We start from the raw sequence: 72,089 nt of genomic DNA, 5'->3' as shown, positions 1-72,089 counted from the left end.
GTGTCGCCCGGAACCGGGCGAGAAACGGATGTCGCCCGGAATCGGGCGAGAGCCGGGTATAAAACTGTCGCCCGGAATCGGGCGAGAAACGGATGTCGCCCGGAATCGGGCGAGAAACGGATGTCGCCCGGAATCGGGCGAGAGCCGGGTATAAAAGTGAGCAAGTCAAGAGGTGGGACCAGGATACACTGACAGGGGGGGAGACTCCCTTCCATACAGCAGGCTGCAGGCACATTTGTGAAAAAAAGACACTACAGGTAGGACCAGAGCAAGTCAAGGTTCGTACGTAAGCTCTGCTAAAATGAGACACCTGATAACAAAAGCAGAGAGCGCAAGCATGAGGTAGAAGAAAGCGCACTTTCAAGTAGAAGTGAGACCTGCTTCTGCCAAGTGAAGTCACCAATGGGGAGGGGGTGACACCTGTTAAATAGACAGGACTTTGTCATGGTGGCTGCACAAGGGGAAACTGCAATGGTACAGAGACTGCTGGGAGACAGTAAGAAAGCTATACAGAATATTAGGTACCCATTCAATATTGAGACTTTATATCTCCTTTAAGGATTTGCTCTTTTCTTTACCATCACAATTTGAGAGGATGGGAGGAAATACAACACATGAACATTTTATGCGATGGGAATGGAATCTATTATCTTGGACGTGCTTTATCCCATTCTTCATTTTTGTAAAGGGATTTGCTTTTTCTCTTTAATGATGCAACGGTACCTTGTACTTGAGGGTAACTAAGATGCTTTAATTCTCATTCCCTGCTCCTTGAGAAAATAAGTCCAAGATGGCCGTGTGTTCCACTGTGGAATGCACGACCATCTTGGATTTTTTTACAGCCAGGGATAGGGAGGCAGAGAGAGAAACAAGCAGCATGGGAGCAACAGGAAAGTAGAACCTTGGTGTTGTTGTCTGTGCAAGGAAATGCTTTCAGTCTATCCATTTCTGCTCGTTGGCCATTTCTACAGTGATCTTACTGGTATGCTAATTATCCATTTCCTGTAAAAAATTATATTGGCATATCTCTGGTTAATATGCTCATTATCCATTTTTGTAGTAATTATATTGGCACCTGTGGTTTTAAAATGTACATTATCTATATTATTTAGTGATTATACTGTGGTTTATCCATTATCTGTAGTAATTAGGCTGTCTCGTCTTCGGTTATATGTGAATTATCCATGATCTGTAGTAATTATACTGGCACATCTTGGGTTAACATGCTGATTATCCATTTTAACTGTAGCAATTATACTGGCACAGCTCAGGTTAACATGCTGATTGTCCATTTTCCATAGAAATTATACTGGTGGGGTAAAAATGGCTTTTAGCTATTTTATTTCATATTGGCATTTCAATAACTTGATTTCCTACAAACTTGGCACCTAGTTATTGAATACAGTCTTAAAGAAGAACTAAAGTTAAAAACGCTGCAGTTTATGAAAAGAAACACAGGATTTCTTGTCCCTTTTTTTGTAAGCATGTTCTTCGGTTTCAGACTACCTCTCCTTTAGGGCTCATTCAGGTTTGTGGCACCAGTCTGCACAGCTCTCTCCTCTCTCCCCCTCCCTTCTCCTGCTCCCCACTCCCATATGAATTCATAAGAACTCACCCCCTTCCTTTAGGAATGTGTGATTTGAGCTACCAACACCTAGAGCTGTAGCAGGAAGCTACTGAGACCAAGCTAAAATGGCAGCTGCAATCTAAAACAAGCGGAGGGAGCTTCTAAGGTTCTTTACTCAGGTATGGTAAAGCTGTCTGCAGAATAAATATAGCATTCTAGGTGGCACTAATGTGGCTAATCTATTGGCAGTAAAATGTCAAAATGACTTTCCGTCTTTTTTAATCTGTTTGTTTTTGATCAATGACTTTGCCCCTCCCTTGGAAAGCTTTTTGCTGGTGTCCATGTGCTGCACCTATTGATACAGAGGAACCCTGGAGCTATCTCCAGAGCAGGCAGTAGCTCCAGGTTTCCCTCAACGCCCTGCATCAGTTGACACAGTTCAGTTTCAAACAGGACAAACATGTCACTCACACGCCTGAAAGTTCATTGGATCCTGAAGAAATGAAGACTTTTGTGAATTGAAAAGGGACCTTCGATTGTAAACTCTTGAGACTGATCTAAATGATCTCTGCAAACTGCAGTGTCACGTGTTGTAGCTGAATAAATGTAGGAGAATAATTAAGCAGCCGAGACTCAGCAGGAACTGATTGTCTTTCTATGTCATGGGAATAAATCAAGAGGTAGGAAAATTAAGAGATTATTTTTTCAGGGATCATCAAACGGAGAATAATAATATTGTGTCTATTGCACAGTTTTCCCTTGGGCACCGAGCACTTCATTGTTTTCCAGAAAATACAAGCATAGTCTGTCAATATGGCATTATTAAAGCATGAGTGTATATTGCTTTCTATATTAAACTGTCATGCATATTATTTTGGATTGTTACATATATATTCTGTATTTATACACACACATCCTCAGAATCCTCAACTCTTTCTCTCACTTTATCTTAATCAGGCCAGGAGGAAGAGGCAAGGAAAGATACAAAAGATATATATATATAAGATATAAGAATTGATATGTTTTCCCTGATTAGGGAACTGGACCAATGAACTCACCATATTTGCTTAAAACTAAAGCAGTTAGTAATTTGGCAAATTGTCCATCTGAAGCTGCTAAAATCTGGCAACAACATATAATAATTAATATGGAAACTGACTACATTGGTTTACGTGCATCTGACCAGCGGAATAACAATAGCACTGTGGGCCCCCCTGCAAATACATTTTTGGAGAGACCCAGCACGCACAGTAGGCCTTCCATCCACCTGCCCACTTGTATCCTTCACTTCCTGATGTGGGGTAGGTAAGAGAATGACTGGGGAGAAGGGATTTCTAAAAAGTATAGAGGAAGCGTAGGCCACAGTCCAAGCTACCCTGTCCCTTGAGCCACCCCGCAACCGGGGGCCACACCCTCTATCATTACATCACTGCATATGACTAGTTAAGCAACTTTGTTGGAAGATATTCTGTACTCTGTTAGGCTGTAAATAAAAATGCCTCCATTTTGAAGTGCAGAATGGAACACGTCATATTGAGATGCTCCAGAATGGGAAACTTGTTTACATCTCCTACAATAAGTAGCTCAGACACCCAAGCTGGTTTCAGCCACTAGAAACATTCCCCTGGGAAGTACCGTCTTACCTGCTTGGTGATGCACATGGCACCTATTCCTTTCCTGACTGTACATATGTATAGAATTTTTACCCTTCTAGGGAAATGTATATCTACTGTATGTTGTGCCCATAAAAGGTAGAGGGCAGCATATTTGCTTTTCCTGGGGTTGGAGTATCCCTATTGTGTGATGTGGATTTTGTATAAGAGTGTGTAGGAGACAGGCAGGATCAGGTGTCATAGTGTAATTTGTGTTGATTCCTTGTGTCTGTATTTTCACTTTGCACCTTGCCCTCCCCCATAGTAAATGAGCCCTAAAAAGCACAATTTTCCTTTATTATGTTTTGGGTTGTCAGTTCAGGGTTACTGTAAATATTACTGCACTCTGACACCTTCTTCAGAGTCTATTAAATATGTGTTTCATTTATGTAATAAATGATGGGACATGTGCTGGTAAAGTGGGACAATACAGTACAATGTTCAAACATCCAGCCTAGCCTATATTTTGTGATTTTATGTAATCTATTGGTTTGCCATGTGCCTATTTATTAAATGCCATGTGCAATGCTCCTTTTCTCTCACTAGGTGGCTTCCCAATCCCTTTCTAAAACAAAATAAATGTCAAGGTTTTTTTAGATTACGTTGTCATGCTGTAGCCAAATGCCATTTGTTTCATCAAAATACAAAGTATTTTTATGACCTCTGACCATTATCCTCATTCAACTGAAAATATTGCAAACAGCATGAAAAATGTTACAGAAATCTCTAAAGGTTAAGTACAGACTTCTGAATAGTGCATATGTTTAGCATTCACGGTGTAGCAACGTGCCAAAGTGCAAGGAATGTCCTCTCTCCCATGCAATGGCACAGTCGCTTCATGTTTTGTGTGCGGAAACACCAGTGAGCCATGCTGAGTAAATGCATATGCATTTGGGAAAGAATAGTTTTCCCTGGGCATACATAGTGTAGTACAGGTATAGAACCCATTATCCAGAATGCTCTGGGCCTGGGGTTTTCTGGATAAAGGGTTTTCCATAATTTGCATCTCCATACCTTAAGTCTACCACAAATCATTAAAATGTTAATTAAACCCAGTAGGATTGTTTTGCCTCCAATAGGGAATAATTATATCAATTAAAATCAATTAGAAAAATCCTATTATATGATTAAAATGGAGTCTATTGGAGATGGCCTTTCCATAATTTGGAGTTTTCTGGATAACAGGTTTCCAGATAATGGATTCTATACCTGTAGTATACTGTATAGAAAAGCATAGATAATGTGGATTTCAAAGCATGCCTTTTAAAGACAAAAAAAATCACAATGATTGTGACTTATTTTGGGAGAACTGTGCACAGAAATTGCAGATATTGCTTGAAAACAGATGTACTAGACATTTTTATGTTTTTCCAATTGGCTTTAGAGGATGCATTTTTGGTATTGCTATGTGTACCCTATAGATAGTAATGAAATATTTGATTCTGAAAAAATAGGCATGAAGTCATTTCCCTGTGATATGCATTAGAGTCTCACATTATCTCAACTATCACTGTAAAAAAATGTTTGGCCACATCATACACTCTGGGGCTTATTTATTATAGTGTGTAAGCCAACGTGATGTTGCCCATAGCAACCAATCAGATCTTTGCTTTTGTTTTCTAACTTGCAGGTTACCTTTAAAATCTAATTGCTGATTGGTTGCTATGGGCAACATCACCAGTGGCTTACACACTATAATAAATATGGCCCCCAAGTCTGTATTATGTGGAAAAGTGGTTCATAGAGTAATGATGGGACATGTGCTGGTAAAGTGGGACAATACAGTACAATGTTCAAACATCCAGCCTAGCCTATATTTTGTGATTTTATGTAATCTATTGGTTTGCCATGTGCCTATTTATTAAAGGAAAACTATACCCCCAGAATGAATACTCAACCAACAGACTCCCTAAGGCCCTTGGTGCCTATATATAAATACAGCCCTGAGGACATTGCAAACCACTACGGGGGAGCTGCCATGGACTAATCACTAACAATTGGATGGATGCTGGTTCTTGTGTTCTTACATAGTTACATAGTTACATAGGGTTGAAAAAAGACCAGTGTCCATCAAGTTCAACCCATCCAAGTAAACCCAGCACACCTAACCCACACCTACCAATCTATACACTCACATACATATAAATACAACCACTAGTACTAACTGTAGATATTAGTATCACAATAGCCTTGGATATTCTGATTGATCAAGAACTCATCCAGGCCCCTCTTATAGGCATTAACAGAATCTGCCATTACCCCATCACTAGGAAGGGAATTCCCCAACCTCACTGCCCTCACCGTGAAAAACCACCTGCGCTGCTTCAAATGAAAGCTCCGTTCCTCTAATCTAAAGGGGTGACCTCTGGTGCGTTGATTGTTTTTATGGGAAAAAAGAACATCCCCCATCTGCCTATAATCCCCTCTAATGTACTTGTACAGAGTAATCATGTCCCCTCGCAAGCGCCTCTTTTCCAGAGAAAACAACCTCAACCTTCTTGAAAATGTTATTCTCATTTATTTATAATTAACTTCAATCATTAGTAAAGAAGAAGGGAAGCTACCCCAGTCACACTCTGGGAACCAGTATAACTATTTCCATTTGCTGGAATATCAAATGGATGGCATTTTGATACAATTCTCTATATTTTACCACTCTCCCCTAAATTGAGGAAAAAAATATTTTCTGTTCTCAGTATAACATTAATGAGCGTGGTCTTGTAGAAAGTGTCCAGTGCTTATATCTCCATTTGGTATCCCCATGAAGCAGCCATTCTATCACTACTGTTTCTGGACAGATATTCCAGAGCAAAACAGCAGACTAAGCTACTACTGTAGTCAGCGCCAGCCCAGGGGTCCTCAGGGATCCAAGTTGATGCTACATTGTGCTATTGTGCTCTCTGCACTAGAAGAGCTGCAATTCCGATTAAAAAAATCAGAATTTTGTCTCTTTAAGTTAGCACGAGCGGCTTTTTGCCACCCCCGGGAGCTTGCCGGGCACTACAGACTGAGGAGAGTTTCTCAAGTTGTCTCATGGCAGCTGCACCCCTGAATGTAGCACGAGAGCCTAGTGGTAGTCCTATATTATGTATAACTTTAGTGTGCACAGGACATTTTCCTGTGCAGTAAAACAGATCAACTATTCAGAAACTATATTTCTTGTCATGTATCTGCTTTGTGCAGCTTCAAAAGTTATACAGGTATGGGACCAAAATCCAAAATGCTTGGTATCCTAATGGATCTTTCCATAATTTGGATCTCAGTACCTAAAGTCTACTAAAAAATAATTTAAAACTTAATTATTATAGGATTAATTATATCTTGGTTGAGATCAAGTACAAAGTACTGTTTTATTATTACAGTGAAAATGGAATTATTTCCCCTAATGCCTGATGCCATGATAAAACCTTTAGCTTAGCAGCACCACCAATGATTCCAACAGCCACCAGAGAATAATAATAAAACTGATGATGATATACACTACTACTGCTAATAATAATAATATATCATGCTGCGCATAAGTTTATACATACAGAGGCATATTTTTTTATTTATTTGATTGAACTAAAAATGTTAAAGCTAACTGGCATGAAATTCTTAAGAAAATTTGAGTGGAAATGCAGCTCCATCCTTGGGAATGACAAATTTAGTTTCATACTTTTAACTTGGAAATAATATGCACATTGACAGTGCTCATGATAAAATGTAGGGTTTAATAGGAGCAGACAAGGTAAAATGATAGCCTGACACATTGCATTAAGGAAAGCGGCAAAATGTAATTCTTTGTATGGAACTCTTTTACAGCACAGCTTCAATAACACCAGCGCCTAAATCTTTTGTGTATTGTACCAGGAAAGTACATTTTCACTTGGTAAAATATTATTATTCTATGACTTGCAGGAAATCATTCCTTTATTATTGTACAGATTCACTTTTTTATATTAATCATTATTCCTACTATAGGGAGCAGGTTTATTCCCAGAAATCTGTTATCCATAATATTTGTATGTGTACCACACCACACACTGTGTTGTTTAAATGAGCAATTCGTAGTTCTTTACTGATTTCTCGATCCCTCTGTAATAATAAACACTGTATTATAATCTTTAACTATCATGACCAAACAACTAGTATGTTTCAGGGCAATGACAAATGGGGTGCTTTCTTCCCCACAGGAAATCTCTTCTACGGGTGACAAAGTGTCTGAACATACCTGTCCCTCTGACTGACACATATAAAGCACTTTATATGTGGCAATCCTGGGTAATTGCGCAAAAATGACTTCTCCTGCATTCACATGCAATTACCAGGGATTGCCACATGTAAAATGTTTTACATTGAATCTGGAGGGGCAGGTATTTTTGGGTATTTTTGTATCCCACAGGAGAGGAGATTTCCCATGGGTGACAAAATTCATTGCCCTTAGGCTCATGACACAAGAGGGTTGATTCACTGAAGCGCGATAAGCTTTATCGCATGCTTTTTGCGTTACAATTGACAAGAAAAAAAGTATTATCGTATGCGTTAAGTCGCATATCGCGTGCGTTAAATAGCCAAAGGCATCATGCAGGATAGACCTCCAGGATAGGCATGTGGGGTTTTGCCGTGAAACAAATGCCCATTGACTCCGATGGCTGCAAAGAAAAAGTCTTGCGGTATAGAAAAAGTTGCTGCAAAAAACGCCCATTGACTTCAATGTGTTGCGAGAATTTTTGCTGCAAATTTTTCGGCAAACAGGATAGGTTTGCTCATCATTAGTTATTGTGGAAAATTATATGTTGGGAGAACTTGTTTCTCATAGTGCTACATTCATACCTTTATAGTGGCCAATGGGAACATTGTTATCCAAGGCATTGCCTTTTATCCACTAGCCCCTTGCTATTTAATATCCATTTCCCTTTAAATTCTATTAACAGATAGCAATGAGGAGGCCTAATTGGTCTGTAGGCTGGTGAGGCTTACCCTTTTACTGCTGGGCTCCAGCTTGGCCTCTTCTTATCGTTTGTAATGTTTAAGGCAAACACCTTTTCTTTTGTTGTACATGTTGTTTGCTGTGTTTTTCCATTCAGTGCCTATGAATAATCCTCCTCCTTATTTAAATCATTTTGATGTGCCCTTAACGTAATAATTTGAAATTAAATGAAGTAAAAAGTAATTCATTGTCACAATGTGAACTCCTCTTTCAGTGCAGACATTAGCCTTGTCACCAAGGCCAAATTTGTCCATTATTAAGAGGTACTAAGAATTATTATCTTGTTTTAATTATCATTGTGTGCGAGCGCTGTGCGGCTCTGCGTTGCTTATTCAATCAGAAATGCCTATGAGTTGGTAAAGTGATGCAATACTTTTGTCTTTTGTGTAGCTCTGTCACTACTAATTATAAGTTCTTTTGAAAAGCGGATCACAAAAAAGGTGACAGCTGAAGACAGTAATGACATAGTAAGCAACTGTGTGGTGATTTGTGGGCTTAATACACTAGAACTACAGTTCTGTCATTTCATTTGCCATCTTTAAGGAACTACTAGAATAAAATTATGCAAAATATAAAACTGCAAGGTCATGGGCCGAGATTGCTCTGCAGAAGAACATATACATAAAAATAGAGAACCGATCAAGGCATATTCCCTGGCCACATGTTATTGGCCATTTATTCTGTGTATGTATTTAAAATAATGGTTTTAGGTACGGGAAAATGATCATAAAATTGCCAAGCCACTATAATATGACATGGTAAAGCCCATATAGTGGCCCTTACTATTTAGCAATGGTTGAATTTTTTATAGGCTGGCACCTCCCTGCATGGTTGCAATGCCAGGGGCAGTGCTGTGATGAGACAAGTTGAGAAGTTACCCGGGGCAGAAAAAGGCGGTCTTGGTAACTACAAGACCTGGGGGGCTACAACTTCATTCACCAGGGCTGGAACTAGAGGTAGGCAAAGGAGGCATGTGCCTAGGGCACAATGGTGCATGTACCTATTCATTCTGCCTACCCCTGTTCCAGGCCCTCATCCCCCCATGACAGGTGCAGCGTCGAGCTTGCAGCCCTTAACCCCCTTTCCTGTTTTAGCCCCCCCGCCCCCCAACTTTCTCCCGGACACACACATAGACGCTGTAGTTTGGGAAGAGAAGGCCGCAGTTATTTATTTATTAACAATAACTTACATCCGTTAACATTTTAACATTATAAACTTGTGCAGAACCGTTTGTATAACAAACATTTACAATACCCAACATTTACAGTAACAACAATCCCTGAGCCCAAACGAAACGCCTGGTTCCTGCCTCCTTTTCCCCCGACCTAAACCGAGGCTAACTGCCGATCAGGACCCCCAGGCCTACCGGGCTACAGTCTCCTTGACAACTTAAACTTCCCCCTTAGGGCACGGAGTAAGGTACCCTCCGCTAACTGCGACAAAACAATCCCCATTTTATAGGGAGGGAGGGTGGGACGTCACGAGCTGCCGATCCTCACGCTGCCTGGAACAAACTGAAGGTATGCTGCCTTGGTTACCCCTCCCCTTACTAAGCCCGGGAATTTCCAGGCCCCTCATTGGCCAGCACCATTAACCCAAAGGAAGAGCGGGAAAGGGGGGGGGGCGGGCTGCCCTCCTTAACCCTGTCATGCCCTGCTTCCCTACACTCGTTACGGGTCATTGGGCCCCCTTACCGCAAGTCACTTTACCTCCCTCCACTTCCTGCAGAATAACTATGTTATTCTAAGTCTCTAATTATCAATATAATCATATAATGCTACACACTTTCTTTTAATATTTTCTATTTATATTTGTGTAATGGAAATACTAAAAAACATGTATGATATTCTTGTTGCAAATCTTCTATAATTATAATAAGTTTTATTTGCTTACATATTTCTTCTTATACATAGTTGCATTGTTCTGTTTTCTTCATATAACATTCCAAAACCATTTCTATCTTGTTAATGGGCCAAATAATACCAAAAATGGGAAACGTTTTTCAATGCAATTAAATGCATAATGTACTATTTATTATTACATGGATACATGTGTTTACTTCTAATGTAGTTTATATAAAGCTACAGTGTAACCATAGGGGCTGCCATTTAACTTCCATTAGGGCTTTAGGGCCCCACGTTGCATAACAGATTTTAAAATACATGGTTACGTGTTTTTTTTAAATCGGTTTACTTGTCCAGTTAACCATATTAAATACTTTGTTAAGTTGATGTAAAGCCAAAGATAAATATCTGACTAACGAATGAAAATGTGATTCTAGGCAACTTTCCTGCATATGTTTACTGGTCTTACAGTTATTTGTAAATATAATATTGCAGGCCAGCTCTCCTCTAGCCAAGACTAATTCATAGAAAGAGCTATGAACACTACACCAGAGAGCGGCTCTCTATTCTCTTGTATGTGATATATAGAAACATGTTAATGAAAGGGTTAAAGTGAGTGAAATTGATGAATACTGGAAACCTGCTTAAAATCACATTTTCACAAAAATGATATTATAACCTCTGCATTGTCAGAATGCAAATATAGTTTTGCACTAGGTCTTTGAATGACACTGTAGCAATATAAATAGCTCTAATTATTCAGTAGATCTGTGCCTTCTGGTCTGTTTCTTCAAAAGGATATCAACATTGTCCTTCTATCTTCTCAATGACAGCTGAAGTCACACTTGGAGAAATTGAGTTCATGAGATTTATGTGTCTATAAATGACATTGCTATTAATGCACATTTTGTTTCGCTTTTACAAGCCCCTAGCCCTCTGGTAAAAACTGAAGTTACCAAGAGATTGGGGCCAGTACCAAAGACCACAGGGCTGACCTTTTAGAAACAGTTTTTAGATCCCCCAGACATTTTTCCCACTGATTGAAAGTGTTGTTTCTCCAGCCACAGTAGGAATGTTCCAGTGTGTTATTGTTCATGCTTCAAGGGATAAGAAACGTATCCATAATCACACGTAATCGTACATTAACAATAATGTTGACAGAGCTCTCTGTCCCATGAAAAAGCATTTCGTGCCATATAACACCAAGCAAACAATTTGATTTTGCAACTGAATACTTATTGTAATTTAGCAATATCATTCTTTATCATTCTTCATCATTTTCCATGTCTTTTTACACCTGTCCTGACTCAGGGTTCAAACTGTAGCACTCATTGATATATATATATATATTTGCTTAGCAAAGGTCAATAAATTGGGAATCATGTCTGAAAAAAGCAGTCTGCCTGAGGCCTTAAATAAGCATAGCATTTGTTTTATTGGGTGTTTGATGAATGAGGGATTGGGGCTCTATAACTTGGTGTAATGTCATTTGAATTCACATATTTGCAGGCTTTGGAAGGAAAGGATCTCAAAAGAAAAAGGTTTAAGATTTCCTTGGTTAAACAAGGTACTTATCTCATAATGTAAGGCATGGAGAGCAGAGTGCAGAGACAGCAGTTTATCTAGGGTGGTAGATAGGTTGCAAAGCGCAAGGGCATGGTGGCTGTTCTTTGCACTTTGCATCTTACCTTCCAGGTTGTAAATGGCCCTTTGTCTCTGGCCCTTGTCCCACACTTCTTGGTTCTTCCCAGTGCAAGCGTTTTATAAAATGGAAAAATACTTCTTATTCTTGTGTATATTTTTTATGTGCACCAATGCAGGAAGATTTGGGGTAAAGACTAAAGTTTAAACAGTTAGAAAGTACCAATTAGACAAAAGTCATTAATTTCCAAATCAATAAGGTGAAAGAAGAGCTAAATATATTATAAATATTTCATATTGTTTCCCATAACTATTAATAATGAGATTATAGACTGTGAAACAATCAAATATTTTACCCGATGATCCTTAACAACAGGAAAGGTAAAACACAATGTAAGCTACTTAATGTAAGTGGGAAATATGCCCTTCAGTTGCAGTCCAATATCCCTTTGTACAGATCTGCCGTATGCAAGCTGTCAGTAACAAAAGAGCCAATTAAACTTCTGAACTGTGTATCTATGTAATTAAAATAAAGGCCACCATTTCTAAACAATGCACTAACGCATTATAAAAAAAAACTTTTGTGCAAGGTACGCAATTAGTCATTCTAGTCCTGATGTCTGGTAAGGTTAAAGGGGAGACAGACCTATGCATGGAATTGAAGTGGTTTAAGAAGTAAACATGCATTATATTCATAATATGCTAAAAGTTACATACATTATACATCATTGCACAAAAAAAAGACCTACACTATCCTAACAAAAGAACAGAATATGGGAGGCTGAATAGAAATAAAGGACAACACATTTGAGAGATGTTGCCTGTGACACATGTATGTGCAAATGCCTGTAATTTGCCGCCCATTCCTTTAGGTATGATCTGGTAACTGTTCCTGTTGAATAGATTTTACTGCAGTGAATTTTAATGATCCTAGGAGTGAGCCAGAAACACATTAAATAGAACTACTGACTACAAATGAGCCCAAATGTAAAGAGGCTTATTTATCCAATTATTCAAAAATTACAGTAATAATCCTGCCAGTAGCCACTGTTACTAGCCAAGGAAGAAGTGTCAATTAAATAAACATGAGGTTCTACCATGATTAGTCACATTGGTATATTAAGTGAAGTGGGAGCTCACAAACTTTGGATAAGGTTTCTTATTGGTTCCCGAAGAACATCCTTTACTGCAGTAATCCCCAACCAGTGGCTCGGGTACAACACGTTGCTCCCCAACCCCTTGGATGTTGCTCTCAGTGGCCTCAAAACAGTTGCTAATTTTTGAATTTCTAGTTAAGAGGCAGGCTTTGATTGCATACAAACCCAGTATAATTGCCAAACCGAGCTGTCTGTAGGCTGCCAGTCCAATAGATGCTATTAAATAGCCAATTATAGCTCTTATTGGCACCTCCAGGAAAATTTTTCATGCTTCTGTTGTTCCACAACACTTTTTCCATTTGAATGTGGCTCCCGGGTATAAAAGTTTGGGGATCCCTGCTTTACTGTGATCTGGGTATGACATGTAGGTGAGGTGCTGTTAAATAAATACACCATCATATACCATCCCCAACCCTATCTCATGACCTTGGAATTTGGGACCACATATGGTCCAGAGATAAAAAAAACCCCCACTAAGTCTGTAGAATTATGAATTATGCGTATTATTGGGATTAATAATACTTATGATGTCATTACAATTTACCTCTAAGACGCTTTGTATGGAAGGAAACTTTATATGTGCAAAATGTGTAACTGCACTGTGTCCCCCACACATAAAGGGTCTGCTTAGAGTAGCAGTTACAGTATGCAGTAAGTAACTGCCTCTGGCAAGGGACTTTGGAACAACAGACTTTAAAGGAACAATTCAGTATAACAATTTAGTTAGTTTGCTCCTGCCCAGGGTCTGGCAACTGTAGTGGCCAAAGGCAAAAATTGAAATGCAGAACTGAAAATCTAATAAAAATGCAATAAAATCACTGAAATAAAAAGGTAATTCAGTAATAATTGAAGAGTGTGAGTAGTGTTCATGCTAGTCAAACAGGGCAGAGCAGAAAATTAACCCAGTCTGCATGTGTGTGCGCCATGAGTGCAAATGCACTCCCCAAAACTGTGTGTTTGTGGAAATGACTTTGAACATGGGTAGCGGTATGCAAGAGGGACTTGCACTAGGGACTAGTTGTAAACAAAATCACAGCATTGCACTTCACCAAAAACTCTATGAAGCTGGGGAAAATTTTAAACGACCACAAAATATAGCTGAAATGCATTGGCGTCAGTGGGACGACAAAATTACATTGCAGTTATGGAATTTGTATCTCTGCAATAGGATTTACAGTGTCCTACCTTGTTAGAGAAGTTCTTTCCACTTTGCTACAACTGGTTTTCATAGAAAAAAAAATAAACCTCCCAATTTCTTCCAAAACATTTGTCTGGATGAACACTAGCATAGTGCCATTAGCTATTTAAGGGGTTCTGTCTCCTTTACTGTTTCCGCCCCTCCAGTTTCTACTGGATGTCTCACTACAGCCCATAGGTCCTCTCTAACCTAACCCATGAACACTTAAGTCCCTAACTGGTGCACAATCGCCCACAGTCCAAACCCCAATCTCTACCTCCTCTACCTATCGATGTCCTTGTTATATAAACAGCTACCTAATCACCCCTGAGGTGAAAATAGTACATTGAACTTCTACTTACCCTAGTCCTAGCTAAGTGACTTTGAACTTTCCCAGTTATTTATGCTGCCATCAGATGTTCAAAGGCCAAAAGAGAAAGCCCCCATATGTGCCTATGTCCTTCTGGGGATGGAGCTATCCTGTACAAATGGAAAATGTGGAAATATTAAACTAATGACAGGACAAATCTGAACAGATGCCATTTTTTTTATGATAGCACATACAATACCAACAGCAGACTGGTTCAACTGGCTCTCTAGGTTGATATTAGAGCAGCCAATTAGAGAAAGCCTGTAACGCCACATGTTTGCGCGCACTGCAACAGGAAATAGATTTGATAATGCACATGCTGATGATTTCCATAAACTTTGAAGTTTCCATATTGTAAAGGAGCAGTGCCAGATCCATGAAACATCTGTGTGCATTAAGTGACTAAAATATTTCTGGGCTGGGAAGATAAGCCAGTCAATTTCAGCAATTTATTTCAGCCAGTTACATAAGTAGAAAGCATTTCTTATGTAGATTCAAATTAACATCTCAGTGTTGAATTCGCAGATTACAATTCTTATACCAAGTTAATTTCTCTGTCATCGTAATAATGGATTCCTTATCTCTTGGCTTTTTTTTTAGCACAATAGTCCAGGCAGATGAGTCCAAATTTAATTGTGGATAGAAAATAATGGATATTACGTTTAACTGATCTGTTTACCAGGCCTGACAGAAACAGTCCTTTGTTTAAGACAGCCTTATTATTAATAGACCCAACAGTATCTGTTAGGCAGACATTCTGGCAGCTGATTCAGTGCTGTCCTCATTCCTCAAATTCTAATATTTTTTATCATTTCAAAGGATTAGAATCAAGTTTGATGTAGTCTGCATCGGTCTTCACGCTGCTTAAAGCAATTACACTTTTATCCTAGATAGTAACACACATACGAGCTACAATTGAAAAAGGTCTCGTCTGGAAATTATTAAAGGGCAACGCCAACTGTTGCTATTATAAACCGTGCAATAAAATAAATAGACATCTACATTGACACTACGGAAACTTCTCTTCAAAATATTTACTTACATCAAACTCACCTATAGGTCACATTGATCATTTTTTTGCTGAATGCACTGAATGCTTTTTATACATTTATAAAGAAATGAAGTTTCTTCTATGGAGTGCAATTTCTAACACCAATGGGTTTCTGCAGCACAAAGATGAAGGCCCCCTTAGTAGAGGAAAATAGGGGGCCACGTGGTAATATAAAACAATTACCAATTATTTTTACATTATAAACTGCATGCAAAGATAAAGACATGGGGCAAGTAGTCAACCTCTACATTTAATTTAAAGGGAGGGATAAGGCAAAAAACCTGTACACACAGGGCCCAAGTGCCACCCTGCAGCAGTGCTTTCCTATTAGCCATGGGGGCTGCTAGCTTACAGCCTCTGTATTTGAATTACTTACTGTTAAATCTGTTTATATGGAGCTTTGGAAGGAGGATAAAGAGAAAGACCTGCACAATCAGGTCAAAATCAAACTATTGCCCCAATTGTGTACAAATAATGGCTCTTTATTAGTGATGAGCAAATTTTTTTGCCAGGCATGGATTTGCTGTGAATTTCTGCATTTCGCCATTGGCGAATTGTTTTGCGAAACTTCTGTGAAAATTGGGCGTGTCAAATTAGTTGTGTCAAAAAAGGGCGCAGTCGCGTAAAAAGGCACGGTTGCGTCAAAATTGGCCGCAGTCGCAGCAAAAAATAGACGCGTGCAACAAATGCGTTTTGCGAATTTTTCGCCGTTTCGCGAATTTTGTTGCCGTTTTGCAAATTTTATGGTGAAGCGAAACGGGACAGATTCGCTCATCACTACTCTTTATCAGTTCTAGCAGCTGGTCATCTACAGAATGTGGGTTAAACTGAGCACTGGCACAAGGGTGCTTCTAACAGCTGGTTAATGCCACAGCCTGGGGTAGACCGAGCAATAAATATGTGATAATAGTATTATTATTACTGCTACTACTACTACTAATAATATATTGATCCAGAAGAAGACAAGAAAAGACAAGTACTAGTTTTGAGGCAAGCTGAGGAACTTTACCTAGGGCAGCAAAATGTGTGAGGTGAATTTTTGGGCACCATTTGTCAAGACAAACTGGCTCATTAACAACTATAGGGCAAGGGCCGGCACTACTTGCACTCTGGGATTCAGAGCATGTGTTACAGAAACTGCACAAAAATAAAAAGGCTACCTTTGAAACAGATTTATGGAAATGCCATAAAATATAATATGTATACTATATAATATATTTGTTTTACATTCACGCAGAGTAGCCAAATGATATCCTTTGAGATTAACCTGAAAATTAAGTTACAGATCAAACTGAAGTGATTCCACAACTTCTAAATTAATAAGCTGATGTTGTCAGGGAAGAGTTCTTAATACATGTACTGCTTACTGTACTGTCCCCATAAGCAAAATAAAAACATAAAAAAGACAAATTGCATCAGTTTTACTGGGCTGTCACTATATTTTGACAGTGTTTTTAGAAAAACATAAAACTGTAGAAGTGGAGATGAATTCCATTATGTATACATTTTAATACATAATCCTTACCCTTTGCTCCATTCCTTTTTACCTACAGACACAGTGGGTGGAAGCACTAGGAAGGTGCTTACACACTGAAAAAACACCGAAAAAATGGGCATCATTAAGTATATAGAAAAAAAGCTTAATTGAGGCTACTTACCTAAAACTGTATATTATTTCACTCACAGTAACTAGAAAAGCCTAGGAAGGTCTCCCAGAGCAGATGTAGAGAATTACAGGGGCTGTGTTCACTCAGGTTGAAAGGCCAGTATAGTTGCTGTAGTTAAGTGTTGGCTACTTTTGTAGATTAGTTTGCCACAATAGTGGCTGAGGCACTGCTCCTATGCAGGAGCAGGTTTCCTCTATATTTAGCCTGCTAGTGGACCAGTCTAGTCTGGTTTTAGAACAAAAATGTCTTTGTAGCATATGCTGTGTAAAAAGTGTCTTGTTTTGTGAAAAAATCCTGCTGTGATTAAAACCCAGGCACAGACCTGCTGGGTGCTGCAGTCTCTTTCTTTGAAAAAAGTATTACCACTTTCTGATGTTTGAGGTAATTCCCACAATACCTACTCTTTTCTTAGATGAAAAAATGCAAGTGCTTTACTGTATACATGTTATTTTGTGGGTCTGTGGCTCAATTGGTGGACCAAATAGGGCTAATCATATTGCTTGACTTTTGGGCCAGTGATAGGATTAAATTAAAAGCCTGTATAGACCTGATGAAGGGCCACATGCACAGCCCTATATTGCTGGGTTTATAGCATTCTGGATTGATATCAACCAAACCCATCAATCAGAAACTGATGGCAAGGCCCTAGTGCACTCTAGATACACATATTGTTCAATAGGAGCAATTCAGTGAGAAAGGACCTTTGTCAGAGGAGTAGGTTTTATGCATTTGTACAAATTCACCAGCAGAAAATATACCAGGGGTTCCTTTAGGTGGACCACCCTTTTTACTACTGCTTGACAGGGAAACATAGTTCTTTAGAGTGGTAATTATTGCTGAGCAAAATTATTTGCCAGGTTTTGCCACAAAAAAACGCCCATAAACTCCAATGGCCACAAAAAAATGCAATAAAAATACAAATTTGCACGGTAGCTGCGGAAAAAATGCCTGTTGGCTTCAATTGGAATTTTAAACATCTCCGTTTTTCCCTCATTGTTATAGATTTGTTCTAGAGGTATTGGATCCATTATCTGGAGACCGATTATCCAGAAAGCTCCAAATTATGTGAAGGCATCTTCCTTAGACTCCATTTTAATCAAATAAGTAACATTTTTAAAAATAATTTCTTTTTTTTCTGTAATAATAAAACAGAACCCAATCGCAACTAAGATATAATTAATCCTTATTAGAGGCAAAACAATCCTATTGGGTTTATTTAATGTTTAAATTATTTTTCTGTAGACTTTCATGTAAAGATTCAAATTACAGAAAGATCCCTTATCCAGAAAACCCCATGTCCCTAGCATTCTGGATAACAGGTCTCATGCCTGTATTTTGTTTCCAGAATCAGCTGTCAGTTTGTTGAGACAAAATAAATCACCAACACTGGAATACACCAAACAAAATACAAACCACATTGTGTTGCTTATTTTGATTATGATTTATTACACTCAATGAGATTCTTTAAAATCTTGCATTTAAAATGCTATATATTTTATTCATTCAGTGCTAAAAAATTGACGGAAATGGTATAAAATCAAAAGAGCATCGTATGACAATTTACACTTAATATTACATTGTTATTCTTTCTGCTGAGGATGGAAGAAAATGTTAAAGAAAATCAATGCATTTGTGACCACTACAAAAGTACCTTTAATGCATGATTACATTTGGATAACATCACATGTATTAAAATGGAGTTTTATTTAAGACATTTTAAATTCAGATTGAAGATTTTCATTTTTAATTGCCTGTCTTATCCCAAGCTATCTTACTTATCATATGCACAACGTGTGCGTATTCTATACTGTAATGCAATATACAGTGCTTAAGAGCTGGATTTATACCACAGCTGTACTTCTATCAAGATATAGATTTGTCCCACAATTTCTGTAACCCCACATCTCATTTTTGTCAGGAGAGGAAAGCAAATTAATGGCTATTGAACTGCAAGTAGATTTTGCTAAACATAATACACTTATATAATGTTACTTGATCTATTGAAAATAACATTTACATTCATGTTAATTGCTATTCAAAACAAAGCAAACCTTTACAAACCTCAGAATGTTACCGAAAACAATTTACTCACTTCATTTAGATAAGTCATAGTAAGATTCTGGGGTGTCCCTAGTCTGTGGGACCTGCTGATATGTTCTACACTACTAGTAAATGTGGAATATAGGGGTTGTGTTTGTACAGATGGAATGTGGGGTCTTTTAAACAACCTTGTGCTATAATGTACCATGTGACATGCTTACAGCACACATACAGAATATGACTTTAAAGAGCACACGTGTGGATCTTTATAGCTCACTGCAGTACACAGGCGTATTTACAATGACATAAATTTATTGGAAAGTGTTTCGTGTTTGGGCCAGGGCTGCCATGGGGATGACAGGCAGGAGTCCAGTCAGGGGCCTAGTACAAATGGAGGGCCCAGACTGCCATGAAAGAGGCAGAGTGTGAATGGCTTGTGGATGCAGTTGGGCCTATGAGGGGTGCAGCTAGGCAGGTGTAAGAGTTCCCATGATTCGAGATATGACAGATCTATTACTGGAACAGCATTCAATCATTTCCTGTACATCTTGATCCAATCAAATCCTTCCATCTAGTCCAAATATTATAGTACTGCTTCAAGAGGGTAACTATTCAAATCCCACACCTGGACTGCGCTGTGTTGTTTGCACATTGGCAGTCACAAGGCAGAACCAAGTAAGGTTATTGGTGTATTTTATGCAGTCCAGTGCACTAATTATTTGTATATCCCCCCATGTGTTCAATGTCCACCAAATGTTCAGGGTTAGGTACAGGTATGGGATCCATTATCCAGATACCTGTTATTCAGAAAGCTCTGAAATATGCTTTGAAGCAAGTGTTATATCCCCATTTAGTGCAAAAGACAATTTCAAAACATTAATGTAAATAGATGAACTTTTTTTCCATGTGTTTCACTTTGCATTTCAATAGCCAAGAAACCAGCAGAAACCAAATCCTGCTTTGGCAAAATACTATAGCTATAATACTGAATTTTAAAAGCTGGCTTTAAAAGGGGGTTTCAGAATGATTTTATTTTGCTAGATAACCAACACATGGCACCTTAGTTAATGCACACAAAAATAAACACATAATAGATACAGCTGAAGATGCGCAGACAGCGGCGTTATTCGAGAGGGATGCCGTTAGCACTTGATTCCCAATTGGCCCTTTTTGCCAGCCCCTCAGATATGTGTACGCCCCGTTACTAGCTTCTTTACACTTATCCTGTTGCATTTTACAATGCAGAAACCATGTATTCCACTGAGTCGCATTTGTTTCTGTACGGGTAAAATGGATAATAAAATAAAATCTACAGATCTTCAGAAATGTCTGCATGCATCGGTTGTGTGTTGAAGGATTGATAAAGTCTTATTTGTCATAGAACTATGAAGTATGGATGAAAAACTTGTAAAAGACTTATGATGAGCTTCTGTTTTCATCACCACATAGGGGGGTCTTCAAACCTGTGACACAAAGAAATGAAATTGGTCATTATAGTTCATACATGCGCTTCCTTGAAAGGGAAATTGTTGATTATTTTTAAAGCTTTATCCCAATGATTTTTTAATACTTTCTGGCCAGTGTGGTAGCCTATAGCAACCATTTAAAAGCATGTTTTACATTTCTAATTTGTAGAAGGCCATTGGAAGCTCTATTATGCAATACACAATAGGCAGAATTCATGTCCAAAGTAACACTGTAAGAAATTGGAACACAGGTTCCCTATAGCACCAAAGATGGTTGGCTTTATGATCAAAGAGCACACATGTAGAACCTACACTATGGTCTTTATATGAGGGCACTGATTCTGTGTTTGGAGGTACTTAAAGCTGTACAAATGTGACTTCCCAATCAGCCCATAGAATGTCCTTCTTACCACCTACGATATGTGCACATGTGAGCAATGCATCAAATCCAGCATCAGTGTTACAGCTCCCCATATGTAATAAAAGGCACTAAATTTGCCCAGGAGCAGTAACCAATAAGATGTTTGCTTTCAAATAGGTTATCAGTAAATTCTATCTACTGATTGGTTACTAAGGGGTTATTGCTCCTGGTCAATTTTAGTGCCTTTTATCATATAACCAACTTATTGCCAAGACTGCAGCAGGTTGTGATGTAACATTACTATTTTCCACCTTTTTTTCAATATGTAATAATAAAACAGTACCTTGTATTTGATCCCAACTAAGATATAATTAATCCTTATTGGAGGCAAAACCATCCTATTGGGTTTAATTATTGTTTAGTAGACTTAAGGTATGGTCATCTAAATTATGGAAAGACCCCTTATCTGGAAAACCCCAGGTCCCGAGCATTCTGGATAAGGTCCCATAGCTATATTAAATTTGCCCTAAAGCAAACCTTTTCCCTATATATATTTAAAGCTGGAAGTATAAATCTATAAATCAATGTTCCTTTTATTACATTTCCCTCACACTAGCACTGAAACATATCACAGAAACATATAATGACCCTAGTATTATATAATAGTAATTTCTATTGGCTTTTGTTGCATATTTAAAGGGGTTTTTAATCTTTAAATGAACTTTCAGTATAACAAAGATAGATAAGTAATACAAAGTAACAATAAAATTAGACTTGTAGCCTCACAGAACAATCATTTTTTTGGCTGTCCATTAGCTTAAAAAGAGTCAGAAGAGCAAAGCAAATAACTCAAAAACTATAAAGAATAAAAAAATGGAGACTAATTGAACATTTAAGCACTTGCCATTCTAAAGTTCTAAAGTTAACTTAAGGGTGAACAATCCCTTTAAGAAAGATAAACACTTTCTCACTATAATATTGATACAGAAAAAAAAGTGCAGCCAAATGAGATCCTACTCACTACTCTTCTTCACAGATACCCAGGCCAGTGTTTCTACAGCACCAACTTCCCTTCTGCAATTTTCCCACCAAATTCCACCATTAATGTGTATGAAACCAGAGGGAAAACACAGACCAGATCAAGCACGCAGTGCATTGGTGCTGCAGAGCACACTAACAAGCAGCGGCCTGGCTAGCCATTGATTCATACTGTTTAAAAGCAAAATTAATGGATCCATATACTAATAATAAAGGTGCAACTGCTTGAGCAATAAGAGTTACAAATCTGCATGTGTTTGTGGGCCAGCCATGTAGCGCTTGTGGGTGTAGGCAAAGCAAAGAGTGCACAAGTGTTAGGCACAAGGATGCCCTGTACTAACTGCCTGCCATAGTCATCTGTATGATGTGCAAGCCAGGGGAATTCTAGGGAAAGCCCTTGTGCCTAATTCAGACAAACAAGGAAAACCCCTGACTACCCCCTGTATGGAGCACTGTGTACAGACTAAGGAGAAACTGCTCTTCATTCCAGTAGAACACTATTTGTGCAAAGTACATAAAACTGGATACTTTGTGTCCACTTTTTGCTCTTAGCATCTTGCCCCATACTTCATAAATGAGGCAAACAATATAAAAAAACAAATATAGCAGCGTGGAGAAACCATTTAGGGCTGCACTGCACATTTGTGCCCCTTTAGCGTATAGGTGCAAAGGACAACACTGAAGAACCATTTCTCTCCCCCGAAGGAAACTCTGTAAAGTTGCAATCCATATTAATGACAGTGTTTAGTAATGACCATATATGTTATACAGTTATACAGTTCCACAGAGCATATAAGTTATGCAGTTATGGCTGGTTTACCAGTGGCATATATGGAACTATATGGATGAAGCACTAACTTTTCTTTAAAAAAAAAAGATAGTTTGCTGTGTGCTTTAATGCTTAGGTTTTTGACTCCTGTTAATGTTCTTCAAGTTAAGTGCAGTTTGCAATCAGATTCTAAATATTAAACACAATGTAGGCAGATAGAGCGAGAACATTTAACTACAGTTCTAATGCACGAAAATCATAAAAAATGTTTGTTATACTGTACATTAATCTGTTTTAGGAGCTGCTTGGCTGCACTCAGCGTAATTGCGCTTTTAAGCTCTTTCAACCAATTTACATGTGAATAATAAAAGTTGCTGAAAAAGTCAGCTTATAATATTTTATTTGAGTTTTTACTTTTTGTCGACAATTTCCATAGATAATAACATTTTGTTCCGCAATCACAGTGTCTACATTGTACTGCACGACAAAGAGCCATCATTTGGCTACCAACTGTAACTGTAGGGCACTAAAACACAATGCACAAATGCTATTGTTAAAGGTTTTATATCACTCCATATACATTGTTTTCTCAAAATATTAGGGCAGGTTTAAGGCACTGTTGGGCCCAGGGCAAAGATATCATTGATGGGCCCCCAGATGCCCATGTTGAGAATTAGCTTACAGAGTGCCACCATCTAATTCTCTGGTGCTCAGTTATTCACAGGCACACTACCCAATTCACAGATCTTTTAAAAACAAAATGAAGGGTTTACTATTTCTGGGGGAAAGTTAAATGCAGACTAAATGGCAGCCGGTGGGTCCTGGTGTTCCCTAGTGGGGGGCTGTTTGGGCCTCTGTGTACTTGAAATGCCAGGGTCTATTTTGAATCCCAATCCAGTCCTGCACACAATTATTATGAATTATTATCCTATTGCAATAATAACTAACTAAGACTTTTTCACTGCATTAGAAGAGGCTATTCTTATGGAATTATACCAGTGAATTAAGCCCTGGGGCATTAAGATGCATTATAGTGATTTAAAGCCTAGGACTTTTTTAAAGTATTTAAGCAACACAATGCAACAAGCATCCCTATTCTCCCTAGTAGACTTACTTTCTACCCTGGCTCATCTGCCTCTTCTGAACAAAAAGAATACTGTCCCACGTGGTTTGCAGTGCAAACTTGTCTTAAACTTTATTTAACATTAATGGACCTTCAAGCAGTACAATGTTTGGGGTATGTGGGCTTACCCTACTCAGGTGTTTGAGGAACGGTGGGGTACATACTGAAGGGGCATCTGTAAATAGAAATTTCTAAATACAGTCATTTAAATTTGAATTTGGGGTGTTATACTAATGAGTGGACTTTCTGTAAAACAGCAGCAATTCCCTAGTCCCTTGGAATATTCCATGTTCCATTGCAATTTCTGAATGTTGCGCCCAGAAGAACCTTGCAAAGCACATCACTTTTGCTCTACTACAGTTTTAATGCAGAATTCTACTTGTTGTAGCTTTCTAACAATGTCTTGTTAGTAACTGGGCCCCCACTCTGCACATAATCGTGGGCGACTTGCAATGGGAGCAAAATCACAGGTCACCTGCAATCCCCTCATTGCACAAAATCACTGGTCACCAACGACCAAGGGTACCAAGGAATCAGACTCCTGCCGACCCCCCTATACCCAAGGGCCCCCCACTGGCTTTAACTATGGTTCAGCAAAAGCCCCAAAGCACTTCTGGAAGATCCCCCATTAAATGTTCATCTTCCCTATATCAGTAATTACTCATGCCTCCATAGCAGCTCCCCATCTTTTCATCTTTATAGGCCATCCGTTAAATGCCAGTGGCTTTGCACATGCTCAGTGTGATTAGTGGTCACCAAAATCATCAAAATGTTAGCAGAAAATAAGGTTATATCTGCCATGTATAAGTCTGTCAGTAAACTCCTGACTCCTACAGAAAAGAGGATGGGAAATTACTGGGGCATTTTCAGAGACACAAAGGGCTATGGTGGCCATGAGTCGGTATAGATGGCCAAAGCAAGAGGGCCATTATTTCAAGCCTTATTGTTTAGTTCTCCTTTAAGGATATCTGGTATTTTCTTCTGTTTAATTTTGTAACATGCCTATGATTGGAGCAAGAAATAACAGGAATGTCAGTTTACTAGTTTTTATATGCTGTAGACCAGGGCCAGAACTAGATTTAGGCAGAAGAGGCAAGTGTCTAGAGCTCAATGTTGGGGGGAGGGGGGTGGCGCTAGGCATAAACTTCTTCTGCCTGCCTACCTCTAGTCCGGGCCCCTATCCAGGTGACAACATGAGGGGGGTGGAGCACAAACTTTCTGCCACTCGTGTTCCAACCCCCTCACAATGTCACCACATGTGTGTGTGCTCGTTTGCGCAGGGAGGGGGCAAGGTGGCCAGCTGGGATGTCTAGGGTGCCTGGATGGTTTGGCCCAGCTCTTCTGTAGACAGTAGTTACACAAAACATTTTGATCTTGTGTAAAATATGTAAAATACAGTTGGCCAATATTGCCCAAGAAATAAATACAACATAAGTTCACTTTCCTGTGCTCCCCTGAAAAAAATATTTTGAGCCCCCCACCACATCATGTTAACACAGCCCCAAGCCCACAAACAAATTAATCAGCATGGCTGCAGGTGGGATGGAGCATGCCATGCAGGTGGGATGGAGCATGCCAGAGGAAAGGTGGTCTTTTCTGGGGTTTGCTGTAGGTAAGTTATGCCACCCCTTTATAGGGCACACGCTCGTATTAGTCAGTGATGCACAAAGGAAGGAGTGCAAGGGAATGCTTTACAGATAGCAATGCACTCTGTGCTGGATTGGATCAGTCATGTGTTGTTTGCTAATTTTGCAATAGAACCTGGGTTCTACCAGTTGTAAATGAGCCCTGTATTATCATAAAATGTGTTCTTGTGCAAGACCACACATCTCAAGGTGGCCATACACATCGAGAGGTCACCAAATTAACAGATCTTCTCCCAATATGCCCACCTAAGGTGGCCAATATTAGGCTAATGCAATCGTTTGACCCTAGGGCCAACCAATCAAATTACAATGGTGGGTATAGGCACGGTTGGACCAAGTACTGCATTAATAAGCCGATGCAGTCCCCAATGTGAAGGGAAAATCAAAGCTGCCGAATCGGTCTAAAGGACCCAAATCAGCAGCTTAAATCTGCCCATGTATGGCCACCTTTAGGGGGAACACTGGGTCCTATCCAATTGCTGCTTCTTTAATCTTTCTCCCCCCCCCCATATTATCTTTTGCATTCTACGTACAGTGGAACTTTTTTTTATATTATACACATAAATGCTGGACTAATCATTATTTAGAGCGCTCACTGAATGGAGCTCATTTCTAACCTTTCTCATTGTGACTGTTTTTACATTTTAACAAAGACCTGTTGTAAAAACACTTCCCAGTTAGCGTAAATGCAAGTCAATTTCATTATAAGGTACAGTCTTGTTTTAAATGTAATTACATCTGTTTTGTGCCAATCGATTACTGTCTACAATTGTATTACAGCTATGTATTGTGAACAGTTACTCCAGGGTTAAATACAGTGGGTTTATTTTGCTTATTGTTCTTGATGCTTCAACCTGGTATACAAGCAGCCATTGCTTTAAAAGTCTTAAACACCAATAATATCGTACGAAACCTCGTAAGTGGGAAATGTGCATACATACAGGGCCAATGTTCAAAGGTGTTATAATTGCATACATTAAAAAGGATATTGTCATGAAAGTGAAAGTGTTTTTTTCTTTGTCTGAAAACAATGTACAGGTATGGGACATTACCCAGAATGCTTGGGTCTCCATATCTTAAGTCTGATAAAAAAATTATTTAAACGTTAATAAAATCCAGTAGGATTGTTTTGCCCCCAGTATGGATTAATTATATCTTAGTTGGGATCAAGTACAAGGTTCTGTTTTATTATTACAGAGAAAAAGGAAATGATTTGTAAAAATTAGATTTATTTGCTTATAATGAAGTCTATGTGAGATGGTCTTCCTGTTATTTGGAACTTTTTAGACAATGGGTTTCCAGATAACGGACCCCATACCTGTATCTGATTTAGATTGACATGACAAAATCCTTTGCATTTTAAATGGTTAATTAAGTTTTTTTGTATTCTATTTACTACGACTCTACTATACTGCACAGTTATCCAGCTATCTACTATTATCTATTTATTTTCAACCGAAAAAGGGTAAATGGTATTATTCCCCCCCCCCACCCAGACCACTTGTATTACAATGCAGCCTGATGATATACTGTATTTACACAAACACAATAAAATGATTAGAGTATACATTTACCTTTTACCTTCTCAGTCTTGAAACCAGATATTAAAGGAACAGTAACACTAAAAAATAAAAATGTTTTAAAATAATTAAAATATAATGTACTGTTGCCCTGCACTGGTAAAAGTTGTGTGTTTGCTTCAGAAAGTCTACTGTAGTTAATAGAAATAGCTGTTGTGTAGCCATGGGGGCAGCCATTTAAATTGAAAAAGGGAGAAAAGGCACAGGTTACATAAGAAGATAACAGATAAACTGTGTAGAATACAATGGGAATCTATGCTACTTATCTGTTATCTGCTTAGTAACCTGTGCCTTTTCTCCTTTTTTCAATTTAAATGGCTGCCCCCATGGCTACACAGCAGGGTATTTATATAAACTGTAGTAGTGTTTATGAAGCTAACACACAACTTTTACCAGTGCAGGGCAATAGTACATAATATATTAATTATTTTTATACACTTTCATTTTTTGGTGTTACTGTTCCTTTAAGAAGGACATACTCTTCCATGGTATCTGACCCATTGGACTGTGTACCAAATGGACGGATACCATCCAAGTGGCCATACACATGCATGGCCACAAATTCAAAATTGTAGTAAATAGTAGAGAATGAGACTGGTGGCTCCTTTTCACTTCTTAATATGCCAATGCATTAATTACTATGATGTAATGGCAGAGAAAGCAAAGTGGACAGATCAGTGTTTTTAAACCAACCCTGACCTGCCATACATGACAAAATTATTGGGCAGTAAGGTTGAAATCAGTCATACAAATCTGGGCATGTATAGACAGCTATAGCCAATTAAACAAGGACCAATGATCATACCTACCTTTATTGCATAAAGCTAACAACTGGCGTAAGGCACAAGGAAATATCTTCCCTTACACAACTGGGAAACATAGCTATGTTTTTTAACAATTTTCAATTTTTTTTTTTTAAGCAACTTTCAACAGTAATTTGATTAACCAAACATTAGACACTGTTTTCTGTAGTAAATACAATCTCAGCTTGTGACAATGTGCCTTAAAAATATCATTTAATTATTGTTTTATTATTGATAATAATAGTAATAATATTAGACTTAAGCTGACCATACCGTAGTAGAACTTTGCCCCTTTAATCCATCAAAATAATAAAGGTTTTGAAGTCTGGGCAACATGGGAGTGTTCCTCGCTGTGTTTCAGCTTATTTTTCCTGTCGCTTTGGCAAAAAAAGGGAAAGTTCTCCACTAAATTTTTCAACCATTAGGCAGGGGTGCTATGAGGCTGTGACCACAAAATTCATATGGTATATTGTAATATATGGACAAACAAGCCCTGTTTTGATTAAAGGGGAGGGCTAATGCACAGAATGTCTTTATGTCCTATATTTATGAATAATGGGTGAGTGCAGAGGACCTCTTGTTGTTTCCCTGTCACTTTAGCATGACTGCAGCAAGATGGAAATCAGCATGCTGAGGCACTTTGTGAGAAAAACTGCAGGCAGTATTCACTGAGTTTCAACTGACTACTGTTCATTAGGCCAAGGCCAAAAGCCAGCACAAGACATCATTAAGACTGTGCCACAGTACTTTGCATCTAGGCCAATGGCTGTGAGCATTCTCATGATGTCAGCAATGATGTCAGCAGCCCCTGGCTTATCCCCCCTGCATTTCGCTAGTAGTCAGTTGCTGAGCTCACTTATCAAGGTGTAGCTAAATCCTTACTGCAGGGATCCCCAACCTTTCTTACTGGTGAGCCACAGTCAAATGTAAAAAGACTTGGAGAGCAACACAAGCATCATAGAAGTTCATGGAGGAGCCAAATAAGGGCTAAGATTGGCTATTAGGCAGCCTCTATGCACACTATCAGCTTACAGGGGCTTTATTTGGTAGTAAATCTTGTTTTTATTCAACCAAAACTTGCCACCAAGTCAGGAATTCAAAAATAACTCCCTGGTTTGGGGGCACCGAGAGCAACATCCAAGGGGTTGGGGAGCAACATGTTGCCCCCGAGCCACTGGTTGGGGATCACTGCCTTACTGGAATAACTAAGGGGCTATAAAATGTTGTAATTGCACACAGCATAAAAATACTTTCATTTCATGAATTAAATCAAGGAGAACTACCTGTTACGCACCACACAATGTCTCTACTGATCATTAGAACAAAAAAAGACAATAAATAAAATAAGATTTCTATTAAATGCATTGATCAGTAATATACACATTTGGAGTTCTAAAGTCCGTTCTTAGATCAAACTAAATTATTTGACATTTCCAGCAAAGCTACTAAAATCCCCCCTTGTAGCCCCCTCCCTTTGCATATTTGGTTTGGACCTTCTTCGCTTATAACATAGTACTAACGACAACATTCTAGAGCTCTAGGGATATACATAAGACAGTATAGAAGCATTCATTCACAAATGTCAACCTAACCAGCCTTTAAGCTGCCTCCTTCTTTCCACTTCTTTTCACCCTATAGAGCCAACCCCACAGTTTAGGAACCACTGCCCTATAGTGTTTCTAAGTATTTATAAGTGGTGATTGCATTGTTTACAGTTTTCATTTTTAAGGACCCCTCTGTTACTTGCGCGTAATAATGAATCATTCCTTACCGTGATCGGGGGATGTTTTCTGTGCTTTCTCTCCACCAAACATCTGAAAGCATTGTCTCTGGACTTGATCTCTTCCCATATCTGTCAAAGAAAAAATATTTATTTGTATTAATTATCATTTAATATAAACCATAATGGTCAAAATCCTGATCATCAGCCTGTCCGTATTCTCTTAACCCAACACCTAGCCTATAGTTAGTATCCAATAGCTTAATCTAACAGTATGAGATTAAAGAGGAATCTAAAAAAACACACATTTTGTTTTGATTCTCAAATTTGTATGACTGAAGAACATAAACCTACATATCCAAATCGTATTGTTTGTTATATATTCATGTGGGCCAGGGTGTCAGAAATATACAGGTGGATCTAAGGGTAAAAATCATAACCTGAAGCTATGTTCATTTCTTTGGTAAATATTTTTAAAACCAAAGAAAATAATAATTCTGATTGCCAAGTTTTATTAAAACCCTTAATATGAAATCTATCTATCTATCTATCTATCATCTATCTATCTATCTTTCTTTCTATACATATTCCATCCTATTAAACACATTATATGGTCATAATTACTGTACTTTATGAAAACAATGACAGAGGTTTACTTATTAATTACATGCAAGGTTAATATTGCAGTAGACAGAGAAATTCTGAAGTGAATGATAATGTGATTCACAAAAATCTCTCTTCACCTTTGTTGTCTGGGAATAAGCTTTAAAAAGCTACGATGTGTGAGGCTGATTTGGAGAAACCTAACCTAGGGACCAGGGGCAAGCAAGAGATTTGACATAAGTTCAACTGCGGTACAACATGCAATTAAAGTGAAGTCATCTGTATTTATTTTGCTACTTTAGTTACATAACATGTTTAGCCTTCACTTCAGCATTTACCTATTTTAGTTGTTTGTATGTATTTATTTTATTCTGTATTAAGTGTTTCTTAAATTGATATAATTTCCTAAATTAGATTTATCAATCAACTTAATTCTCATGTTCAACCAGTGGGAAAATATAGACCGAAAAATATAAAGAACTGCAGTGCAGAATACATAAGATGAATCTGAATAACGGGTATAAGAAATAAGAACTAGAATTTTACAACTGGAAACCAGTAGACCTGTTCTTATAAATTCCATATCACGCTCATGTAAATTTATACACAGAATGAATTGTGTTTGGGGCTGACTTCCTGAGTTCACTTATATCACATAAAGCAAAGCCAGATTTTGGGTATGAAGAAATTCATTTTTGGCAAATGTAACAAACCAACAAAGAATAATACCAATATGATTTTGCACATCTCATATATAAAGTTTAAATCTTAAATCTTATTACAGCTATAATGGAATCCTGGTATCACTTAATAACTAATACTGTGGTTATGCATGCAGATTTCCAGTTTGATATGTGCTGGAAAGTGATAAATAGACAAAAAGTACATTGCTTAGAGTAAAGATGCATTGCTCTTAGGTGCTATAAAACAACAACATAGTGTTTCAACCTTAAATCTTTTCCAATTAGGAGACAGAACTCTAAGCATCATGTTTAAATAGGTATCACAGTCACCCTATACACCCCTGTAGTCTACATCAAACTGTGCATTCTAAACATGCTTTGTACAGTCAGTATAACAAAAATATTGTGTTTACATGTAAATAACTGTGCTGCTTAGTAGTGTTACATTGCACTGAACCTAAACTAATCATGTGCAAAATCCAAACTACGTATCCAGTTAAACACCTGTTGCTTTTCTCTTTTAGCAGGCTCCTGCCTTTTTATAAATGTAATGCTTTCTGTTATATCTGACCATAATATTGTCAGAGATGCATATATCAAACATACTCAGTGTGGAATTAATTTGTGTTACACTTAATTCTTAATTCTAGAATCATCTCTTTGTGGCTAATCTCTACCCAATAATCAAGTTACTAATACAGGTATAGGATCTATTATCCAGAACGCTCAGGACCTGGGGGGTTTCTGGATACGGGATCTTTTAGAATTTTGGGTTTCTTAAGTCTGCTAAAAATCATTTAAGCATGAAATAAAGCCAATAGGACTGTTTTGCCACCAATACAGATTCATGCAGCTTAGTTACCAACAAGTACAAGGTACTGTTTTATTATTACACAGGAAAAGGAAATCACTTTTAAAATTAGAATTATTTGCTTAAATTGGACTCTATGGTAGATGGCTTCCTGCAATTTTGTGCTTTCTGGATAAAAGGTTTCTGGATAAGGGATCCTATACCTGTATTAGTAAGACTTGTCGACTAGCTGGCTATCTGACTTCTGGCAGTGATTTTTGGGTAGAGATTAGCCACAATTAGAGTGATTCTAGAATTAAGTGTAACACTTCTCAATTCAACACTGAGTGTGTTTGATGTCTTGAAGTATACCCGACAAAAACCCATATCTGCTTTTAAATTTCCTAGTTAAAAGAACTGTCCTCAGTCAGTTATCTTTTCAGCACAGGCAACCGACTTCTGCCAAAGCTTCCTTGCCTTTAATAATGTGAATAAGTATACACAGCTGTAAATATTTTCAGAGGAAAATGCTATGGCAAAAAGGTCATTCCTTCTTTCTAAAAAATCTATCCAAATCTAACATTTGCCCAGCGGGGAGCAAAACAATATTGATCAAAACAAAGGCTGGAAGCAATTATTGTAGAAATTAGTATGTACACAATTATTTTCTATTGACATAGTGCTTCATTTACAGAATATCATTTTGCTGTGAGTGAACTGAAAAGTTTGTGTTCTAAAGAGCGCAGCCAGGAGAGTTGTAAAATGATATGCTTATAAAACAAAATGAAAGTGCCTACCTCTGTCTTGTTATAAGGTTAATATAATGCCTCAGTGCAGAGTAATATTTGGCCATGTCCTCTGCTGGTGCGTCCTCCCCTGGATTGTCTGGTTTTGATGGATAAGCCTCAGCAAATGTACCCAAGCAGATCAGCATAGACAGACACAAAGTGAGCACTGACATCCACAACCTCATGTTTCCCTGCATCTGCAAGAATGAAATGAATAAAAGGAGCATTAGTGCGACTCAGGCAGCTCTTGTCACTGTGAATAGAAACCTACTGTAACAATACAAGCTAAATTACTATCTTCAAAATAATTAGCTCTTTCTAGGGGAGAAATCAGAGTCCCTATTGAAATAATAACAGAGAGAAAATCTTCCATTGGATCTGAATGATTATATCCAGCATTCAAAGGTTCATTTAGATGCAACCCTCACTCTCTAAGAACTGGAGATAATAGGGTTTCCCTCTTTTCTGACACTTTAAGTTTGAATTAAACCACACAATCTAGGAAATTAAGCAACAAAAATCAGCTTCACACTAAATACATTCTGACTTTCCATTTATGGTAAATTGTTTTTGAAGCAGATAATAATATAAAGATCCTTCTATAGATATAATTATAATGATAAATTATACATTATAATTATACATATGTATGCTTATAAACAATTATTTATAAAAAAAAATATAAAGAATTATACATAGAAATGATAAATATCACAATATATATATAAGGGAATCTTGACATTATTCCTGCACAGTTCATAAGATTAAAAAGAGAAAGTTGTAAAGTACTTAATGCTATGTGCAGCACTATGTGTTAGTAATTCCACACATTAAGATTGGATTTTAGCATTTTACACTGCACAGAGGCAAGTGTTCCAGCACTACTTTACTTTGGTACCAAGCACAACTGTGAGTATTATCTCTATTCTATCTAGCAGTCACTTTTACTGAATGGAAAGGGGCAAAGTACTTACATTTGGGTCTGTAGAAGATACTTCTCTATTTTGTCTCCTCTTCTGTGCTCTCTCCACCACTCTCTCTGTAAAGTCTTCACTGCAATATTAACAAGGCTCTGTTTTCTTCCTGATCAAAATCCTGAGTGGGTTCTCTGCCATGCTGTGCCTTTTATTCTCTCCCAGTTGGGCAGGAGGGGCTTGAGTTAATTGTGCCTCTGTGACTGAGAAGTCGTGCACCTCCTCCCTGCTTTACGGAGTTCACACGTCACTAATAAGTAAGATCTGGCTGACATTGGTCACACTAAAAAAAAAAAAAGGGCAATTTGCTTTTTATTCTTTCAAATGTCACAAATTGCTTGTGTCCCTGACTAAAATTGAATCTGATATGAAAAAAATGTATATATATATATTAACCAACAAACACACACGCACATCAAACACACTCATCAAGAATTTAATAATGTCGTGCCATGTACTTTTTTTCATTCAATTTTTTTTCTGGTTTCAAGACCCCTCCCTCGCTCATTTTCAGCATCACGGGCAGCTGCAGCAAATGAGAGCCTTTTTTTTTTGTCAAACTCATACATTCTCATACGTAGGGCCTGTGACGAACCTCTGACTCATCAGGCTGGAGATTTCAAGTTCGAAAATGATTAATTTTGAATTCCATGGTGGAAGAAGGGGGTTAGCATGTCTGAACCGTTTATAGATAACATCTGCAAATCATTCCTTTTATGGAGGTGTCTATGGGCCACATGCTTTGTTCTAGGTGAGATGATGGGATGCAAAGCTCCGTTCCACAAATAGACCTGCCACATGTTGTACATCAAAATGAATACCTGAAGCCAAGATCCAGTTCTATTTTATTTCTTGTCTTTTCTAGCATATGTGTTTGCATATTTTAAAATTATGTGCACTCCACTGACACTCCACTGTAACTGGGTACAGTCTACTCTTCTACTGCTGTGCAACAGCCTGCACTCCACCCACCCGGTATCACTCTAAATTCACCGCTGCAAATACAGAATGTTAAGCCAGCGTAATTATTGGAAATGTTTAGAAAACAGAACAGTTCATCAGTTCCAGGGAACAAACATTTTACATCAATTAGATATCCTGCTACTCTGAATAAATACAATATGGCACATGTACTTCCCTAAGTGCAGTAAACATCTCCAAAATGCATAATTTTTCTCCAGAATTCCATCATCATTGTGGTCGCAAAGGGGCATTACTCTTGAATTGCGCAGCACCTATAACAAGCATTGACGCAACAAATTAGGCAAAGTCATTCTGACTGCGGAGTCAATGCCTGCCGTCATTTCAGGTGTTTAGAGTGCTGCCACTGCAGCTTTGCGCAGTGGCAGTATCATAGCCAATGAGGTCAAACCGAGGTGTGATTATTGCTAATTGTGATGAAGCTGAAGCTTGATGAAAGCGGAGGGGCTGTGTTCCCATTAGGCAAGAGTTGCTGACTTATTTTTTATTGGGGGCTTCGCACATGCTCGTTATGCCTAATCATGCTTCACTTCCTTGTCACAGCCATTAGGCGGGTGGGAGGTATTTTACTTTTGTTCCTTCCAGCTGCCAGCTGGAGCCTTACCAAGGCGATTAATGGCATTGCACCCGTACACTTCCGCACCCTTTTTGTGTTTGATTTGTGCACCCTGGATAGGTGTCATAGTCCTCTGGGCTTGACCCTAGGCCAAGACTTGGTGGTTTTCACCCTAGTTTCGGCGAAGGTGGATCTGCCTGCACATGCTGTTCATTGGCGAAAGCCTTGGACACATGAGCATCAGAGCCCATACCTTCGAGTAGGACTCACAGGCGATGACTCAACATCGTTTAGAGTGCAAGTGACCTGTGCTCTCTATTCTTTTACTGCAACTGAACTGCAGTGATTGAGGCAGGGCACTGAGGGAACCCTGGAGCTACTGCCTGGTCAGGAGGTGGTGGTAGGTAGCCAGAGGTAGCAGGGTTCCCCTGAGCAGCACCAAGTGCAACTACAAAGCAAGTACCTTTAATGAAAGTGGTTTTATCTGGGACTGGCTGCAGGGAAACTGCAGGGGCCACAACTGCCTTGGTGGATGTAAATGAGCCCTAATGCCTACTGTAATATGCACGGAAAATACCAAATGGCTATTATACTTGATATAATTACAAAAGTATGCAGACATAATAAGCACAAGTCCATTAGGAGAGATTGTCCATAATGAACACATTAATGGAATCTAACCACTAGATGGCCTCACATTCCCATATGAGACGTGCAGGGAAGGAAGTAAAACAAATTTGCAAACATATTCGAAACATAATGATAAAGAGACTATGACTAAGACCTAGGGAACAATCTAAATGAAGATAAAAATTTGGAGCTTGGGAATAATCAAGGAAAAGCACTGAAGGTGCAATATAAATCTGATTGCAGAAAACATTGTGGAACATGCTATTCATTCAGACCCCTGGAGGATAATGGGGTCAGTTTACAGACACAATTTATGAATATTAGCACCCCTGTGTGGGAATTTGAAGACTCTGTATATTCTGAAATGTAAAATGTTTATATTCCTTGCAATACAGGTAACTATGAAGTGTAGCACTGTGGCTGGTCCTGAGCATTAACTCTATCACCCCCAGTAGTTCAGCATCTAGTATGTTATTATGCTGAACTCATCGGAAAGCCACTGTTCCATTTCCATTCCATTTAGACATTAATGAGAATATCACCCAGAGTCTGATTCATTCCAGCAATAGCATTCAGATTACTTAGGGTGCAGCCAAGGTGTGAATGAACGCTTATGTACAGAAAATGATTTGGCGCACTTACTGATGTTCCGCCTATCGCCAGGAGTCAGACTGAATCCAGGCTTCTTTGAAGTGATTTGCTTATCTCTATGCATTTATGCAGAAAGGCCACCCTTTGTACCATCCATGTTCTCCCCTTTTCTGATGCTTTTTGTACATAAATGCTTGCTGGTATTTAAATCCTGCTGTGTTGCACTGGGGGAATAATGAAAATGACGTATACACAACAAGAATGATGATATATTCTACATATAATCTCATATATTCTCATATAATTCCAGTACAAAAACTAGTAATTATGCTTTAGGGATGTAAATTATAAAGGTGACATACCTAGAATGTGTGTTGCAAGTTAGATGAGGGTTTAGATCCCCTTTACTAAATAAATCTAAATATATTTCAGTTTTCTGTGGATGCAAGTATATACCTCATACAGGACCATTATTACTATAACACATTGGCAATATGTTCACTTAATATACTGTGGGGACAACTGAATATTCGAGTTGTAAGTGCAAGTTATAGGCCTAGTTACCCATAGTATCCAATCATCAGGACGCATTTACAGGTCACTTGTGTCAATGGAAGCTTGAAAGCTGATTTGTTGCTATAGATTACTGTGAACTGGCAATTTTTTGTTGCCCAGTACAATTTTGGAGCAATATTTGTGGTTTTGCCAGCAGCAAACCGTTTCATAAATCCACCCTAGAATATTGCTGGTTTGTTTCGACTGAAAATAGAATGCAGACAACGTCAGTGGTATAGGAGCCTGGCCCCTCTAAATCTAAGGAGCTGTCTGGGGGCCACGTGTGGAAGAAATTGGCAATATGCTGCCTTTTTTTCTATGAAGAACAGTTGTAATATAGTGGAAAGGGACTTCTCTGACAAAGTAGGGCAGTATAAATGCTATTGTGCAGTGAAAATGCCTTGACTGTAATGTAGTTTCACTGTTCCATTAACTAGAATGCATTTTGCAGTTAAATTTCTGCAAAATTTTCATGGTTTTATGATCTTTTACACAGTGAAGTTTCCTCATAGCTCCCTGTAGGAATCATTACCGAAACTAGCATCAAATGGTAATTGATAAATATTGTGATAATTAGCTATATTATAAGTATTAATCAGGCCACAAGAAAATCACGCTAGCGTTTTATGAATTTATATATTTAGCAACAGAAAAGTGACCAGCGCTAATCAGAAGTGCATTCAAATGATACAGTAAAAATGAACAATAATTAATAATTAGTCAAATGATTATTTTTATATTAATAGTCAAATGGGATTAAGATGATCCCCTTGAAGTTAGAGGAGACTGAATTCATAAACCAAACGGACCTTTTACCAGTTTGACGCTGTTGATATAATAGAATTACATACCTGTATGGGGGCCTAGGTTTTAAGGTTCAGGCAAGCTTTGTGTTTGTGCATAACACTGAAGCAACTTCATGGCTTACTGCAGTAGCATTCCATATGAAAAAAACACAATATCTAATTTATATGAGAATCCCACTTCATTCTTGTTTTAATTGCTCTTTCTTTGCTTCCATGAAAAGTGCCACAAGTTTCAATTTAACTAAAGGGCCACTGATTTAACATAGCAGCCTTTCTTATTAGCTACCATTTCTCTTCTATGTATTATAATACCCCAGCAAGGGGTGTAGCTTAGGGACTTTGGGTCAGTGACATGACATTTAGTAGAGTACCTCTGCAAGTTATCTGCCTTCCTTATGTTTACATTTAATGTTGACCAGTGCATTTACTGTGGGAAAAGTATGTTTTTTTTATGAGATTGTGCTCCATGCTAGTCAATTACCCTTTGTTGCTTCCTTTTCTGCTCCCAAAAATAGTTTTTTCCATATTATGCTTGCATGTTATGTACAGGGTAAGGATGCGCCAAATCCAGTTCTTTACTTGCCCTTACCATCCTCTATCTGCCCCCTGGCAGCCCTGCAGTCATGGGCTCTGCCTCTCAGTTATCACACCACAGCAAAACAACAGACAGTTATTATGACAGAAAAGCAAATATACTGTATATAATGTGGGTGACAGAAAATCAGAGTAGCAGAGAGAAACCCAGATAGCATAAAATGTGACAGAATATAACCAAAAGAAAATGGATTTCCTTCTGCTCAGTTTCCTTATGTGAAGGTTAAATGCCAAGTTATGTCTATATGAGGTAAACTGGGCATTTTTACTGCATTTAGTGCACAGTGAAGGGCTTTAAACTATCCTCATCCTAATCTAGCTCTTTGCCTTTGTTGCACTCCAACCCTTTAGAAACACTATTCCTATCAGTTGCACTTGTATAAAAGAGTATTTTGCATGTCTCTACTCCTTTAAATTCCTTAAAGTAAAACTAACCTCATTTTGTTCTTATTTTAAATGTACTTAGAATAAAATAATACAAATGTATTGTTATGTATTTGTACAGGGTGCTAACAAACTTTAGGATTGAAAGTCTGCTTTTCTGGGTATATTTATACATAATCACAACACTATCTAATCTGAAAGACCCTTAATAGCTCATTTGCCTTTTTCTGGTCTGTTTAAATGTATTTTATCTATAATGGTGTGAAAATGGAGCCCAAATTTTAAGATGAGATCAATTACTCTTCCTATAGAGAAATGTTTTCCTATTTAAACAATATTCCTTCTGCCAGCTTCATCACAGCTATCTAGCCATTTTCATTTTCATAAATATGTACCCCTCCTGAACTTCCTTATGTTTAAGTTTCTTCATTCATTTAAATGTTTCTGTATTTCTTTAAAATTCAGTTGACATGTGTAACCATAGCACATACATGCATGGCATACTTACATACAGTACATTTTATGATGTTTTTAGTGTCAGTCAGATTATTAAGCTCCGCCCCCTCACAAAAAATCTTCATGATCTGTCCCCCTTCCCCTGCTCTCCTTTCAGCCCAATCGCTACCTGTTTGCGCTGCTTTGCTACAGCGAAGTTCAAGGCAAGAGACGGGCTGAGGAGGGGGGGGCTGCCATAAAGCAGACCCTATGGTTGCAGGGGCACCCAGGGGGAGTCCCCTGGGAGCCCCTGCACCAATAAGGTCTGCTGTATATGTAGTTACACCACTGTTAAGGGCTTCCCCTGCCCTCCTTTCAGCCCACTCGCTACCTGTTTGCGCTGCTTTGCTACAGCGAAGTTCAAGGCAAGAGAGGGGCTGAGGAGAGGGGACTGCCATACAGCAGACCCTATGGTCCGGGCCCTCCAGTCCCCTGGGCACCCCTGCAACCATAGGGTCTGCTGTATATGTAGTTACACCACTGTTGAGTTGATCATGTTTCAATACAAAGAGTAGAAGTGGGCGATCACCCCTATTACTAAGAAAAGGGACTTTAATTAAGATTAGAGAGACACAAGAGAGAGACAATTTCCCAGACATGCAAGCAATACTGCTACAAATTCAAATTGCAAGAGGTCAGTAAAGTCAATTTGCTTCAAGGTCATTCTGAGAGGGCTGGCTAAATAGATATCTGGAGCCCTTGCTGCAATGCCATATTTCAAAGTTTCTCTGCTGTTTTTATTCTGTGCACCATCTAGTGGTAGAACGCCGGTTCTATTAATAGCTATTTCTAGGTTATTGTTTATAGATAAATAAAACTGTAATTATAAAAATTAAGGAATACTCAGTGGAAAATATTAGTGTGCAAAATAATTAGTGTCCCTTAAAGCCTGCATATTTCAGCTTTATCATTAAGCTCTTTATGTTGTAACAAGTAATTCTTCATAATGACTACAAGACGCAGCCTCCCTTTCCCAGCATGCATTCTGTATCTCAGCCACTGCTCTTGTATTGTAACCAACCATGGCAAAGTCTGGCTGTGGCAGCCAAACGATGACGATTTTCAGTGTAATACTGACACAAAGCCCAATTTCACATCTTATTTACTTAGCTACTTCATCATGATTGAAAAAACTCACACAGATTGCTTTTGTTTGTAGCTTTGTTTGCTTTGTCTAGCACTATAAAAGCAATGGCAAATACATTCATGGAAGAAACTTCTTCCAGAATTACGTACAACAGGACCAACTGGGCATTAATTGTTCAGACTGGTCTCTATACTGACCCTATTTCTTCAGTGTCTGAAAGAACTAATGTTGTTCCTGTCATGTTCAGTGATGAGCGAATCTGCCCCATTTTGCTTCGCCATAAAATTTGCGAAACGGCAAGAAAATTCACGAAACGGAGAAAAATTTGCGAAACGAATTTGTCCCGCGTCTTTTTTTTGTCGCCCGCGGCAAAGGGGGCGCGAAACAATTTGCCAATGGCGAAATGCGGAAATTCGCTGCAAATCCATGCCTGGTGAAAAAATTCACTCATCACTAGTCATGTCCTAAATTTAATTTTATGTATTTTATGATACTGCAGATGCCCACCAATAATGTAGAATCCTACAGAGAAATGCGAATTGTACAGAGAAAATAAAAAATATTATTTTTAGTGTCAAATATGCATTCTTATACAGGTATGGGATTCCTTATGCGGAAACCCGTTATCCAGAAAGCTCTGAATTACGGAAAGCCTGTCTCCCATAGACTCCATTTTAATCAAATAATTCAGAATTTTAAAACTGATTTCCTTTTTCTCTGTAATAATAAAACAGTACCTTGTAATTGATCCCAACTAAGATATAAATAATCCTTATTGGGGGCAAAACAATGCTATTGGGTTAAATTAATATTTTGTTGATTTTTTAGTAGACTTAAAGGAGATGTAAATGTTAAAAAAACAAATCATATATTTAGCCTTAGACTACTATTCTCTACACTTTACACTACCTAAATTTTTAATATAAGACTACCTTAATCCACTGTGTCCAGCACTTCCCTTTGGTGTTTTGCAGTCACATGTGCCATGTTTGAAAGTCTTCAGAAGGAACAGAAGCCCCCACCCTCCTGGAAAAAGAAATCCTGCTCATACACAGGCTCCTGCTGCCTCCAGGCATGTGCACAAGGGGCTCTCCACTTCCCACAAGTTGTCAGTGTAGTGAGAGACCTGAACAGGAAGTGTTACTCTGAACAAGGAAGGAGTGGAATAGAGCAGAATGTAACTCAGCAACCAGGTAAGAAAGAACAGAGGGACAAAGGCAGGCAATCTGGGAAGCTGTTTAGAGTAATTTTATTAATAGAAAAAATAAAGGTTTACTTAATCTTATGGAGATCCAAATTACAGAAAGATCCCTTATCCGTAATACCCTCGGTCCCGAGCATTCTGGATAATGGGTCCTATACCTGTACATGTCCTATCTGCTTTAGCAGGCCTGGACTGGGATACAAAATAGGCCCTGGCATTTAAAGTACGCCGAGGCCCAAACAGCCCCCACCAGCCCAACAAATAGTTACTGTTTATGGCATCTTACAGCAGCCCCTCCCTTGGTGGCTGCCACCCTCTGCATTTCATTTACTTACTGTTAAACCTGTTCATATGGATCTTTGGAAGGAGGGATGGGGGATAAAGACCTGCACACACATAGGTCAGGACTGAACTCTGGCCCCATGCAGTTCTTACCAATCAGCCACCAGGGAAACCCAATCCACAGCCTCTGCATTTCATTTACTTTCTGTTAAACCTGTTGAAATGGGCATCCCCCACTGTGGTCCCCCCTGTGGTTGCCTTGGGCTGGTACAGAAGCCCAAAACATAATGTACAACAGTTCTATCCTTTTTCAATCTCTACAAACTGAAACATGCTGTACAACAACGCAGAAAGTAAAAAATTAATTACTTGGTTACGGGGCTCATCAATAAAACTTATTTGTAATACAGCTCTGTTTCTGTTATGTTAGAGGTGTGAATTTGCTATTTACAGACTTTTCAGTCTTTTCTAACCACTTATAGGACACCAAGCTTGTCTGAAAGCACACAGTGTGAGGTATAACAGCATCCCAGTTCTTGCAAATGAGAAGAGAAACCATCTGCCTGTATACCTATGGTTAAGAAGGATAAAACTAGGCATTCTGTTTCCTTATTTTTATTATTGGTTTGATAAAAGACAGGTTGTGTCTTTTGGGGGCTGAGGGCAGCACAACAGGTAATAATAAAGGTCAGTTATTCAAAGCTGTAATGTGCATGTCTGCTTTTACGAAAACAGACCTAGCAATGAACCCAAAGCTGCTTTGTGGTGCTCTTAAGGAGTCCCCAGAAACAGGACTAGAAAGAAGCCTGCTGTGTGATTTAATAAAGAGTTGATGTGCAATATAGAGGTGCTGTCTGCACCAACACTCCCATGACACAACTTGATAAGAATATTCATTTGAGCTCAGTAGAATGTGAGGCCTCTCAGTATGAATAATAATCCATGTCTCAGTCTGAATGGGATGCCCTGTGCTAATCCCAGCTGCAGGCTCAGTATCACTGACCTCCACCAAACTGCATAAGGCAGCTTTAACCGAGCTTTATTTGACCTGGGACATGAGGTATCTGAAGTGAGGAGCATACACTGAGAATTGCACTTATTTATATTTGTAAAAGCTTTAACCGAGCTGCCAGGTTTTTAATATAAACTGCAGTTTCTAAATTGTTATCAGCACAAAAGAATAACAAAATTAAATGACTGCGCTGTTGGTTGTTTGTGATATGTTTAATATACAGTAGAACCCCATTTTATGCTTTTCAGAGGGCCAGACAAAAATGGTGTAAAATGGAAAATCAGGGATATGCATAACGCATTTTATACTGTTTATATTTATTTATATTTTATATATTGTGGTGGTACCACAAAAAAATGGTGTGAAATGCAGGAAAATGTAAAATCAGGGGTTGTAATATTGAGGATTCACTGTATCTCATTAGGTTCATGTCTTCTGGAGTTTCTTCCATTTGGATACATTTGCCTCTATCATAATGGGTACAGGGGCACATCATAGTAACACCCAAGCTCAATGTCCTAGCTTATAGAACTTGGATTTCATAGACCCGTTTGCTACACTAAATTCATAAATTGCAGTTTTAATTAAACAATATTGCTAATAATATTGCTAATAAATAGAAAAAATGATACTGTATTTTCACTAATAATCATCTCTTACACTGTTTGCGCTTACAGTATTTTCGGGCTCATATATAGATATATATGGATATGGATATGTGCAGTGTTGTTTTTGTAACTTTTTTTTCAAATCAAATACTAAAGACTAAACTGTAATTTGTTAATGCATCAACATTATAGAACAATAACTAACAGTAATGTAGGAATAAACATTCCTACATGCATTAACAAATTACAGTTTAAAAAATTTTGACCTTACATAAAAGTAGCTACTGTATCAGTTAAGGTGCCCATACATATCCATGACAGGATACAGCCCATAGGAACAAGGATCACAGTAACCTGCCAATGCGCTCCTCGCCACAACAAGATTTTTAAATCTGCCTGATTTTCACCCTGGGTCCCATAAACGGGCAGATAAGCAGATAAGCAGCCGACTTACAGACTGTTGGCAGCTTTTATGGGCCCATGATTGCTCTTATGATGGTTTAACCACTCACGCCACTCATATCCCTGTTAGAAGCTGTAGATATACTTGAACTTGTACATTAAAAGAGATTTTTAATATGGGAACTGCTATTTGGGAAATTTTCAATATGGGAACTGTTATTTGGGAAGCATGATATGGGTCACAAGTTTAACATGACTATGTGCTGAAGGTTTTACTGAATGGCGGCCATGTTGGACTGGGTGTGCAAGTGTTTTCTGACCTGCTCTCTGCATGTAGAAACATAGACATTATAAATGTAATCATAGACAAACTTCTCTGTGGTAACCAAGTATATGGAAATTAAATCCATATATTTGGACCTGTACTCTAAGATCATCAATCAGAAGGAAATATATTTTTTTAACAATATCTGGCAAATGGCAAAACCAGATTATCTCCCATCAACACCATTTTAATCAAATAATTCTAATTTTTAAATATGATTTCCTTTTTCTCTGTGACAATAAAACAGTGATCCTTATTAAGCTGCATGAATCCATATTGGTGGCAAAGGATTCCTATTGGATCTATTTCATGTGATTTTTAAGTATGGTGATCCAAATTACGAAAAAAAAACCTTATCTGGAAAACCCCCAGCTCCCAAACACTCTGTATAATAGATCCTATACCTGTATTAGTGTGTCTTGAATTAAATCATTTGACATGTGTGTCTCTTAATAAAATCTAGACGGTTACTCTTCTTCCCAGAGGACTAATCTAGACAGTTACTCTTCTTGCCAATGTCAATGTGGTATGCATTTAATTGTCCAGTAAGGCAGAAAACAGATAGTGTTACACAGTGAGACAAGAAAGCTAATAACAATCCTCTGTTATGAATCGGTTGACATCTTACTGAGCTGACATGTATTTTGCACTTTTTAAAAGTTGCGATAAAGTGTTATTAAACTGTACATCTTGTAACAATGAGGAATACAAAACACTCGGAGCAGTGGAAAAGCCATTTCATTTGTCATTCTAAAAGTACATTTCTATAAAAATTGGTAAATAATGACCTTATAGCTTTAGTAGCTTTTCATAATTATGAAGAATGTGCCAGAAATATTGGGAATACAGTTCTGAACTGTGAGCTTTACAATGTATTTTAAGAAATGCTGCAGAAAGTACAAGACAATTGGGCAAACGTAGCTAAAATGTTTCATAGGTTAGTTTTGAAATTGCAATCAACCCAAGGGCAATGAGCCAAGGGCAGCAATATAATAGGTATGATTGGTTTTATTTTTTAATACAAAGATGCACCTAGTTCTTAATGTGCTTCCTTAGAATATAAATCTGCATTACCAGCTGTTTGTGTTTTGTTTATCAGGCTTTAAGGGAAAATGTTCTAAATGCCCCTATCACAAAATCCCTTGGCAAGTGAGCTGCTTTGTACTTGAAAGTAGAGAGATAACACAGTTTAGAATGTAACAACGAGGGGCCTATTTATCATACTGTGAATAAAACAGCTACCAAATACACACATATACAGGTATTGCATGGGAAAAAAGCTGTGTATGTTTTTAGCAACCACCATGTAAAAGTAAGCAGCCCCTTGAAATGCTATGGGACAATACAGCATTCATCCATCATGTATTTTTTTTTTCTTTTTTTATAAATACGCCATTTATTTTTAGCTTTTTACATTATTTGTGCCATTATAATAAATAGACCTCTAAATGTGTCTTCTACACTTACTACAGGTATGGGACCCATTATCCAGAATACTCGGGACCTGAGGTTTTCCAGATAAGGGGTCTTTCCCAGGGGCGCTTCTGCCATTAGGCGAGTTGAGAACCTCGCCTCAGGCGGCAGAAGCGCCCCAGTTACCAGGGGCGGCAAAAAGCCGCTCCTGGTAACTTTTAGAGCCGAATTTCCGGTTTTTAAATTGGATTGCAATTGCAATTGCGCTCTCTGCACTAGCGATCTCACCGCCCCCGGACCCGCACTTGCGCTCAGAAAGTAAGCGCTGGGGAGCGGGGGGGGCGGCATCCAGGAGCCGCCTCAGGCGGCGATATGCCCAGAATCGCCCCTGGTCTTTCCGTAATTTGAGTCTCCTACCTAAAATTATTAATACAGTAATTAAACCCAATAGGATTGTTTTGGATTTTGTTTTGATTCAAATGGAATCTATGGGAGATGACCTTTCTGTAATTCGGAGCTTTCTGGATAAGGGGTTTCCAGATAAGGGATCCAATACCTGTACTTCATTCTGGCAAAGCTGCTATCCTTGATAGACAGTACAGAACCTAAGTTGAGGTATAACAAATAAAAATTCTACCTTACAGGCATCCATGCAGGGAATTTATAATTTGAAAAAACTTTAAAATGTCAGAGAGACTCTTTATAAGCGCAAATGATATAGGAAATGACTAGTGGAGGGCATTTCTTCCCAATTTGTTGCTAGGAGATTGGGGAATAGGGCATTAAATATAAGGGCCAGTAGGGAGGTAGTATCTCTTTAAACAAGGATGTTGGGTTTAAATTGAAAGAGCACTGGGCAAACTCAAAGGGAATCTTTAACTAAGTGAATAGATTTTCTATCAGGAATAGAAAAGAAAATAACTTGTAGACAAAATTGTTTTTTAAAATGAAGTGGAGAAATAATATAGAAATATGCAGCAGGTAGAGGTAATTAAAATATGTTAGGGCAAGAAGATTAACGCAGTACTATAGCAGGGTAACTAGACCTTTACAGTCAGTAAGGCAACATGGAGACTGGGAAGTCTTACAAGTAAATAGTCTATCAAAATGAAACAATAAGGCACTGAGCATATACTGTAGGAGATGCTGAGCAGGGATCTTGTTAAGTTTGTGGGTTTCTTTCTTTAGATATTTTAAATAAAAAATGGTTGGAATCCTGCATGGCCAGAAGTCCCTAAATAAACCACTACATATGCTACTTTTAAGATCTGAATGTGTACAAAATGAAATGGACCAGTGAACCAGCATGCCCGGCAGAGGTAATACATACATCTGTGGTTTAAGCAGCCTTTTAGCATCGTACTTAGACAGATAATTACTGTTATTACAGGTTAGATAATTAGCATTCTTAGATTCTCAACAAATTGTATTCCTACTGTCACTGTCTGTTTCCTTTTTTTAAAAGCTATCTGGATGGCTGTGTTTATTTTACCACAGTAGTTTCATAGCAACTTACTCACTAGCATTAAATTGATGTCAAATATGGATGTTCCATAGAATTAAGGGGATTTGTTTTCTGTACACCAAAACATTTTATTTTAAAACTCATTGTGCTCAATATGTTAGCCATGAATCCAGTCTAATATCAGTATATTTTCTATGTTAAACAGCTTGATGTTCTTGTAAAGGTTATCTTTTTGATTTTGTACCCTAATGCCATTCCATTAAAAACTTGGACCCACGTAGCTGCTATTTCAACAATAGTCTGTTCATTCATCATTCATATTCATTATACAACTAGACCATCAATTTGCTGAACACTTTTAGTTTGAATGAGAAGAGAAAAATCTTCTCTCTTTCCCATTTTACATGTTTTTATATTCTACAGTTAGATAATTCTCCTGTTCTCAAATGTTGTTTTGTTTAATACTTATACCATATACTGTATATATATCCACATGTAATTGATGGAGCACTTGCGAGACACAAAAATTAGTATATATATATATTTATATGCACACACATATACATAAAGGACTCTTACTGTGATATCTGGAGTGAACACTTAATTCATTAGCTAAATATACAATATGGCAATACATATATCAATATAATATATATCAATCATCATTCATTTTTATAGTGCCAGCAAGTTACGCAGCTCTTTAAATTAATTTATAATGCACACTATAATGTCTTTTTTTTAAAAAAAAAAGGGCTACAGTAAAAAACAGGGTTCTACTCATGCAATGAGGTATGGGGGGGCCTAACCAAATGTGGGACTACAAAGTCGGAATCGTCCAGAAAACATATGAAAATGTTTGTGCTAGACTGGGATATACTGACTTTTGGATCAATATATTGCTGGAGAGACCTCTTTTCAGAGCAAATAAAATAAATACAGTATGGGTTTTATACAGGGAGTGAATCTGACCAGTAGACCTTTACATTTCTGAATCTAAAATATTCCCTGTGGGCTGTTTATATGAAGGTTAGTTTGGATGTCCCCCACCATTAATAAATGATTTGTTCTTATAATAGAGCCTCTGAAGTAGTGTAATGTGTCACCATGCAAATGCCCAGAATGGGTCAGTCCAGAATGTGGCACCGGGTGAATGTACTTTTCTTTTCTTTTCCTTCCCTGAGATCCACCTGGTGGTATAACTTAAAGGGGCAAACCTCTGGATGCATCAATCTGTCAAAATCAGGGCTAATTGAGTCAGTATACAGTTTGGCATGGGTGACTGGTCTGTATAGCTTTAATGGTACTAATAGTGTTCCAGGGTGTTTACTGGAGGAAACTTCTTCCAATTTCACTCCTTTCATATCAATGCAGACTGATTATTATCTTTGATCAATTTCTGTCACTGACAATTATGTTAGCTGGATGCATATATTTACTTCACCACCATGCTGAGGATATACTATTATCTAATGTACCTGCTAATTAGACATACCTTTTTATTTATGTAAAGGGGTCAGTGGTAAGACACACAGGGCTCATTTATATCTATTTTCAGTTATGAAGTGGTTAAATAAAGATGCCTTTTTATAATTTACTTCTATGGCGTGGTTTCAAATAGGAGGTTTGGAAGGGACTTATATAGTATCTAATACAATTAAGTCTGAAACAATTGGACTTTTCTGAGTTTTTTCTTGAAAATTTTTCACCACTCATATGAGTGGCTTCTTCAGTCGAACTGAAGAAGCCACTCAGATGAGTGGTGAAACGTTTTCAAGAAAAAACTCGAAAAAGTCCAATTATTTTAGACTTAATTCTACTAGATACTGTGTATCATGACCTAAATGAATGAGAATCTTCATAGACTTATATAGTAGTGCAATGTGTGTCTAAGTATGTATGTATTAGGAAAAGCAAGTTATGCTTGTAGTAAGTCATAGCTGGGGCTCCCTTTAGAGTGAAGACACATGGAGCTAGCGGTAAGGACCCATGGAGAGGTTCAGTTGCCTGCCACAGATCTCTGCTATTGCGGCCGGCTAACTGCTTTGCAATGTCTTTCCACCAGCAACAATGAGAGCTGCTGGTGGAAAGCCCTTTTCGTAACGCTTTGCTTTTCAGAAGTTGCATAAAGTTGCTGCAGGGGGAAACTTTGCACAACTTTGGAATACAGAAGCGATGTGAAAAGGGCTTTTCACCAGTGACTCCAACTGTTGCTGGTGGAAAGCCATTTCAGAGCAGCTAGTTACCTGCTCTTTGGGTCCTTACCCTAAGGGGCACATTTACTAATCCACGAACGTCCGAAAAGCGTCCGAATGCGTTTTTTTCATAATGATCGGTATTTTGCGATTTTTTCGTAAATTGTCGCGACTTTTTCGTAGCCGTTACGACTTGATTGTAAATTGTCGCAACTTTTTCGTAGCCATTACTACTTGCTCGTAAATTGTAGTGACTTTTTCGTAGCCATTACTACTTGCTCGTAAAATGTAGCGACTTTTTCGTAGCCGTCGTGCGAAAAGTTTCGGAATCATTCAAGCTTCAGTATCGTGACTTTCCTTGGGCCAGGTTGGAGCTGCAGAGTGCCATTGATTCCTATGGGAGACTTTCCTTGGGCCAGGTTGGAGCTGCAGAGTGCCATTGAGCCCTATGGGAGACTTTCCTTGGGCCGGGTTGGAGCTGCAGAGTGCCATTGAGCCCTATGGGAGACTTTCCTTGGGCCAGGTTGGAGCTGCAGAGTGCCATTGAGTTCTATGGGAGGCTTTCCTTGGGCCAGGTTGGAGCTGCAGAGTGCCATTGAGTTCTATGGAAGGCTTTCCTTGGGCCAGGTTGGAGCTGCAGAGTGCCATTGAGCCCTATGGGAGACTTTCCTTGGGCCAGGTTGGAGCTGCAGAGTGCCATTGAGCCCTATGGGAGACTTTCCTTGGGCCAGGTTGGAGCTGCAGAGTGCCATTGAGCCCTATGGGAGACTTTCCTTGGGCCAGGTTGGAGCTGCAGAGTGCCATTGAGCCCTATGGGAGACTTTCCTTGGGCCAGGTTGGAGCTGCAGAGTGCCATTGAGCCCTATGGGAGACTTTCCTTGGGCCAGGTTGGAGCTACAAAGTGCCATTGAGTCCTATGGGAGGCTTCCAAAATCATGCAAAATCGCAAAGGTTTGCACGCCGTTTATGAGCGCTCAATACGAAAAAGTCGCGACAATATACGAGGAAGTCGTAATGGCTACGAAAAAGTTGCGACAATTTACGAAAAATCGCAAAATGTTAGTTTCCAATCCGATTTTTTCCCCATTCGGGATTCGGATTCGTGGATTAGTAAATCAGTAAATCAGCCCCTAAGAATTGCCTGTGCTAAAACACATGTAGGAATGATTATCAGTATTAATTTGCAACCTAGCAACTACTCCAATTTATATATTGTCAACCAAGCAAGTCTACCCATTGCTGCAAGAAGATATAGATATTTAATACAAATCATCCTTAAATGATACAATACTTGAAACAAAAACAAATTCCTTTTTTATTACATCCATACCCATTATAAAGGCATTCAGAAATCCCATCTGTCAGTCATCTATTGGCCTCCCTGCCTTTATGCCTAAGGGCAGACAATTACTTTCACTTTCCATTCAGCACTCACTTTTCTCTCCCTCCTCACCATCTAATTGTGTAGTCAGTGCATGGGCCTGGGCATCTGTTCCCCCCATTCTGGTGCATACACAAGATTTTGGGGTGATACAAAGTTTCTGCCTGCCGGCTTGCTGTGATTGTGAATTCCATGGCTGAAGGAAACAAGATTTGTATTATTTATATTGTGTAAGTGAAGGTAATTTTGTTCGACAAACACAGTAGAAAAGAATTTTGAATTATTTCTTAGGGTGACTCTCATTGTCTCTTTTTGTTGCTTCTCCACCATGTTTCCCTCGCCTACTTTATTTTAGGCTTTCAGTTTTCACCTGTCCCTTCTCTTTAATATCCCCGCAGTCTCCTTACCAACCCGTTCTGCAGCCCCTTTTGTTTAGTTTTGTGGGGCATTGCTTTGATCATTTAAGTGGATGAACCCAGCAGAATAGGTTGACAGCAGATAACCTTGTTTTCCCACCTGACGTCAATTATTTTTTGGATTTAATATTCAACAGTATCAGTATACAGTGTGATGGGTTTGGTTGTTGTTAGAAATCTGCAATACCTGTGGGCATCAGGGTTAGATGAGTAGAATATATTCTTAGCTATGTACCTTTTAGTTCAACAGAAAGATGCACCAGTGCAATATTGATGAGAAAGCTTGTCTGGGAAGAAGCCAGCTATATTTTGTAATAAATGTAAATTCGGGGAGGCCTATTTATAAAAATCCGTATTTGTGTAATTTTTCGTATTTTTGTTGCTTTGAATAACCATGGTATTTTTAAATACATGAATATTATAAATATTATAAAACGAACAAATATGTATGCAGGTATGTTTTATTTTTTGAACCTCTGTATCTTGATATTTTTACAATTTGCTTATACACAAAACAACAAGCTGTTTCAAAATCATGAATACATTATTCTGTAAAAAAAATAATACATACCATGCCATGTATTAACAGTGTAGGCCTAGAGAAAGCTCCACAACTTGGGAGCGAAACGCGCGTTGGGCTTTGGGGGTAGGAACGGGTGTTGATGTGGGACGGTTTTTCGGAGAGAGAGAGAGGGAGAGGGCGCACGATTGATGTGCGATTTTAACTGCAGAGGTGTTATAAAGACTAACAAGAGGCCGGGGGGCTATTGATATTGGGGAGGTGGTGGGCTGATGAATTTGCTGGTTTATAGTTTAAAATTCGAGCACATGTGCACCTATAAAACATATGCTAACAGGCTCCGTTTTTCTTGGTGTTTAAATGAGATGATGGGCAGAAACGCTATACCTTTTTCTCTAGGAGTTTGAATTGGCAACATTTGTTGCAAACTAAAAGGGTTTTTTTTCTGGCTGTCTCCACAGGAACGCTTAAGTGCTGAGAGCCTTGGTATTCATTGTATCATTTTTTTTTGATACTATGTAATTCTGTGTACCTGAAAAGCTAGATATCAGCTGCCCTACCACATCTCATAGTAGATTCTATATCTGATTATCACCTTTTGAGTAATGACACACATCTTTCTATTTTTTCATTTTTTAATGATTAGCAATAAAGGTTAAGTTTTACCACTTCAGTTTAATGGACTATTTGATCTACCTGATACTAATCGGGTTAATGGTGCAGTAATTTGAAGTCTTGATCAGGACCACCTGGTGTGGTGTTTCCTCTTCCGCCTTTTATTTCTAGTTGTCTATACTTCATTTGCACATTTTCCCTTTGTCCTAACTCTAATTAATCTAATATTAGGTGGTAAATATTGATGACTCCTTTCTGATCTGTGTAACTGATGTGGATGGTGCAAGCTTTTTCTTTCCTTCTATTTTGGTATCAAAACATACAGGATAAAGAAGATTTAAGAACTGGTCTCATTGTCATCTTGGGGCCAGGAAGAACATTTAGATAAATATTTGTTTGCTTCCTCATGACCAAGTAGAAATGAAATGGAAATTATCTGAGCGTTGACCTTGATTTTTTTCTGGAAACTTAATGACTATGATACCAAGTTTCTATTTTCCAGGAAACTGACCACCTTTGCCATTTGGAATTGGAGACTAATCTATATATAAATCTTTTTATTATGGCAGTTATTAGGAAAATGGTACTAGTGCAAAAGAAATGAGGAACATTGTGCACAAAACCAAGCAAATGTTTGTAAATATGTTCTACCTTATTTTACCTCTGCAAAATAAGCAAAATAATCAACATCATTCTATTATTGTGCACTTTACTTTTCTTCTTCTAATTTAGTAACCTAATAATAATAATAGTTTTTTAAGGTAAAATTTAGCAGGGGCCAGATTAGATTTCAATGACGTACATTTTATAATTTAAAATGGAAGACTCATGCCCTTTGGCTAATGGCTCAAAGGTTCCTCTTGAGTAGGCAGAGAAAAACCCATGTGCTCCTATCTGCTCCCTCCTTAATCTGCACTGATAGATCGGCCTGTGTGCAGGCGCACAGAGCGGATATCGACATTGAAACACAAAAGCCAATGTTAACAACCCCCACCAATACTTAAAGGAGAAGGAAAGGCAAAGTCACTTGGGGGTGCCAAAATGTTAGGCACCCCCAAGTGACTTAAATCGCTTACCTTTTACCCCGGCTGGTGCCCCTGTTCGGAGAGAACAGCACCAGCCCGGGGTACCTGTAGCGCTTCCTCCTTCCTGCTTCGCTCGCACGCGCATGCGCAGTAGAGTGAAAAAGTCGAACTTTAACAGAGAAGTCGGCTTTTCAGTCTAATGCGCATGCGCCTGTCCAGGGAATTTGCCCGGTAAAACGAAGCTGGAAGGAGGAAGCGCTCCGCTACAGGTACCCCGGGCTGGTGCTGTTCTCTCCATACAGGGGCACCAGCCCGGGGTACAAGGTAAGCGATTAAAGTAACTTGGGGGTGCCTAACATTTTGGCACCCCCAAGTGACTTAGCCTTTCCTTGTCCTTTAAGCTTTCAGTTGCATTTTAGCTAATAAATATTTATTATCTGGTGCAAAACAAAAAAAAAATAGAAAAATTGTTCGAAGTTCATAAGTGATTCATAAGTGATTTTATAAAAGTGAACATTACTTACGTACGTATTTTCAGGTTATTTTTACACTAATTATTTTAATAGGAATGCTTAATTGAAAACAATCTAATTAAAAGCAGGTACAGTTACAGATCTTGTCATTAGTCTTGGATACCCCTGTGCTTTGCCCTCACGTATTTTAGATCTATTTCTGGAACATATACATATATACATTTATATACTGACTCATTAGTCACAATGACAGTCACTTTTACAAAAATGTGAAACTTGTGAGAAATTGCCGAGATAGATGAATATGAAACACTGCCAATGTAGGAATGCTAACAACTAGTTATATTATGTAGCCATTGTTACACCTTTTGACATGTGACAGCAGGTTTTCACCGCAGAGACGTATGTGGTTTGGAGCTGATTAATTGTATTAGAGATGGTAACAAATGTATGCATTCATAAAGCACCATTGGAAAAAAACACAGACATAAGCAGGGCAATGTAGCTTTATCATTTGTAACTGTGCTGCTCACATATGGTATTGACATACTACAATAACTTTTCATTTGTATATATATATATATATATATATATATTTTAACAAGTTTATAATAAGTATATACTATCTATCTATCTATCTATCTATCTATCTATACAGGTCCTTTTCAAAAAATTAGCATATTGTGATAAAGTTCATTATTTTCTGTAATGTACTGATAAACATTAGACTTTCATATATTTTAGATTCATTACACACAACTGAAGTAGTTCAAGCCTTTTCTTGTTTTAATATTGATGATTGTGGCATACAGCTCATGAAAACCCAAAATTCCTATCTCAAAAAATTAGCATATCATGAAAAGGTTCTCTAAACGAGCTATTAACCTAATCATCTGAATCAACGAATTAACTCTAAACACCTGCAAAAGATTCCTGAGGCTTTTAAAAACTCCCAGCCTGGTTCATTACTCAAAACCGCAATCATGGGTAAGACTGCCGACCTGACTGCTGTCCAGAAGGCCATCATTGACTCCCTCAAGCAAGAGGGTAAGACACAAAAAGAAATTTCTGAACAAATAGGCTGTTCCCAGAGTGCTGTATCAAGGCACCTCAGTGGGAAGTCTGTGGGAAGGAAAAAGTGTGGCAGAAAACGCTGCACAACAAGAAGAGGTGACTGGGCCCTGAGGAAGATTGTGGAGAAGGACCGATTCCTGACTTTGGGGGACCTGCAGAAGCAGTGGACTGAGTCTGGAGTAGAAACATCCAGAGCCACCGTGTACAGGCGCGTGCAGGAAATGGGCTACAGGTGCCACATTCCCCAGGTCAAGCCACTTTTGAACCAGAAACAGCGGCAGAAGCGCCTGACCTGGGCTACAGAGAAGCAGCACTGGACTGTTGCTCAGTGGTCCAAAGTATGTCATTCGGAAATCAAGGTGCCAGAGTCTGGAGGAAGACTGGGGAGAGGGAAATGCCAAAATGCCTGAAGTCCAGTGTCAAGTACCCACAGTCAGTGATGGTCTGGGGTGCCATGTCAGCTGCTGGTGTTGGTCCACTGTGTTTTATCAAGGGCAGGGTCAATGCAGCTAGCTATCAGGAGATTTTGGAGCACTTCATGCTTCCATCTGCTGAAAAGCTTTATGGAGATGAAGATTTCATTTTTCAGCATGACCTGGCACCTGCTCACAGTGCCAAAACCACTGGTAAATGGTTTACTGACCATGGTATTACTGTGCTCAATTGGCCTGCCAACTCTCCTGACCTGAACCCCATAGAGAATCTGTGGGATATTGTGAAGAGAAAGTTGAGAGACACAAGACCCAACACTCTGGATGAGCTTAAGGCCGCTATTGAAGCATCCTGGGCCTCCATAACACCTGAGCAGTGCCACAGGCTGATTGCCTCCATGCCACGCCGCATTAAAGCAGTCATTTCTGCAAAAGGATTCCCGACCAAGTATTGAGTGCATAACTGAACATAATTATTTGAAGGTTGACTTTTTTTGTATTAAAAACACTTTTCTTTTATTGGGCGGATGAAATATGCTAATTTTTTGAGATAGGAATTTTGGGTTTTCATGAGCTGTATGCCACAATCATCAATATTAAAACAAGAAAAGGCTTGAACTACTTCAGTTGTGTGTAATGAATCTAAAATATATGAAAGTCTAATGTTTATCAGTACATTACAGAAAATAATGAACTTTATCACAATATGCTAATTTTTTGAAAAGGACCTGTATATATATATATATATATATATATATATATATATATATATATATATATATATATATATATATATATATATATATATATATATATATATATATATATATAAAAATTGCAGGCAACAGGCACTCACGTTAAAGATAAATAAGAGAGCCCGGGTGCAGTATCAAAAAGTATACAATATACTGAAAAATACCGCACTCGCAGTAGAAAATTTATTGTTACACGTCAATCTAACGCTTCGGCAGCTTCCACCGCCTTTCTTAAAGTGATCAAACACATACAGAAACCCACTGATAAACCCAATCCGGCGCCAAAATTAGGCTGATGACACTTTAGTGATGTCATCAGCCTAATTTTGGTGCCAGATTGGGTTTATTGGGTTTATTTTGATTATTGTTTTTTTGTAAGTAAGACTTGAGTTCTGTATATCATTTCATAAAAACAAGATGTAACAGCCTTAGTGAGAACTCTAACTAATCATTTGAGTAAGTTGAGTTATAGGTTCTATATTTAGTTTTATTTCTTCCTTCTGCCAGAAAGGATTTTGACCTTTGGAATTGCACCCATCTACAGTATAATGAAGGCTGACACAACAAGGGTCTGCCAAGTGTTAGCACTAATATAACCTCCAACTTTTAAAGGAGAAGAAGGAAATGAAGAAATCTAATGAACAGTTAATGAGTGAGGAAAATTTCCTTTCATATTGTCCGTTGATATTCCATTTGTGCAGTAGTTGTATGATTTTTAGGTTAGAAAGGTTACTTGAAGATGCTCATATATTAATCACCATTAATCTTTTCTTATTCTAAAATGAGAAAGCAGGTATGCATTACTTGTTATATAAGCATTTAACCATATCACTTCTTTTTTTTAATTTAGGTTTTAAACAAGATTAAACAAAAGGGTTTCTATCATAGATACTACATTTATTGGAAACAGGGGACCAGGGAATGTGCATTGATCAATCCTTCTCTTTCTTTTGGATATTTGTAGTTAATTGAGCCAGATCGGTCGCACTTCCATTGTACTTTTCTACTTATTTAGCCTTGGAGTGCTGCCAAAATTTCTCTTTTTGAGGGGAATATTTTGTATTTTCCCATGGTACAGCAGATGTTGAAGCATCTTTCTTAGATGGCAGAAACTACTTAATAGCTGATTTAACTGCTATTTGCCTGCTGTCAGATATTGGGATTTGTTCAGTTTACTCTTCCTTGAATTATAGGGACAAGTTTCCTGTCAGAGCCCATGATAACCCTTCCCAAATTGGTCCCTGACTCCCACAGAAAGTAAGGTAATGTGGAGGTAATAAAACCATACTAGACTTTCCTTTGGCTGTTGTGGAATTTTCCTGAGACTTCCAATTTTCTCTAAATATAAACTCCAATGGCATTTACCTGCTGCGCATCAAACCCAATGGACTCCCACTTTTTCTAATTACCTTTTCTGCCAAGGTTGTTTAAAGGGAAAGAAAAGTGAAAAATGTTGGGGGTAGCGCCTTGCCAGTGCTACACCACTTTAAAAAATACACTACTGAAAATTTTCCCTTTATTAAATGAACAAAATTCTAGATGAAATAAAAACTTTCAGATGCACCAACAAGTCATTGGGTGTGTCTTACTATACAGAACCCCCAACTTTTTTACTTGCCCGTTAATCTTTTCCTGCCAAAACTTAGATTCTTTGCTATTAGCAAGGGAGCAAACAGGATGCCGAAACCTGGAATTTCATTTCTGCATTCTAGCGCCCATGAACGCGGATATTTAATGAGTTAAATGTGCCATCACGGATACGACGTTACTTTAAGGCTAGCCTCTACAAATTCACTGACATTTCAGTTCTGGGAATTCTTTTGCCCAAGTGAGTTAATTCTTACCAATTACCAGGGTTCATTTATGAATATTTCATGTTGCATTTGATATCATGCACTTTGGGCTTCTGAGAACGCCAAGTAATGAATGTGAAGAGATTTGAAACTTTAGAAGACTTTTAAGCCTTTTGAAGCAATGTATATGTTTTGAGGAAATGCCAAAAGGTACATTGTTTTGTGCAGCTATAAATCCTAAATGTTCATATTAAAAAGGTTGAAGTTTCCCTTTTAATTAAAAGGTCAGCAGGGTTTATATACTAACATGGGGCAAATGAATAACAGTCCAATAACCTATAACAAGCAATCAGATATTTTTCTTTGATGATCAAATCTGCCCTAAACTGATCCCACCCAATTACTGATTGTCTGTTTGGGGTTATTGAACGGGTACAAATATTTAGTAGAGCTAGTAAATAAGGCATAGTAAATTCCAGTACTGTTTTACAGCAAAATGTCCGATTTGAGAATGATTGTTACAAAATCACACTTACAGTTTATCTGACACTTCAAGAACAAGCAATGGCAGGCAGATTGGGAGCGCTTATATCTATACATTGTAAGTGTGAAGATGGCAAACATGCAGATCTTTCACTAATATGCCCACCTTGGGTGGGTGATATTTTGTTAATGCAATGGTTGGCCCTAAAGAAAAGTCAGATTCAAGAAGTTGGCGTTAGGACTGAACCAATAAGCAATCCTGTCCAATCAACAGCTGCTGGTTTTTTGCCCTTACATGGTAGATAAGCTGCTAGTCTGAAGGACCTGAATTAGCAGAGAAAGAAATACTGCATTGCCATAAAGAATAATGTTTTTATAATGAATATCTAATCAAATGTAATCTTTATTGTGCTAATATTTGCATAAAAGCAAGGCCACATTAATGCACCAGTGGGCCCAGTAGAAAGACCTTATTGGGCCGCTGACGCAGCCAGGCCAGGGAATATGTGGCACTACTAGTCTCAAAATAGTAAACCTAAATATAATGGTGCAGGCAATATAGAAATAGTGCATGCTTTCCAAAGCAGTCATGGGGTTCACACATGTGACATCCTGGAGCAGCAACCATTTGAGTGGGTAAACTTAATCACAGAAAGGGGGCACAGACATAAAAGTAAAAAATGAAAACCCTGATATAATTTCACCCTTTCATTCAGGCATGGCAAGAAATGGCCTGACACGTTTGATGTTGGAGATTGCTCTGACAGCATCTGCTTTGTGTCACTTCTGCTCCCATTTTCTGGAATGGGAAATAATCTGATTAAATAGAACATCCAAATTGCTTTATCTGCCTGAACCAAAATGGGTTATAGGAAAAGGGTAAAACACAGACAAAATGAAGGTGGGAGCAAGCTACAGATACAAGGGAAACTATTTGTCACCTAAAAAAAGCCCTGATTGGTAGTAAAGTGCTACTTGGCTTTATTATATTTATAATAAGTGTAAAGGGGCTTATTTTGAGTGAACCCTGAAAATCATATTTCTGTTTTATCTTGAGTTTATCAAAGAATTTGTAACTTTTCTGGAAAACACCCTTCTAGAACAGGATCTCACAGCATCCACAGAGCACTTACCTGCTGTACATCAGGCAAACCTGGGAACTCTCCTAGGTAATTGTGAGAGAGACCGGGAGACTGCGTAGTACCTTCACCTAATGTGCTAAGGACATCTGACTAAGGTTGCCAACTGTTCGGTTTTGACCTTGACAACCCGGTTTTTTAAGGGGCTGCCCTTCTGCCCGGTTTTCATAATTTTGAAAACCAGAAACCCTCTGAATTGCGTTCGGGAGAAGCAAGAACCCCGTCCCTGGCATCATCATGCAACCAGATGTCGTGTGATGATGTCGACGACTTGCGTGACAATGTTTAAAACACACAGTGACAACATCATCACGCACACCCTTTTGTCTGGGTTTAAAACTCGCCAAAGGTGGCAACCCTTCATCAACTAAATACTGTGACAGATATAGAAAAAAACAATTATCTTTGTATAGAAAAGAGGAGATGCAACAGGATTGTATCTTCTCCAGTGTTCACCAAATCCAAACTGCAGCCTACACACCCAGGCAAGGCTGGCCGGAATTCATAGGCAACTCAGCAGGGCTGGCACTCTCTACAGCAGGGTTGTTCACCTCTTGGCATCTTGCAGTGAATGATCTCTCCTCTCTCTATTCATTTCTATGGGATTTTTGAGGGCAAATTTATAATACTCTTTCTAAAAATCTCATAAAAATAACATAGAGTGGTGGAATTCATTCTAGTGGATAGTGGTGACCTCTAGTCTTTGGTAAACATGCATCTTAGGGCTAGACTCAACAGGAAATTGATCAGATTTTGTGGGTCAGATTTTATCTTAGACTATAATGTAAAGTCGGATCAGATAAAATCAGATGGCGTGTTTTGTTCATGCATCTACATCTGACAGTCAATGTATTTCAAAGAGGAAAAAATATGTCGGCCACCATCAGATTTTATCTCATCGGATGTAGATGCAGCATGCAGCGATCTCTTCCGACAGGCATGTCGCGTCGAATGACAAATCCTTCATGTGAAGGACCACAAAAATGTAATTTTGGTTAAGCAAAACTCTCTGTTTGAACAAACTATTGATTCAAGGTGTACTCTTCTAGGTACAGTAATTAGGGTAAACAGCTATCTCTGTCTTTGTTATGTAACGGAAACCACTTCAAAAACACCTCAATCTATAATATTAACATGTTATGTAAAATATGAATATAAATAAAGGTCTGCCCACCAATCAGGTAGGACAATACAAAGAGACTACTTGTCAGTGTCTGTTCTCTTGCATGCAATGATTTCTCCCTGCAGCTGACAATCCATTTGCAGCCTATTTTCTGCCTTGACTTTTTTGGCACCCCAGATGGGACTGGACATGATCCAAAAGACCGCCATACAGCGGCTGTGACTCTGGCAATGGAACGTCCCATACCCGGCAGGTAAGCCCTTTGCCTACTTACCAAGGGTATTTCTCTTGCCAGTGTTACCAGTCACATGAGTGGCCTTGAACATCACATGCTCCAGACCACGGACCTCAGCTATAGGAAGTATATGTTTTATGTTGAATGTTAAATATATGTTATGTATATGTTTATAGAGCGAATCTGTCCTGTTTCGCTTTGCAGAAAAATTTGCGAAACTAAAAAAAAAAAGTAAGTAAGTAGTAAATTAAGCTGGTATATTTAATGCTGATAATGCTCTCAATGTGTTACAAAATTCATTTTCCATAATAAAAAGTAAAAAAAAGCCATTGCAAAAGCTAGTTTTTATACCTGTTAAATCAGTCCTAATTCTGTATATTGATTCTGGACTTGTTCTGGAATTAGGTTGTCTTTCTGTTACGAAACAGATTTACAAATCCAGGAGAAAGGTAGTGATCCTGGAATAGAAGGTGATAGAATTAAGGAAACCCCTGGGTAGTGCTCATTAAGAGAACTGTATGTTACACCCTAATGCCATACTTCTTGATAGATAAGATTTGCTATCCTACTTCCATTCTCCTTTTTTTTTTTCACTGGCTGTGCTAAAGAGAAATGTATGTTTAGAGTAAGATTGTTTGGGGAAAGTGTAAAAAGCAAAAGGAGTAGTGTAGAGATCAGAGAAGTTACTGCTGTTACCCAGCAAGGCTCCAGTAGGTGTGTTGGGAATATTGAGAAAAAATTGGTTGGCCAACCACAAGTAAAAGATGGGCAATTGGTTGCACCGTGAAAAGCCGAACCTAAAGAGAGGGTGTCTGATCCTCCTGGTCAAACAGCAGTACAATGGATGGAATGCAATCATGGGAATAGGGTTACAGCACCTTTAGGAAAAATGTAAGAAAACAGGGTTGCCTGAAGCAGGGAGATTAGATAGTGACCTTCAGGAAAAATCTTATCAACACCCATGATAAGTGGTTAAAGAAAAGGGTATTAGAAAGTCAAGCAAATACATGGTTACTTAAAAGTAGAAAGAAACCTAGTAACACTGTAGAATAGGAAAAAAATTACAGTATGTGGATTATTTATTTTTGTGTTGTTAAACCAAAGACAAATGTAAGGAAGAAACAATAGGATTACTGTGTTTTCAAGCTTAAACAGGTAAAAATGCTAGTAAAGAAAAACTGCAATTTTGCCAAGAAAATATTTTTGGGTTATTGTGTTACAAAAGGTCAGAGACACCTAATGAGTGAGGACATCATACACATGTACCTAAGAACATTAGACAGCTATGTGACGTCTTAGGTGTAGTGACTTACTGCAGATCATGTATTCCCAATGCATCAGAACTGATGGGGCCATTATATGCATTAACAGCAAATTAACAATTTCATTTTGAAATGGAACACATAGAGGTAATGGGAAAAACTAAAAAGAGCTTTGCAGGAATCCCCTGCCCTAGATTTAGTCAATTACAGTAAGCCATTCCAGCTTTCCTGACAATGACAATGGTCATGTTACAGGAGTATTGCACCAAAAGAATGATGGGAAGTCAAGACCCATTGCATATTATTCTTGGCAGCTAGATCCAATCGTTAAATGATCTCCAAGTTGTGTCAGAGCTGTAGCAGCCTGTGCACTATTACTAGACAAGGTAGCAGACCTAGTACTGGACCATAAGTTAGAACTATTGGTCCCTCGTTGTGTAACTGAAATTCTAAACTGAGTTCAAACAAAACATCTCTCAGCAGCTATATTAACAAAATACGAAGTTCCTTTCCTCACTCCATCTAATCTTACAATTAAATGATTTCATTCTCTTGATATTGAAGCCCATAACTCCTATGAATTAATGCAAAGTGGAATGCAAGGATATGATAATGTAAAGGATGAACCATTTCTCAATCCTGATTTAGAGCTGTTTGAAGACAGATCACTCTATAGTACAGATGATGGGAAATATAATACTGGATATGCAATAGTGACATTACATGATGTTAAAGTCAAGAAGCTGAATTACAAACTCTCATATCTGGCAACATTTGGCCAGATTCCAGGTATTGTCATGGAATTGCACAGGACTGCCTACCCATTTAGAAGGCCAGAAATGTTATCAGGTAAACCAATTAAGAATGCAAAATTATTAAATGAGCTCTTGTTAGCATTGCAGCTTCCAACCAAGGTAGCCATTCTGAAAGTACAAGAGCATACAAAGCTCCAGACTCCAGGGAAATGTCAAAGCAGATGAGGGAGCCAAAGCTGCTGCTCGCTTGTCTATCATGACAGTAAGCTGTGACCAGAGGCCAATAGATTACAAGTCCTGGCTACAATGCAGGATCAAGCCCCTGAGCCAAAGAAATGGAATTGGTCAAAACTGGGAGCAACCAGAGATGAACAAGGTCTCTGTCAAAATGGCCTCATATACTGTCTATCTAAGAAATTGTACCCGATCATGTGATAAAAAAAATGATGATATAATGTGAAAATTTGCAGAAACTACTTTGAAAATACTACAGATACATAGGATCCTTAGACAATTACCCAAAATGCCTGATCAGACTGGCAATAGCCTCAACACAATTCCAGCATTTTCCTCCAAACGACCACAATAAAAGTCACACAGAACGTAACCTAATGAGAAGTGCATGCATTTTAGTCCTATAAATTTGGTCTGTTGTACATTACCAGTTAAATAGTTTTGAGCACATGGAGTTTTATATGTTACTGTATATTGCAGTTATCATTAGTGCCTTATACAAAGTAGAAACCTAAATAAACATAAACAGGCGAAATCTTGACTGATCATAATAGCCCCTTTTGCAGTGATCAAAGCAGAATAAATGGTGGGCATTCTATTAAGTAATGACACAAGTTATTTGTCTGAAAGTTCATTTCAACACCGGTGCACACACAGTGGACTGTTTACCCCTCCCATTCTATCCTGTTTATCCCAAATCAGCTCAGTGGGGTTAAGGGCATCACTTTCAGCTTTCCTTCATCTTCCTCTCTTCACAAAGTTCAGGAAGAACTTGGAAGTATTTTAGGAACAGTATCCTGCTACATGATAAAGGGCTGACCAATAAGTCTCATACCAGAGGGTATAGTATAGCATGGCACCAAAACAGGTTATTGGAACAGGGTGAAGCACAGCAAAGGTGGTAGCAAGCTACTTTCAGATGCAAGAGAAACTATTCATCTTTTTTTCACCTAAAAAAGCCATGATTGATAGAAAGAAAAAAACAACGTTATGCTCTGTTTTTTATGTGGTTTAGGTCTACCAGATCTCCTCTCTCTGACATGAAGATCTCAAAGAAATTCAGCCAAACAGGGTGGTCAAAAAACTTGAATGCTTTTGTCCCTTCTAGAAATGTGCAGTTCACCAACTAAATTTCAATATTTAACATTACTGTTAAACTGGCTTTAAACCTTAGTTTGAGGCCAATCCTCTTTCCTATGAAAGTTGTATTTTCTTATTCCCTTTGTTAAGTGCTATTCCTGTTTAACCCACACCTTCCCTTTTCTGTTATGCTTACCCTCTCTTCTGCTTGCTGATTTGATTAAACTTTCCAATTTCAGAGCTGCAACCCAATGTTTAAAGGAACAATTTTGGGACTTTTTCAAAATAACTGCACCATGCAGGCCAAATTGGATGATTCATTTAAAGGCTACCAAGCAGTGACAGCACTATACTTTCAAAAATAAATACTAAATTTGAACAACTTGATGCAAAACAATTCTGAGTGTTAGCAAGAAGGTTTATAAAAGCTTCCATCATGATTCTGTTTATACATAACATTTATATTTAAAACAATTAATGTTCTGTTGTGAGTTTTTTAGTGCCCTGTTGGGAAATTTTGTGACTGAACTGACTCTCTTGTTGCTGTCAGTAAGCAAATAAAAGAAAACATTTAAAATTGAGAAGTTAAATGAACGCCATATAATTAAAATATCAGATTCTTGTCTACATCTGGTTGTACACTTTCAAGTTAAGCCAAGCTGATTGGGAACTGCTGTGTATTAGAGAAGGAAAGCCAGTGAAATAGGCCTAATAACTTCAGTACTGTCAAGCATCATTAGCTTATTCTGTACCTACATGCCGAGCTTTTGACTCAGAAAAGATGAACATGCTGGTCGTAGAGGGCGCATTTTAATTGCCCATTAGGCAGAGGTGGCACTTCATGGCTGAGCTGCAAACCAATGTGCTTTTCCATCATGAGTCATGTCCTGGTTGTTAGCTTTAATTTAGCAGAACTCCTCTCCAGAGAGTGAAGGTGGTGAATGTCTCTGTTACATTCAATTGGTTCAGAGAGTAGAAGTGATAATTCAGTTTCCCTTGAGCACTGGTAAATGCTCATTGGCAGTATAGCATCCAGCTCTTGTGCTTGCCATGGTATGTGTTTATAATTGTAAAAAAAACTCTGTGCACTGCATCATTCATAATGAATGAATTTCACTCACAGGTATACCATACATCTCTTATTAGAACAGACCATTGCTGACTTTTCTTCAGTATTCTGCTCTCTCCTCTAATCAGTGCTGCAAATGACATGTCTTCTCTTCACAACCCTAATTTCTACTTACAAATTCATTTACTACTCCACTTTTATTTAGCCATTCATTGTACTCGGTATAACTTCTCCTGCAACTCTCCCATATAATTCTGATGAGCATGTTCCCCTGGTATTCCAAACAGTTTCTAAATATTATCTAGTGTAAAAACTGATGTGGCCCCAACTCCACATGCACTATGGCAGAGGTCCCCCACCTTTTTTACCTCTTAGCCACGTTCAAATGAGGGAGCAACACAAGGATAAAAAAATTCATTCCTGGGGGAGCCAAATAAGGGCTGTGATTGGCTTTTTGGCAGCCTACAGGTGGTTCTGTTTGGCAGTCCAAAACTTGCCTTAAGCAAGGAATTAACAAATAAATACCTGCTTTGAGGCCCCTGGGAGCAAAACCTGATGCCACTGGTTGGGCATCATTGAACTGTGGTGTTGCATGCAGCCCTTATTATCCCCACCCTCCCTTTAACCATGTTCCTACACTTGGTTGACTTGTGATTCTTAAGCAGTGGCTGCAGGCAGCGGGTAAGGGAGACATTAGGTATGAAGGGTGCCATCTTCAGCACCAACTACAGCAGAGAGTGGATTATAGAGGTGATTTTAGGAAGCACAGTGAAGCAATGCAAGCAAGATAAAGTACCACCATTATGATTATTTTTTCTGTTAAAGCTAATACTGCTTAGTGATGTGGGTGTTATTCACTCACTCGCATTCCAGTATTAAAGTGCAGGGATAAAAATCCTACATTTCATGAATAAGCCATTTAGTTTAGCCCATAGGGATTCCCATAAAGTTCCATCCTTACTTCTAAACATACTTTTTTTTATAGCACTTCATTTATCATATGCACAGTTTGTTTACCAACATGTAGTGAGGGTGTCATGCCCAGATTTAAGTCTATGCTTGATTAATTTAGCTTTGATACTCTTTTCCACATTAAGTATTTCCATTTTATTTATCTATGGTTATAACTTTTCACATGTTAAGATGCTGTAGGGCTTCTGAAATTTGATTACAATATTAAAGATAGGATGAATTGCTGTCGGCCATTGTGAGGAACTTGCCTAAGATATGATAATCACATACTGCGTCTGAGACCTGTAAAAATCTTGGTTCACTTTATAAATACAAATGTTTATTCAAATCTGAAAAAAGAAAACTAAATCCTCAGTCAAAATAAGTAGAAAAAGTCACTGGAGCAAATGGTTGTTTATTATATAAAATGTATTCTCCATACAGTACGCATTAAAAACAGAGTAGTTATTGTGGGTCACAACAGACTTCTTAATGTGTTCTCACCAGTTCATCAAAAGCTTCTCTACCTTTGTATTCCCCCATGGCTAAATAGAGCTCTTAACTACTCAAACCCCTCCTGACCCCCCTGTGCTAGGAAAGAGTGCTTGCAGTGTTCTTTTCAAAATACAAAGCAAGGGCTGTAATGCAAGATATTACCAAAAACTGGATCTTGCAGCAATAAGGCCCTGTTTTCCCTAAGGCTGATGGCTCATGGGGAGATTAGTCACCTGTGGTTAAATCTCAGATATGGCAAGCGAATAATTTTCCCAAAATGCCTTTCTACCTGCAATAAAGTTAATTGCTTCTTAGCAGGCCCGGATTTGTGGCTAGGCCACAAAGGCCCGGGCCTAGGGCGGCAGAAATGTAGGGGCGGCATGCTGCCCTGCCGCAACAAAATTTTGACATTTTGCTCCCATACGGAGCAATGGGGACTTCTCCCCACTGCTCTGTATGGGATTTTAAATGCCCGTGCATGCATGCTTGTGTCAGCGCAGGGGGAGGTGGAAGTTTGTTTGAGCATGCGCGGGGGGGGGGGGGGGGGCGCGAATAGGGGGCGGCCTAGGGAAGCCCAGATTTGAAATTGAAGAAATTTGAAGTTGCAGAAAGTTTCCTCCTGCAGGAAACTTTGTGCGCTTTTGGAAAACTAAGTGACACATATGCTTTTCCACCGGTGATTCACATTATTGCCAGTGGAAAGTAATTTTGTGGAGATTAGTCATCCGCAGTTAATCTCAACTACCGTGGGCTTCTAATCTCCACAAAATGCCTTTCCACCGACAATTAAGTGAATAGTCAGTGGAAAGGCATAAGCATCATGTTTTCCAAAGTTGTGCAAAGTTTCCTTAGTCTTATATACTTCCAAGAATTCCCACCAGAGGGCATGTCAAATCTGCAACCCTGGCTCTAGTTTTTATTGCCTTATTTAGCATTACAGGACTTCCCTGACATTAAAGAAACTCTATTGTCTAGTGCCTTGTCATATTCTGCTTTAATCCTTTTCATTTTCCCTTACAATCACCCTATTCCAAAGGATCATTGCCTGTTGCTAGAAACTCTCCCAAGAGGAGGAAATGAATGATGAAGGTGTCTGAATTACCCTGCTGGGAAGTCCCTTATTCCTTGTATGCAACAAAGTGCCCTGTTTAATTGTTTTTGGTGCAAATAAACTTCTCCTCAACAGTCAGTCTTACAAACTAATACAGGATGTTTGAACAAAATCCCTTAGAATTAAAATACTCCAAAAAGGTATTTCTATGTCGCTGTATAATATTCCTATGCAGTCTCTGATAGAATAAGGGCTTGCACAAATAATCACAGGCACAGTGGTAGTATTAAAAAGTAATTATCTTTTATATAGTATACAAAAGATTTACCAAAAGTCAATTTTAATCAAAACAATACAGTCAATAACACATGATTCTATAAGATAATACATACCACAAAAATGTGCCCAGGTAAAAAAAGACACACAGGTTAGCGGATACACTTGCCAAAGATGAGAATTACCCCAACGTTTCGGCACAGAAAGCCTTTCTTAAGGGGAATCCTGATGCATAAACTAATGTGGAAGATATAAATCCCCCCTTTAATTAAACACCAATTTTCTCTCCCAGCTTGCACCTGGCTTACATCCGGGTACATGACGTCACGTGCGCTAATGTCACTTCCACAGGGACGTGTTCCGCAGAGTAACGCAGCCTCCTAACGGAATTTCGCGCACACATAGGTGCGCGACTTCACACAAGCGCATATAGGCGCACTACTTCACACACATAGGAAACTCTGCAAATACTATTGGCGCATTAACCAATCTTGTATCATAGCAACCAGCACGCTGCTCTATTTTAGGAAAACATCATTATCCTCACAATACATATAATAAAAGAGGGTCATTCACACAGATAATAATATACAATATTATCATAATAGACAATATACACTTTAAAAAGACAATATTATGATGGCACACCATTTACTCAGTGGGAGACATAACATCATTAGAAGTGCATACAGTGATAAAAGTGTAGGTGCATATATAAAAACTAAATATAAAAATTAAAAAATAAATAATGTGACATGGTAAGTTCATCCTCAACATATACACCGCATCACTTAAACTTAAAATGCACATAATACATTTGTTCCATCTCTTATAAGAGTTCATTATTTAGTGAAATAATCAGAATTTATATACTTAATTAGATAAAGCGACAGTGCATATCATTCAATAAAAATAGCCAATTTGAATATATAATGCATAAAAATCATTCAAGATATGAATGTTAATCAAATAAATATAAAGTGCCAGTGCATTGATGTAATCATAGTGATAGTAGAGATTCATAGTGCATAAAGTTCATTCCAGTAGTACAATATACCCCAATCCATTTTGAAAGCATCACCAATAAAAATGTGCCATCTGTAGAATTAGATAAAAAGAAGTATTAAAACATCAGAAGTACATTAAACTCTCATATACATGACTGAGATAATGAAGATCACAAAGAAATAAGTAGTAATTATTTAGAAAAATTGTGATAATTCTTTATCCATCACCCCTATGCTCTCCAATCCTCATTGTCAGGGCCCTAGTGGTTTTATTTTTTATTTATCATAACAAAATATGACAGCAAGTTTAGGAAAATGTTCAGTGACTCCTACTAATTTCAGTTGCTTGCCAAATCTGTCACTAACGTTCATATACCCAACAGCTCTAATGTAATCTGCTTTTAAATTTAAAGTACATTGGGGCTGATCCACAAAAGGCAGAAAAAGCGAGTGTTATTTTTAGCATGCTTTAAAATTAGTACTTTTTTATTTTTAGAATTAACAATCGATTCACAAAAAAGCCACTTGTCTAACTTAAGAAGCGATTTTATTGTCGTTATTTTTGTGCAATGCCATATTTTAAGCGATATTTTAAAGCATGCAATATGTTTGTGCGTGATTTCATGTGTGATTTCAAAATCAGCATATAATCTGGCCATCTTTAAGATGTAAGAATCATGCGAGGAGCCTGGAAATCAATACTCATGATATTCTTTTTACTGTCACACACGGCTTGGATATTCAGAGAATGGTAATTTTTGCGATTCTGGAAAATATGCTCTTTGTCTAGTGGCGGATTAAATGCCACATGGGTGCAATCTATGGCACCTAAGACATTTGGGATTTCTATTGATGGGAAACTTTATATAATTGCCAGACACTGAACGTATTGCATCCAGGACCTGCCCAAGGCAACGTGAAAATGTGGGCTGTGACACTCCCCCATGTATTCCTGCAACTTTCTGAAAACTTCAGTTTCTGAAAAAATGAAGGGAGCACAGAAGTTTGTCCATGCCAGGAACAGCATGGCTTCTGTGTGTTAGTGGCTGCAGGTAAGGCTCCAGTACCTCATACAGGCCATAGATTGCTGCTCTATTTAACCTATAGCGCCTCACTTTCCCTTTCACGCATCTTTCCCTGAAAACTCAAGGATGCATCACTCTAGGACGATCACATACTTGATCCTCTTGTTCACATTCAAGAAAAAAATCAGACTGCAAACTACATCTTGTCTTCACAAACGCTCTCGAACCGCAGTGTTGTTTAATAACGCCCACTCCTAGGAGGGTTTATATTCACAATAATTATCGCCATATTTCATGCTTTTAACGCTTAAAATGTGTTTGTGAATTATGCATTAGGACTATTTCTATTTGATAATTATCACAATGCGATGGACATAGCGCTTTGCGATAATTGAGATTTTTGCATATGCCATATGACTATTAACGCATGCGAAATGACTTGGATGAATCGCTACTTAATTAACCCTTTAAGTGCCAGCCGAATTCGTCATTTCGGTTCCCCCCAGTGCCAGACGTTTTTTAAGCATTTTGTACTCATTCACTTTAACAATGTTTTTTGGTAGGAAAACCTCCATGAAACTAGGGAAATTATATATCGTTTTTTTCGTCACTAATTGGGCTTCGACATACATACCAAATTTTATAACTTTTCTGGAGATATGATGTGTATTTTGGGTGAAATATGTAAAAAAAAAATAAAATTATGAAAAATTTCTGTATATTTTGAGTTTTTTTTCCATAGAAAAGTTAATTTTACACACTTTTTTTTGTTGTTTGTAAAAGCCCTGATACTCCCAAGTCCAACGATACCAAATATGTGGTGGTACCCCACAGTTCCTGTCCAGAAGTAACCCCCAAACTAAAGCAATACTTAGTACAATATCACACCAGAACAAAGCAGAAAAGCGCTTGTAACAGTTAATGCAGCATAACTTATATGTAAATCTAAAATATCCCCTCATGTTTGGTATCTTTAGAAACTACAGACCTTCAGGTTTCTAGGTGCAATGTAGTTTTCACTCAAAAGCCAAATACCTTTTGTCAGTGCATTGTGAAATTTGGAACTTTTTATGACATTTTTTTTTTTTCTAAAACGTAAACTTGGACGCATGATCAAATGTGGATTTGACAAAAAAAAATCTCATAAAAATTTTCTAACAAAGGCATATTTGAAAGACAAACTTCTCCTGAATAAAATGATGCCCCATATGTATGGGTGCACATAAAGACATGGGCACCAAACACTCCAAAGCAGGGGCAATGCACAAGGGCAATTACAGCTAAAAATGTGGGGGCTGCGCTCTATGTGCACTTCCTGCAGTTTTTCAGTGTTAACCCCCCCTACCTGTGAAATAACCCCCACAAACTATATATTTCTGAAAAGTGCACACCTTCAGCTATTCAGAGACACCACTCTTCTCTTTCTACATGGAAAATTGTGGCCGCACTCCCTTGCAGAAGTCAGCGCTTTGGTCAGAAATCAAGGAAAAACCAGATAAAAAACCTAGATTTCTCCCCAAAATCTCCATGGCAACTACCAAAAACTTACTAAACATCAATCTGCAAGTTCCCCTGAATAAAACGATACCCCATATGTATGGGTGCACATAAAGACGTGGCCACTAAATGCCCCAAAACAGGGGCAATGCATAAGGGCAATTTCAGTTGAAATTTTGGGGGCTGCGCTCTATGTGCACTACCTGCAGTTTTTCAGTGTTAACCCCCCCTAATTGTGAAATAACCCTCACAAACTATATATTTCTGAAAAGTGCACACCTTCAGCTATTCAGAGACGCCACTCTCCTCTTTCTACATGGAAAATTGTGGCCGTAGTTCCTTGCAGAAGTCAGCGCTTTGGTCAGAAATCAAGGAAAAAACAGATACAAACCTAGATTTCTCCCTAAAATCTCTATGGCAACTACCAAAAACTTACTAAACATCAATCTGCAAGTTCCCCTGAATAAAACAATACCCCATATGTATGGGTGCACATAAAGACGTGGCCACCAAATGCCCCAAAACAGAGGCAATGCAAAAGGGCAATTTCAGTTGAAATTTTGGGGGCTGCGTTCTATGTGCACTACCTGCAGTTTTTCAGTGTTAAACCCCCTTATTCTGAAATAACCCTCACAAACTATATATTTCTGAAAAGTACACACCTTCAGCTATTCAGAGACACCACTCTTCTCTTTCTACATGGAAAATTGTGGCCGCAGTCCCTTGCAGAAGTCAGCGCTTTGGTCAGAAATCAAGGAAAAACCAGATAAAAAACCTAGATTTCTCCCCAAAATCTCTATGGCAACTACCAAAAAACTTACTAAACATCAATCTGCAAGTTCCCTTGAATAAAACGATAC

General features: G+C 38.3%; 1 protein-coding gene and 1 pseudogene across 2 annotated transcripts; one reads left to right on the top strand and one right to left on the bottom strand.

Moving 5' to 3' along the window:
- Positions 1 to 18,520: 18,520 nt before the first annotated feature.
- Positions 18,521 to 41,111, bottom strand: npy (neuropeptide Y). Of its 2 annotated transcripts, XM_012964911.3 has the most exons (5): positions 41,094 to 41,111; positions 33,483 to 33,765; positions 32,518 to 32,705; positions 29,696 to 29,776; positions 18,521 to 20,601 (listed from the first exon to the last, which is right to left on the bottom strand). In XM_012964911.3, exons 3-5 carry the CDS (start codon positions 32,703 to 32,705, stop codon positions 20,577 to 20,579), a joined length of 294 nt encoding a protein of 97 aa, XP_012820365.1. In that variant the 5' UTR covers positions 33,483 to 33,765; positions 41,094 to 41,111; the 3' UTR covers positions 18,521 to 20,576.
- Positions 34,814 to 34,971, top strand: LOC116411818 (annotated as a pseudogene).
- Positions 41,112 to 72,089: the final 30,978 nt, after the last annotated feature.

The sequence above is a fragment of the Xenopus tropicalis genome, chromosome 6 (genome assembly GCF_000004195.4).
Source record: "Xenopus tropicalis strain Nigerian chromosome 6, UCB_Xtro_10.0, whole genome shotgun sequence".
In the NCBI taxonomy this organism is placed as follows: domain Eukaryota; kingdom Metazoa; phylum Chordata; class Amphibia; order Anura; family Pipidae; genus Xenopus; species Xenopus tropicalis.
Note: the sequence above shows the minus strand (reverse complement) of the source record. Positions and strands in the feature narration are given on the sequence as shown.

What these genes read in the sequence shown, in the direction of transcription:
- npy (XM_012964911.3), bottom strand. Translation starts at nt 32,705, where the DNA reads ATGCAGGGAAACATGAGGTTGTGGATGTCAGTGCTCACTTTGTGTCTG. An exon ending in AACCTTATAACAAGACAGAG is followed by an intron (nt 29,777 to 32,517) that starts GTAGGCACTTTC and finishes TTTCTTTGACAG; the next exon opens with ATATGGGAAGAGATCAAGTC. An exon ending in GAAAACATCCCCCGATCACG is followed by an intron (nt 20,602 to 29,695) that starts GTAAGGAATGAT and finishes TTTGTGTCACAG; the next exon opens with GTTTGAAGACCCCCCTATGT.